At 36.3% G+C, this 72,089-nt stretch overlaps 3 protein-coding genes across 3 annotated transcripts; all 3 read left to right on the forward strand.

The window, feature by feature from the left end:
- The first annotated feature begins 14,369 nt into the window (after positions 1 to 14,369).
- On the forward strand, positions 14,370 to 21,133 carry LOC138304887 (G1/S-specific cyclin-D2-like). Its single transcript, XM_069245254.1, has 5 exons — positions 14,370 to 14,950; positions 15,927 to 16,142; positions 16,564 to 16,723; positions 17,808 to 17,944; positions 18,596 to 21,133. The coding sequence occupies exons 1-5, from the start codon at positions 14,753 to 14,755 to the stop codon at positions 18,761 to 18,763; spliced, it is 879 nt and encodes a 292-aa protein (XP_069101355.1). The 5' UTR covers positions 14,370 to 14,752; the 3' UTR covers positions 18,764 to 21,133.
- Positions 21,134 to 31,198: 10,065 nt separating this feature from the next.
- LOC138306741 (DNA-directed RNA polymerase II subunit RPB1-like) lies at positions 31,199 to 34,599 on the forward strand. The gene is made up of 4 exons (XM_069247238.1): positions 31,199 to 31,226; positions 32,268 to 32,949; positions 33,507 to 33,753; positions 34,150 to 34,599. The coding sequence occupies exons 1-4, from the start codon at positions 31,199 to 31,201 to the stop codon at positions 34,597 to 34,599; spliced, it is 1,407 nt and encodes a 468-aa protein (XP_069103339.1).
- Positions 34,600 to 34,710: 111 nt separating this feature from the next.
- LOC138306826 (uncharacterized) lies at positions 34,711 to 35,799 on the forward strand. The gene is made up of 2 exons (XM_069247349.1): positions 34,711 to 35,200; positions 35,459 to 35,799. The coding sequence occupies exons 1-2, from the start codon at positions 34,711 to 34,713 to the stop codon at positions 35,797 to 35,799; spliced, it is 831 nt and encodes a 276-aa protein (XP_069103450.1).
- The last annotated feature ends 36,290 nt before the right edge of the window (positions 35,800 to 72,089 follow it).

The raw sequence follows: 72,089 nt of genomic DNA on the forward strand, positions 1-72,089 counted from the left end.
GTAATTGGTTATTTTTGGGAGGCTGTGGTAAGACATGCGGAAATTGGTTATTTTTGGGAGGCTGTGGTAAGACATGCGGTAATTGCTTATTTTGGGAGGCTGTGGTAAGACATGCGGCAATTAGTTGTTTTTGGGAGGCTGTGGTAAGACATGCCGTAATTGGTTATTTTTGGGAGGCTGTGGTAAGACATGCGGTAATTAGTTGTTTTGGGAGGCTGTGGTAGGACATGATTTTCCTTGTGATAGTGTAGAAGTTGTAGTGTTATCACACTGAAGCACACTGCTTAGCTGACTCCACTGAAGCACTCTGAATGCCACATCAAACATGTTCAATGCTTATATTTACTTTTGATAACAATTCTATGATGAAATCACTAAAGAATTCGTTATCGTCAAAGACGACAATGATGACGTCACAATCATAATGACGTCATAATGAGCGGATGATAGTTCATAGAATGATGAATGCCAACTGCGCTTGGTAGGTTTGTAATGAAAATATGAATTTATATTTCATATAATATTTCTCGGAATTCCTTCGTTGAAATGCAGTTGGAGCTGCCATTTTGACACTAACAAGCTTATTCTCAATACATTGTATATAGAAGTGAGTCAATTAGTTTATAATTATGGAGTCAGCAGTTTCTAGAAACAGGTTACAACAGAAGTGTCTGTACAACCACGTCATATAATTGGTTAACGAAGTGGCAACCAATTTCAGAATCATTTTATTTTTTTATCTATGTAATTTCAATTACTTGCTACAATTTTGTTCCATTTTTCGACCAAATGCATGTATAATAGTTCACGTATATCAATGTGGGTTTTTTTTCGCAGAAAATCTTATTGGAAAAAATCGGCGTGTTGAGTAAAATGATTCCACTGTATCTGTTTATCATGTGAATAAAATTGAAACCCTTTAGTGTTCCCTAACAACTTCACAAGCTATAGATCTAGTACAGATCTGGTGTGTCTCGATCACAGTGGTGAAGCCGAGCTTCCGTGTGGTTTAATGTCCTCGTGTTTATATACGACATGTGTAAAAGCCCTACAAAGCACACATGAACAGGCAGCGGGCTCCCAAATATCATCTGTCTTGTTTAAAATCCAATCCTTAGAGGAAATAAAATGTTATGAATTTAATATATTTTATCGATAAACCTTTAAGTTCGATTTGATCTTTCAATACACAAATACAGAATCGCTGTGGAGAACCGACTCAGGGAAGTGGAATGTAAGGAAATGAGTTTTGATTGGTTATCTGGAGACATACATATAGTGCAATATGTATGTAAATTAGTAGGTCTATACAGCTTATCGATCCGTGTAAAGTGATTTGCAATCAAAATGTAGATAGATTATAGGAAATTGGACTAATAGAGCACTTTTGGCTGAAAATTGACATAATTTATTGATGTGTACCTGTTAATACGTATTCTGAACCAGGACTTTATAAGCTGTGTTGTTGGATATATTGAAGTGAAACATCAATGTTGGATTAGATATTAATATATTAGTTGATTCCGACATAAACATAGCTACAGTACAGAAATGGCTCTATCCAATCAAAATCTGGTAAACGTATCAATTAATTGCAAAACGGACACGGGCACACATTTCCGGATTTCAATGACGGATTATTGCGGAAATTATTTTATTATTTTCCCAGTCAATCAATGTACTGTTTCCGTCATGTGAGAGGGCTCGATGATAAATCACTTCTAATCCCCTGGGATAATCACGTGACTGTAAAAACAATAGAGCGATGCTGGGTGTACATGTACCTCTATCAGCCAATCAGCTCCATACTGTTCATTCTAACAAAGATCGATATGGCCGTTCATCTAACAAAACCATGTTTACAGTATTTACTGTTATCAAGCATGTTACATTGTATACCTAGAGTTAAAAAAGTAAGTCATTGTCAATTTCGGGTATACTTGCAAGTATAGATCACGAAAAGGTGTCGCATGTTACGTGACTTTTCGTAGTATCACAGAAATGTGTCCTAATTTACAGAATCACATAGCGCCACGTATACATGTAACAAACAATGACATTTTATTTATATAAAACATTACAGGAAATAATACCGAACAGGGAAGTGAGATAAAATACAGTGTATATCATTTAAACTAATAACAAATCATCCGTTTTGCACAAAACGAATGTAGGAAAATAGATCCTTGAAATTATAATACGGCTATGGAGAGTTATGTGACTGGCTATCCAGCGATTCGTTACTGAAGTGGGGTGAATGTATGGGTGGGGGTTGGATTATATCTTAATATCTGACTACAGTCCAATATGATTGCAACAACATCCTTGGCTTGCGTATAAAACTCATTTGCATGTTAATCCAACTAATAAAATAGGTGCAAGCTTATCATGCAGTATGTTAATACAATTCTGCAAAGCCTAAATACATTTTTGCATATAGAAGAAATTATTGGAAGACATTTATATTTTTAACGTTTGTTTGCCATATTTTTTGTAAAACTATCATGAAAATTACTTTTTGAATCACGGTTCTCTAATAGGGCTTCCTAGCTGAGTGCATGTTGACCCTTAGTAAGCTTTAGTAACCCGATAATACTGAGATACGAGTAGCAACAACCATACTTAGATAAGCCTTAAGACGATGGTCAAAGCAGGAGTCTTAAAAACATGACAGGTGTGTGTAATCCAATGATTGTATCTCGCCCAGACAGGAACAGGTTCAATTACGCACGATTTCGATAATTAGCAGACCATTTTATCCCAATCCAATTAGTTCTACCAGATTAAATTAAAATTTGTTTAATCTCGTGACCTTGTTTAACCTTCCATACACCTGTGATATTGCCATAACTGTGACAGGTAGATACGTTTATTTTCATACTCCCCGGACAAAAGTCCTTTATAAATGGCAGAGCCGATTTTCAACAGAACAATTCAATACGTTTAACAATAGTCTATCTTCACATATGTATAGTAATGTAAATATTAATAGAAAGTAAACCGCCAAGTATTTTATCGTAATCGCCAAACTATTTGGCCATCGATTGATTTTGACAGGACCTTTTTTGCCGCTTCAAAAATATTATTGATATTCTGATGTACATTGTAGGTCCTTTTTACAATGGCTACTTAACGAGCTATTCAACACAATAGATAATGTTACCTTTTAATGACATACACTGTAGCTGCTTAAATTTCACTTTACCAGCGTGGACAGCGATGTTACTGTTCCCTATATAGACAATAGGAGGAATATCACTCTGTCAGGCTGTCATTGTGTTCCGTACGTGTATGACCACGTCACTGGAAATACTGAACATTCGACAACTGTCAGGAAGATGTAGTCTATATGTGAGATAGTTCTATAATATACAACGCGATTTGGTGAATCCCCAAAAATTTACTTCAGTGAGGTGGTTACACGTTTTGTGTTTTGAGTTGTACACTACAGTAAGATAGCACTATCATGTCGGTATAAAGTGACCGGTGGTTAGATGTTTTTTTGTTTTGGGTAGTACACTTCAGTAAGATAGCACTATCATGTCGGTATAAAGTGACCGGTGGTTAGATGTTTTGTGTTTTGGGTAGTACACTACAGTAAAATAGCACTATCATGTCGGTATAAAGTGACCGGTGATTAGATGTTTTGTGTTTTGGGTAGTACACTACAGTAAGATAGCACTATCATGTCGGTATAAAGTGACCGGTGATTAGATGTTTTGTGTTTTGGGTAGTACACTACAGTAAGATAGCACTATTATGTCGGTATAAAGTGACCGGTGGTTAGATGTTTTGTGTTTTGGGTAGTACACTTCAGTAAGATAGCACTATCATGTCGGTATAAAGTGGCCGGTAGTTAGATGTTTTGTGTAGTACACTTCAGTAAGATAGCACTATCATGTCGGTATAAAGTGGCCGGTGGTTAGATGTTTTGTGTTTTGTGTAGTACACTACAGTAAGATAGCACTATCATGTCGGTATAAAGTGACCGGTGGTGAGATGTTTTGTGTAGTACACTACAGTAAGATAGCACTATCATGTCGGTATAAAGTGGCCGGTGGTTAGATGTTTTGTGTAGTACACTACAGTAAAATAGCACTATCATGTCGGTATAAAGTGGCCGGTGGTTAGATGTTTTGTGTTTTGTGTAGTACACTACAGTAAGATAGCACTATTATGTCGGTATAAAGTGACCGGTGGTTAGATGTTTTGTGTAGTACACTACAGTAAAATAGCACTATCATGTCGGTATAAAGTGACCGGTAGTTAGATGTTTTGTGTTTTGGGTGGTACACTACAGTAAAATAGCACTATCATGTCGGTATAAAGTGGCCGGTGGTTAGATGTTTTGTGTTTTGTGTAGTACACTACAGTAAGATAGCACTATTATGTCGGTATAAAGTGACCGGTGGTTAGATGTTTTGTGTTTTGTAGTACACTACAGTAAGATAGCACTATCATGTCGGTATAAAGTGACCGGTGGTTAGATGTTTTGTGTTTTGGGTAGTACACTTCAGTAAGATAGCACTATCATGTCGGTATAAAGTGGCCGGTGGTTAGATGTTTTGTGTTTTGGGTGATACACTACAGTAAAATAGCACTATCATGTCGGTATAAAGTGGCCGGTGGTTAGATGTTGTGTGTTTTGTGTAGTACACTACAGTAAGATAGCACTATCATGTCGGTATAAAGTGGCCGGTGGTTAGATGTTTTGTGTTTTGTGTAGTACACTTCAGTAAGATAGCACTATCGTGTCGTTATAAAGTGGCCGGTGATTAGATGTTTTGTGTTTTGGGTAGTACACTACAGTAAGATAGCACTATTATGTCGGTATAAAGTGACCGGTGGTTAGATGTTTTGTGTAGTACACTACAGTAAGATAGCACTATCATGTCGGTATAAAGTGACCGGTGGTTAGATGTTTTGTGTTTTGTGTAGTACACTACAGTAAGATAGCACTATCATGTCGGTATAAAGTGGCCGGTGGTTAGATGTTTTGTGTTTTGTGTAGTACACTACAGTAAGATAGCACTATCATGTCGGTATAAAGTGGCCGGTGGTTAGATGTTTTGTGTTTTGTGTAGTACACTTCAGTAAGATAGCACTATCATGTCGGTATAAAGTGACCAGTGGTTAGATGTTTTGTGTTTTGTGTAGTACACTTCAGTAAGATAGCACTATCATGTCGGTATAAAGTGGCCGGTGGTTAGATGTTTTGTGTTTTGGGTGGTACACTACAGTAAGATAGCACTATCATGTCGGTATAAAGTGACCGGTGGTTAGATGTTTTGTGTAGTACACTACAGTAAGATAGCACTATCATGTCGGTATAAAGTGACCGGTGGTTAGATGTTTTGTGTTTTGTGTAGTACACTACAGTAAGATAGCACTATCATGTCGGTATAAAGTGGCCGGTGGTTAGATGTTTTGTGTTTTGTGTAGTACACTACAGTAAGATAGCACTATCATGTCGGTATAAAGTGACCGATGGTTAGATGTTTTGTGTAGTACACTACAGTAAGATAGCACTATCATGTCGGTATAAAGTGACCGGTGGTTAGATGTTTTGTGTTTTGGGTAGTACACTACAGTAAGATAGCACTATCATGTCGGTATAAAGTGGCCGGTGGTTAAATGTTTTGTGTTTTGGGTGGTACACTACAGTAAGATAGCACTATCATGTCGGTATAAAGTGACCGGTGGTTAGATGTTTTGGGTAGTACACTACAGTAAAATAGCACTATCATGTCGGTATAAAGTGGCCGGTGGTTAGATGTTTTGTGTTTTGGGTAGTACACTTCAGTAAGATAGCACTATCGTGTCGTTATAAAGTGGCCGGTGATTAGATGTTTTGAGAATTAGCTTTATTTGGATGATGAGGGGAGTTTTTGCAATCGTCCTCATGTCCATCTGCCTTCCTTTTCCTTTGGTCTCTCTCTGATGACGTCCGTCTCATGGCCAGACTTGTAATGGAAGCCCTGTGTTATCAGACAGACAGACAGACAGACAGACACTGTTGAGCTTGTTTTCTAGGACAATGGCACGGCGTTTGACCATCTTTATATTTCTGCATAATATCCCTCCGGATACCAGAACCTTTTATAACCAATGATGATAGCAATTCGGCACACAACCAACTCATGTAAACTCTTTCTTTTAAAGCCTTCGATCGACACATGGGCATCATATACAATAGAAACATTATTTAAACCTGAATCGATTCTGAAACCTCCAAATATATCATATCATCTGTAGCTGGTCAACGACGCTCCGCTTCAAACGGAAATGGAGTCTTCGTCAGAACCTGGAAAATATCGAATCCACGAATTGTAGTTGGAATAGGTCTTACAGGAGTAGATATGATTACGAAATAGTGAATCTATTCGTTAAATAATGAAATATGTCATTAACATTCAGGTAATATATCTATTATCTAATTACCAAAACTCCAAAAACAGCATCTTTCTGGCATAATCAGTAGAGAATTAAGCAATCGAAATGACTAAATGGTCAAAAGGATTATCCGTACTTGGCGGTGACCAGAGAGGAATCGACTGTCGACCCTAAGGGTTATGTGTATCGCCCTACAGACGCTCCCCCATATATTATCTACACCTCTCGACATAGGCTTGGCCTATCGTAATGTCAACATACACCTATACCTACTCACCGGCAAATTATTGACATTTTAAAATGACCTGGTCGCTCAATTTGTAAATACATGTGTACGAAGTCGACATTTCTATAAAGACGGACAAGAGAGCCGTGATAACATGGCTTTAGAGTTATACAAATATCATACACCGCAACTCGATTACGGCAGAAAATTGAATCATATGTAAAGATAAATGTCTGTATATATTTGATAAGATATTAACCTCCATACTCGATAGACTTTCTCACAGGTCCGAGACATGGTATGATATAGCAGTTGGGGTGTGTTTTACCGAAACCTTTTCTGTGATAATGATGGCATTTGAAATTCCGGCTAATTTACCAAATGTTCTGGTTCACATTTCAAGACGTTTCCTTTGAAGACGTCGTTAAAGTTTGTCTCCGGTATATTTGGAACTGTTTGCACTACACTTATCATCTCGTAGACAAATCCTTCGTGTTTTAAGGTCCGTGTTCGATAGCTATTGAACACAGACAGAGTTGATTACTTTCAATCTCTTTACACATAATCAATAGCCATGGCAATCTTAAATTCCCAAGGTCACATTCATAGGGACAAAATTATCGACGGAAAGACAATTCTTTTCTCATTCTTTCGTAGTTTTTTTTTCCAAACTTCCGGTTGTTACAGAAATGAAACATGTATCGTGAACGAAACGGACATTTCAATAAATCATACGGAAGTGACTTAGGTTACGTACCGAACGCTCGACCTCAACTTCATCAACCAAAGCTATACATTAGTTTCGTAGTAAATCTATTGTTAATTCAACATGTATTTGAAAGTAACATGATTCCTTTGCGGCCAAGGCTACACATTGTATTTTATGAGCATGTCAATCCCGTCTGGTTGCGTCCATTTTTGTTTTAGAATATTTTATAACTTAATTCTATGAAAACATTTAGGCGGTTTAATTTCCTTTTTAGTTTGTGATTGTTTCTTAATGTTGCTTACATCCTTCAACACTAAAAATTGAAGACCAACAAGGGCAATAATCAAAATCTAAAGGTTAACGAATACTCTCTATATAGACCTCCCAATGGTCTTAATAGAAAGGTGGTCTTTATGCACAGGTTGTGTTGAAATCGGTCATTTGGAATCCTGGTCCTGTAATCTTATGTAGCAGGGTCTTTTTACAGAGGTGGTCACTATGGCAGGTTTTACTTTAGTTTTCTTTTATGATAAACATTACAATACAAAAATAGGTATCCCATTGTTCATGTGTGCCTTACGCCTTAAAATAGCACGAAAACTACTTTTGTTTTCATATTTGTAAACATGTCTTCAATAATTGATCACGTGTTGTTCTAATTTACACATGGTAGGGGGCCTGTGTATGCTGGTATGTGTAGTACTACGAACCACAGGTGCATATTAGGGGCCATTGTCTTTGGCCAGGTATTTCTCTATTTGGTGCCAATTAACATAGTTTTGTGTAAGATTATACTGATACAAATGGACAGCCTTCAATGTAGGGGATATTCGAGTATTTGTTTTCCACACAATTACACGGCGAAATATTTGAGGTTAAAAGTCGGCCGATGGTTCCGATCCGTAGACCTTGGGCCTGTATTAGTGGAGTTACCTGCTATGCTCTATATACAATGAGCTAATTATCCGATCAGGAGGACAGATATCTTTGTATTCCAATAACATTTTTACGTAATAGGTATGTATAAATAAGTAAGTATAATGATACCTAAATTGCGTTTAAATGTATATATCTTGATAAGATTAACACCTGGGTGATTGGTGACTATCGATTTGTAACAGTTCGTAATGTCCCTGAGAAATCACTCAAGGTTAAACAGCCTTAATAGAACACAGTTTAAACACTATAAAAGGTAAAATAAAACATTTGTTATGTGCAACAACAAATTAACTTTACCAATGATGCAAACGAGTTAATGTGAAATCAGTAGAGACATTTTGGTGGCATTTTACAAAAAAGATATGTATCTCTGAAAGGTATGTTATTGAGGATAAAGCAATAGAAAATGTAGCTAGTTTGGAACAGCTAATTGAGAAGGCGGTTTGTTTTGGGCATAAAATGGAGAAGCCGGTTTGTTTTGGGCATAGAATGGAGAAGGTAGTTTGTTTTGGGCATAGAATAGAGAATGTAGTTTGTTTTGGGCATAGAATGGAGAAGGTAGTTTGTTTTGGGCATAGAATGGAGAAGGTAGTTTGTTTTGGGCATAGAATGGAGAAGGCGGTTTGTTTTGGGCATAGAATGGAGAAGTTAGTTTGCTTTGGGCATAGAATGGAGAATGTAGTTTGTTTTGGTCATAGAATGGAGAATGTAGTTTGTTTGGGACAGAGAATGGAGAAGGTAGTTTGTTTGGGACAAAGAATAGAGAAGGTAGTTTGTTTGGGACAGAGAATGGAGAATATAGATTGATTGGGACAGAGAATGGAGAAGGTATTTTGTTTGGGACAGAGAATGGAGAAGGTAGTTTGTTTGGGACAGAGAATGGAGAAGGTAGTTTGTTTGAAACAGAGAAGGGAGAATGTAATTTGATTGGGACAGAGAATGGAGAAGGTATTTTGTTTGGGACAGAGAATGGAGAAGGTAGTTTGTTTGTGACAGAGAATGGAGAAGGTAGTTTGTTTGTGACAGAGAATGGAGAATGTAGTTTGTTTGGAACAGAGAATGAAGAATGTAGTAAGTTTGGGACAGAGAATGGAGAATTTAGTTTATTTCGGGTGGAGAATGGAGAATATAGATTGAATGGGACAGAGAAGGGAGAATGTGGTTTGTTTGGGACAGAGAATGGAGAATGTAGTTTGTTTGGGACAGGGAATGAAAAATGCAGTTTGTTTGTGACGGAGAATAAAGAATGTAGTTTGTTTGAGATAAAGAATGGAGCCGGTAGTTTGTTTTGCGAGAGAAGGGAGAAAGTAGTTTGTTGGGACAGAGAATGGAGAATGCTGTTTGTTTGGAAAAGAAAAGGGAGAATGTAGATTGATTGGGACAGAGAATGGAGGAGGTAGTTTGCTTGGGACAGAGAATGGAGAATTTAGTTTGTTTGAGACAGAGAAGGGAGAATGTAGTTAGTTTGGGACAGAGAAGGGAGAAAGTAGATTGATTGGGACAGAGAATGGAAAAGGTAGTTTGTTTGGGATTGAGAATGTAGAATGTAGTTAGTTTGGGATGGACAGACAGAGAAGGGGAGATAAGGTAGATTGATTGGGACAGAGAAGGGAGAAAGTAGATTGATTGGGACAGAGAATGGAAAAGGTAGTTTGTTTGGGATTGAGAATGTAGAATGCAGTTTGGAGAATGGGGAATGTAGATTGATTGGGACAGAGAATGGCGAATGCAGTTTGTTTGGGACAGAGAATAGAAAATGTAGTTTGTTTGGGACAGAGAATGGAGAATGTGGTTTGTTTGGGAAGGAAAATGGAGAATGTTGTTCGTTTGGAACAGAGAAGGGAGAATGTAGATTGATTGGGACAGAGAATGGAAAAGGTAGTTTGTTTGGGGCAGAGAAGGGAGAACGTTGTTAGTTTGGGACAGAGAATGGAGAATTTAGTTTGTTTGGGACAGAGAATGGAGAATGTAGTTTGTTTGGGACAGAGAATGGAGAAGGTAGTTTGTTTGGGACGGAGATGGAGAACGTTGTTTGTTTGAGATAGAGAATGGAGAATGTAGTTTGTTTGGGACAGAGAATGGAGAATGGAGTTTGTTTGAGATAGAGAATGGAGAATGTAGTTTGTTCGGTGCAGAACGACGGAATGATGATTTGTTTTGGACAGGTACCGGAGAAGGTTTTGTTGCAGAAAAAAGAGGAGGTAGTTTGATTGTGGCAGAGAATGGCGAAGAATGGTGGTTTGTTTATGATAGAGAGAGGGCGAAGGAAGATTGAGATACAGAGAGGACGCCCAAGGAAGATTGTGATAGGGAGAGGACGGCCATAGAAGATTGTTTGTAATAGAGAGAGGACGGCCAAGGGAGATTAGCTGTGATAGAGAGAGAAGGTAGATTCTTTTGAGGAGGAAATGGAGATGTTAATTGCTTTGGAGAGAGAAGGGGGAGGGCATAGAGAATACAGAAAATATACAGTGATACCAAGCGTCATTTAAATGTGATGCGTCTTCTAACAAAACGTGAGGGTCCCTCGTTTTTCTGTTCATAATATCATGGATCATTTATTTGTTCTAACACTCAAAAGTAGAAATGGCTCTAATGATCCTTGTATTTTATGAGACAATTTTGTTTATTTATGAAAGATTTCTATCTTATTTATTTAGAACTCTGTACGCAACATGTTGTCTGAAAGGTTTTAGTAGGGACGCGATGACACCAACTTCCGTATTATCAAAATTATTGATGTAAACCAAAGGGAGACTTTAATGTAATGAAAATACAAAAAAAAATGTTTATGTAAATCGTGTTAATGTTAATTCCACCTAGATCAGAGATGCGTGCTGTCCGCGTGTTGTCCGTCATACGGAAGTTATTATAAGGTATTTAAGCTATTGTTATCTGTACGCGGAAATACGCATTAAACGGTTAGCCTAAGTGATTTAATATTATTTTTGATTAAATCAACTGATACCTTAATATTAATTCTTCAAATAGGCCTATAAAGTGTCCCGCTTTCGCGCTTTGACTGGATATATCATTTTGTTGATCTAACAATACATGATGAGCATGGGAATACTTTAAAACTTTTGACAAAGACAAAAAGAAACAAAAACTGTTCTTTGAGGTGGGACACGGGCATGTTGTAAGTTAGACGGATTTGTTTCCCTTGTTACCCTAGGAACCGGTGTGTTATGGAAACGCAATTATTTATCGGAGTTACGTCCCTTCCTACACTAAACGTGTTGGAACATGTTGAGCCGTAAAATCTAAAATGCAGAATAAAAATTATATTCCAGATGTTGAACAAACACAGCATGCGATGGCCTTGAAGTGAAATGTAATGATATCGTTGTTTCGTAACTAGTGCATAGCAGCAGAGACTTAGATATAATAGCAGACAGTCTTTCTTCACTAATCAATATTAAAGTCGATTTTATTCATTTCAAATCAGTATGGTAGTCCCACAGTAGTTACTTGTGGATGGTATGAATAAAATCATTCATTTTCAGTCTAGTTCAACAGACAAAGGAAAATATTTCTTAATGTCTTTCTACAATAATTTATCAAGGTGAAACTTGAAACTTCTTTCAATTGGTTCAGCTATTGAAGATTTCATCACTTGTGGATTATTTTGTATATATCTCCGTGACAGAATTAACTCAGCCTCTCTACAATGAACAAACTAAACTTAAGTTATCTCTATAATTAACACGCAGATACAATTTATTCCTGATCTTTTTTTTTCATTTTTGATGAATTCAACTGTGTTTCCGTCTTTTGTATAGGTATATTTAACTATTGATAAATATCCTCAAGATTCAATTCTATTTCTCCATAACTGACATATATAACTCTATATCAATCAGTAACTGACAGATTCAACTCTATATAATCCCGTAATCAGTGAATTCGACTCTGTACATGTATGTATACTCTCTGTAATCAGTGAATTCGACTCTGTACATGTATGTATACTCTCTGTAATCAGTGAATTCGACTCTGTACATGTATGTATACTCTCCGTAATTAACGGTTCAACTCTGTTAAATTTCGGAGACAAGATCAATCATATAATATAACCGATTTTCTGTGGCTCTATGACTACTGATCCAATTTCTGTCACTTTCCATAGTTTCTATATATAGAGTATATTAAGATTAACCGGTTTACCTATCTCTATGTCCTATAACACGTGCCAGTTAATTGATACTGATAGAATTGTTTACATGAGGACTTGTGTCACGACTACTACAGTAAACAAGTTTGTGTTTCGCCTGTAAAATAGCAATAAAGGATTAAATATGATTGACATATCAAACTTCTCGACACATCCCCGGGGGCCGGGCAGTGGTACGTAATGTATGTTCCATGTTACGTATATCCTGACAGTAATCAGCTACCTATATCTCCCGTCAAATGCCAATCTCTTAATCGGAGGGTGTCGGTGGACGGTTTTGCCAAAAGGTACCAAGTTAAGACAGAAAAGCACATAATTGTTACTTTTTCATAGATGTCCTAATAGGAAACAATATGAAATAAAAATTGATTCGATCGTCTGACGTCTATCCTAATACATGAATTCAGTGACGCACTGAAATCCAATTATTCTTTACTTCTAAAAATACAAGCGTCACTTAAGCTTAGACTTTCGTCAATTTTTTTCATATCAACAACCTCTTTCAACTAGTCACTGCGTCTGCTCTATGTAAAACATCTTGGACTTTAGGGTCTGAAGTTGGCTAGAAATATTAGGGGAAAGTCTTGAGTACAAACTGAAGTGATAACCATATATAAAAATTATTTTTATCTTGCTTAGTTTTAAGACAATCCAGTACGTTTATATTACCTTGCTTAGTTTTAAGACAATCCAGTATGTTTATATTATCTTGCTTAGTTTTAAGGCAACCAAGTACGTTTATATTATCTTGCTTCGTTTTAAGACAATCCAGTACGTTTAAGCGAATTAAATATCACGTTTCTTTTGTTTGGCGATTTGAAAAAACACTCATGTATTTCATTATCGCGGGATAATCAAACAAAAATTATCGTCAGTATTGGCTTATGTATTCTTTAAATAGAACGGGGACAGCGAATTTATAATTTTGTAAAATTGTCCTGACTCTGCATAGTTGTCTTTGAAATATAGAAGGATTTTTTTTTATTATAAAACAAATTAACCAACGAGAAGAGATCCAAGTATAATACATCAATCCATCAAAGGCGCGGTTTCTGTTGTGACACTGGAAACGCCAGCCAATCAGATTATCGCAGCTGGCGGGTGGGCGGAGCTTCGTCAAGAGAGTAAATTTCATTCACAAATGTTCTCACTAGCTCTGGAATGCTTCCATTTCTCATTCATAGATACGATCGCCGGCGACTGTGTGCAATCATTGGTTCACGTAGTCGTTCAGTTCGGGTGGCCTACTTCATCTATAAATAGAAACCCGGGCCGGCAACGCTATTGTATTTAATTTAAAATAAAGTTATTTATTATCAGCATACATATATTAAAATGTATATAAAAAACTGATTAAGTCAATTGTTTCTGTAAAATATTCCTGTTTGTAGTATTTAATGACCAATTTCCTGCCTAAAACGTGGTCGGTTTCCTATCAGCCGGTGAAACTGGCAAGTAAACTGTCGAAACAAAGAAAATCCCACTAACAGACCTGTTGAAATCAAAATCATTGTGTTTATTCCAATCTACGTTGCGTCTAGTAAACTTCATCTAGAAATATTTTTCCCTTGGTCAATCTTCGGAATGACCGCTAGATAGCCGCTGTTCAACCCCAGTTAGTCGGCGAATGTTACTAGCATTGTTTACGGCAGAAAGGTCATGAATATTCATTTTCCTGTCTTCAGCTGAAAAACGGAATATTATTGCGTCGATTTGATTCATTAAAAATGTCGATACTCTGTTAGTATATAGATATATGTATCATAATTATATTTATCTTAAAATTGTGTAAATATCGATAAGGATAATCTATATTTAAGAGAAAATCACCTACATTCAGTGATGAAATTCTCCCAACCTGCCCTGAACGCATGCGCAGTGGCGGACAATGTGTGCCTCTGGTCGCAGATCACATGTATTGCTTTACATCGAGAACTAGGGTGGTATATAAAGACCAGACGAGACTGACAGATTGTTGGCCGGTGAGCGCTCATGTGAGCAACACTGCAGCGACTTATTCATTTTTCCAAAATCTACTTCCGATCACTGGATAGCCGGCCAAACAGTATATACCGTTAACTATTTCTACCTCACACGAAAGATCACTTGAACCAGGTTTTATTCTGACAACTACTCAGCGAGGGCCGACTGTGATAAAATAGACTACGAAGCATACTTTGTGATTGTCTACAGTTTAAGTGGACTACTGTGTCTTATTTATATTCTTCACTGGAAATCGTCACTGTATTTAATTGAGTTGTATTCGTTTTAAGTTATATATTATAACAGTGATCATCACCCGATCGGCAAAATGAACATGCTGATGTGTTGTGAGACTGAACAGCTCCGGAGAGCTTACAAAGATCCAGTGTTACTTGAAGATGATCGTGTTCTCAACAACTTGTTAATAACAGAAGATCGGTACCAACCATCACCAACATACTTCAAATGTGTACAAACAGACATTAAACCTTACATGAGAAAAATGGTCGCTGAATGGATGTTAGAGGTAAATATTTTTCTTTTCTTACTTTCGTTCAATATTGTGCAGTGTGTGGGTTCATGGCCCTCTCAGCAGTAGGCAGGACCTGATGAAGAAAAGAAAGTATTTCTTTATTATCATTGATTGATTTATATGACAACTACATTTCCCGAAAGCTCACTTTATATCTGTTAAGATGTTATATAAATTATGTTTGTGGTACAAATAGTCTATTTTATATGATTTAATGAAATCTGAAGCGAACAGCCACTCTGGTCTACATCATACAAGATGGCGGGGAATGGAATGCCATCACACTTAGTAAAAAGTCACTATTTTCAACTTACCATAACTTTTTCATTTCTTAACATCAAGTTATATTTTTTTCACAGTTAGTTAGTATAAAGTCTATAGTTTACGATGGTATATGGATTGCATGTAAAATATACGTGTAAACATTTTTTTGAATTTATATTTAAAGAGCATTTTTAAGTCTAAAACACCCACGTTTTCGGCTATTTTTGCAGAGGTGGCTTCACATAATTGATTACTACGAATTCATCAAAGCTTTTATTCAAATTTTTTTTCCATGGACACCTAGAATGGTATTTATGCTGTGCAATGCATCAAGAAATTTTGCAATAACTTCAAAATTGGGAATTTTATGACTTTTTTCTGGGGCAACCTAACAAAGAAAATTAACCTGAAAGTTGGGGGCCGCTATACATACATGCGCACTGCCATCCGTTGAGGGCATGTGTTCTGTGTAGCCAATGTGAATTTTTCTTGAATTTTAGCTCGAATTTACTTGCATTCCTCTTATATTCAGACTTATACATCGATTTAATCGACAAATGGGACTTCCAGATTTTTTAGTTCATTTCTCATACACTTTTCATGCAAAAATACTTAGAGTAGAAGTTCTTTTTATGATTTTATATTTCATAGAATCAAAATTATATTGTTAAGTTATATTAATTTTAATTCTTGTTTATTTTTACAGGTTTGTGAGGAACAGAAATGCGAAGAGGAAGTATTTCCACTGGCAATGAATTATTTGGACAGATTTTTATCAGTAATGGACATTCCCAGGAATAAATTGCAACTTCTTGGATGTGTGTGCATGTTTCTGGCATCAAAATTAAAGGAAACAAATCCACTAACTGCTGAAAAACTCATTGTCTATACGGACAATTCTGTGGGCATCGAGGAATTGATGGTACATATTTCTTTGTGATTATAGTACCGGAATTACAATTCGTGAAATAAATCATAGTTATTTCTGGATTTCATATTTTACAGATCCAATAAAAAGTATTTATGATGATTGCTTCTGGGGTTAAAAATATCGGAATGTGATGAAGTTTTCTAATGTTGTTTGGTTAAATGCCAAATGTTGGCTGGTGGACAGTAACGTAGTACCTATTTACAGGTAATATCTATACAGGTATGTTAGCCATGCCTCAGGTAATCGGTGCTGGCGGAACTACATTCCAGGGTTCATACTTGATAAATTGAAGCAAAATACACTAGCATTTCTCCATTGTCTGTCGGTCTATAAATAAATACTTCATCTTTTCCTTTCTCAGTAATTATCTACAGTACGGTTAATGGTACACTATTTATGTTGTTTGTTTCAGGATATGGAATTAATAGTTCTTAATAAACTTAAATGGGACCTATCTGCTGTGACACCTCACGATTTTCTGGAACATGTTCTAAGTAGACTTTGTATGGACAAAGAAAAGTGTGACCTGATAAAGAAGCACGCGCAAACATTCGTGGCACTCTGTTCAACTGGTGAGTACTTGTGACGTCATATACTTGTAGAAATATGTATAACTTTGTAGTTGACCTAATTTTTAATTAATTTGTTCAGTTGTCATGCATTGGTTATATTTTGAGAATTTGTCAAAAATCAGATGTTTTTATTTGTTGTGCCGTGCCCATGTACATGCGGTTTCTACACTGTTCCGTTTTACTATGTTTAATCGCCATTCATAAAGCTGCGGTGAAATCCGATATGCTTTCGTGGTAACTGTGTACATTGCACGCGTTCAACTTGAGTGTTCCCCCTGACAGACTCGACTGATAACACCGACTTTGACAGTATGTCATAATCTATTTGTATGAAATAGGACCTCTATCAGAACGGAAGTGATATTTTTACTTGACCAGTGCTATGCAGGTGTGAGCGATATGGGAAATCTGGGATTAGCACTTGAAAGGGATTTGTGGTTTAAGGCTAAGGAAGCAGGGCGTTTTACCATATAGGTTATTGCACAAGCGATTTACATTGTAATCCATTCGGTATTCAATTATTGCCACGCTTGTAAATTATTCTGGGCCAAAAACGATTTTTAAGGCTGACACGAATTTTATATGTCACCGTAGCATGTGTGTATTGCACATTCGTCAGTCTAAGTGCATATGTCTGATGGACATGTGCATAAGCCTTCCCGAGTTGTTCCCCTTCAATAATTCTGATTGATTAAGAATTGTTTATGATTTCTGTGTTTCTTGATAGAGTATAGTTTTGACCTGTGTACTTAATTCTGTAAGGTAACATCTGATGACAAAGCCAATATACATGTCATGTTCCGTGACGGAACGACAGGTGACAGTCGGGACCACGTGCTAATCAACAAATAGTTAATGCCGTAATTTTGAAAACGAGACCACGTTTTATATATCGTGACAAAACTTCACTTTATATCGGATTTTCACAGATTTTTATATCGGATTTTCACAGCTTATATCAAGAGTTTAAGCTTTCTATACTTTCCAATCCAAACCTTTCATGACCAATAACGTACGTAATGTTAGTTACAATGCACGTTAGGTTATTGTAATACTGACTAAATATTTGATGTTTTATTTTCAGATTGTAAATTCATGATGTACCCACCCTCAATGATAGCAGCTGGTAGTGTTGGGGCTGCAGCCCATGGACTGTTAAAAACCAATGACCTTAACTCACAGTTGTTACAAAGGCTTCACGAGATCACGAGCATTGATGTGGTGAGTGTCCTTATGATTTCGAGTGTTAGATGTTTAGCAAGGTATATCAAACCAGACGTATTAGCAATTCTGTAGAAGAATCCAATAGTATTTTCAGTATTGTCTAAATGAAAGGCCACTAGTGTTGACCGAGTGACCAGTCACTGTGAATTGACCTTTGGCTGAAATCAATAGCCGTAGTAAATTAATTTATGACACATCTACAGTCTTCCTTGGTGGGTCAGAGGTTTACAACACCTGTGTGTGTTATGTCCAAGCTTGACCCCTGGCCCGAGACTGACCATAGAGGGCGTCCAGCAGTTAGACTATGCAATCAATTTATTGTTATTTCGAGCGTAATTTGGCCAATTTGACAATACCCTAGGGTTTTAGACACTTAGCGTGGAGTTTGTTTACCGTAAAAAAGTGAGAATTTCTTCTATACAAAACTTTAAAAAAAAAGAAAAAAAAGAACAGAAGTCTACATGTTTCAATGTCAAAAAACGCAGTTGGAAATTAGTTATATTACGACTACATAATTATTTGAGTTCAAATTTATTTCACCGCATATGTACAATTTCGTCAAAAGCATGGTATACTTTGAATTTTTTTTCTTCGTGTTGAATACCAAATCAGTCGGAAGTTGACCTGTGTTTATATTGTGTTTTTCAGGACTGCTTACGGTCTTGCCAAGAACAAATAGAGCAGACGCTAGCAACAAATTTATCCAGTATGGTGCAAACGTCGGAAGCGCCAATGGTTAAAGTTGACCACAGTCACCACCATCATTTGGAGGGCCAACCTACAACACCTACCGACGTCCAAGATATTGTTTTTTAAATTCTGAAAAACACAAACATTTGTTCCAATCGCTGCCAAGAAACTTTTGCATTTTGAGTCTAACCAACGAATATATTATGTATACAAACTTATGAAGTGTTTACTTCAATACGACCAGAGTTGGGTATATCCCTAGCTCCCATAATGTGATGATGCTACAGTGGAGAGAAACCCAAGATGGCTACCTTAGTGGCATCTAGGGGTTTGTGTGTTCAGACTTTTATCTCATCAAACTTATCGGGTTGAGCGTTAAGACCTGGCACCAGAGTGTTATGTGTTCAAAAAATTGTGATAAAAATAATATAGCCTTTTTTCCGGTGTCACTTCTAACGCTCAGCTTGATATCATTTCATTCACTTGTCTCAAACTTCGAAGGGACCAAACAATCCCGCGAAAACATTTTTTTTTCAAAAAGTTTTGTTATCGGACAAAGGTGTTGAACCCTTTTCTTACGTTATTGTATATAAGATGTTGCTATTAAGTTTTCATGTTAAATACCTTTGACACAAAAAGATTTATTTTTCGCCGTTTCCCCCTTCCCCCTCAACTGTTGTTACCGCGGTCACCAAAATTCACCATTTCAATTTGAGCGATTATTTCTTGTTAAGTGTTTGGAAAAGGAGAGAGGAAATCTGTTGTCGGACTGTCGCTGGTTTGGAGGTATGACGGAATTTCTAAAAGAATGACAAAAATTGTAAATGGTGAATCAGCGACCGTCGGGTAAATCTAGTGCTATCCAGATATTAAGCGTGTTATTTTCGAGTGCAACAAGGGACAAGGGTGTTGGAATAGAGGTATATTTTAAACGTCAAAATACCAATATCATCATAAAATTTCAAGAAAAGCTTTTCATCAACTCATCGAAAAAGATATCGACGGGACTTATTCAGGTCTCGCGTAAAATGTGTTCAAATATATATTTATTTTATATTTAAGTTAAAATATTTTTTTCAACGTAGTTGAAAAAAACGATGCATTTTGATATTTTGAACTAATTTATTTATTATGGGGGATATGAAGAAAGTCGATGTATCCTTTCGTGCAAGTGAGCTGGTATTTGTGCCATTGTATTTTGCTTATGAAAATTTAAAATATTTTAAATTGTGATAAAAAGAAAACTATCCCAAACTATCTTATCTTACCTCTGATTTTTCATAGAGAGTTTGGAAACTTGGGTACCCTTAGTAGGTACGTTCTACCTCGACCCTTCCGAATCTATCCAGTTTTTAAATAACGGACTTGGAGGCGGTCGCACTTACCTTGGGAAACGCCATCCCTAATGCAAAGAAATGTATTTTTGTGTTATGAAATGCCTATCCATGTATTAAGTAACTTTTGTATGTATGCTGAAAATCCAACCTATTTACTATTTTACTTGCGATCTGGTGAAGAAGAGAGTTTGTATTTATTTTTTTAACTGAATATTGATTGCCAAGTCGTATGTAAATGTATTGAGAGCGCTAACCCCTTGTTTAAATATAGGGCAGTTTGGGGAAAGTGGTCCCCATAGGCAAGTTCTGGACTAATTTTAGTCCCAGAAGATATTTGTATTGTTGGACAGGGAGCTCTCTACCAAACTTTTACCCTGCTTTATTTTTGTGGCAGTATTTTTTTTTATTTTACATTTAACGATAAAGAATGATAGGCAGTGGCAATAGATACGGTGGAAATATTGTCTTTCAAGGTTAAACTGCAAAGCAATGTCGTCTGTGATAGTATGATTCTAATAGTGTACCTTGCAGGCTTTCGAGTTGACTGGTACAAATCTTGTACAATTTTCGTTATGCGAGAGTATTGAACCCGAGAGTAGATGTATTTGGAATAAATGTGAGGAATACGAAGTCGTATAGTAGGATAATATAGAGAGATCGGAGAGGTGGAAACAGTTTTCAAAAGATCCAAGAAATTCCCTTTATTTCTGACCCTTTTTAGTTGTCAAGTTAACAAGGTCGTTTTGAGTTAATTTTTATTTACAGAATTCGATTTTAAATTATGTAGACTCAAAAGAGATAATCTTCATTTTATTTTTATTTAAAATTGATTTAGAAAAAATTCTTTAAAGTGATGAAATGTGTGTTGGAACGATTTATAACGAAAACAGTATATGAAACTGTTCCATTCTTTGTTAGGCTCGCTAGTGTGTACGAGTGAAATGCGGTTTTTGGTTATGAATCCGGAAACCGTTTTCGATTTTTGATGGTTAGGCCATCTCGGGTATGATTTGTCAGAGGGCGTGGTTTTGTACCTTTCCTGTGTGAGAGGGGGACCACATGTTTGGGACGGGGTCGATATGCCGTCCGGACCCCAAACCAAAAAATGAGCTATTTTGTTTTATAGAAAGCAATAAAATAAAATGTTCGTAATGAGAAAGTGAATTTGAGTATTTTATCAACCAGAAGACAAGGAATATATAACAAAATCTGTGGTTTCCATTCACGTAAACTGATTTGTTTGCCGAAGAATTATTTATTAAGATAAATTTAAGAATTGAGAACTAGATTATAAATAAATGAAGTGGAGAGATAAAACCAATTGTGCAAACGTTTCAGTTTGACGTGGTTGCTAACCATAGATTTTAGCAATTGACATTTTCTGACTGAAAACTTACGCCTGACTTCAGAAAAGAAGCTTCACCTGGTACTTAACGCCGGACTCTGTAAGATCTTGTGACTGACGAAAAACTTAACACCTTATCTGGACTTTGACCTGAAACAAGTACAGTGTAACTTCCCAAAACTGATCAACTCTAAAAACCGAACATGGATGTTATGTACGGAATGAATTCCTCTTTATTAATAGTATATAAAACTTCCCAAAACCGATCCCTGTAAAATAGAGGAAAAAAATGCACATTGTAAGGGGTGAATTAGTGCCCGATGACGTCACACGCAGTGTCCTTGGTTGTATGTGGTAAGGACATTTTGCTGATTACGATAATCCATAAGCTCATTGTAGAGAAAATTAAGATGAAGTGATTAGGAGCTAAGCCGGGGAACAAAACACAAGTTACTCCCCATACAAACGAGTGTGAATGAACATTACGCGTTAATTATGGTATTTAGCTGATACGCTTACCTTAGTGAGATGACCTCGGCGAAACTATATTATAGGTATTATTGTAAGTAATCCAGACGAGATGGCTTTGTTGTAAAGTCGTGTACATTCATGAGACTGGTCTTATTAACTCACAGTGATACTGTAGACTAGTCCATCACACTCACAAGCTTAAAAAAAACGCAAATTATCGTTAATGGACTATTAGATGAATGGAATAACATGAATACCAATCGGTCTTACAGTATTGATTAAACAGCATATATTATATATATCTGTTCATTTCTCTGTTGTACAATTGAACTCCAAATTATAAATCGTAACATACCGCATTATGAAGAGATATATTTTATATTGCATATTGCATTATATTGAACGAGAAAGCTTTTTTACATGAACTGGTCCGTCACATCTTTAATCCTAACTTTTATTTTGTAAATCAACTTTTGACTGCTGCTTAATAAGACCGACTGGTATTCATATGAGTTTAAAGCCCATTAAGTAAATTTGGATTCCTTTCATTTTAAAATTGAATTTCCAAGTTGACAGTCGAAAAAAGGCATAGATCGCGATAATTCCTTGATGACATTAAAGAAAATATTATTTAGATACAACGACAGTACAACGAACATGCAAAATATGATGCATTCAGAAACAAGTTGATAGATATTAATCATAAAAACAGTAGGTATACTGTATATATCATTTATTTAATAATTTTGGAAATTGAGAGATGTAATGTTGTCGTTGTCATGGCGGACAGTTTATCTCAATTTTCATACTGTAGTATTAACAAAATCTCATCTGAAATTGACATGCCTCCTAATTATAATCTTACCCGATGTTTAAATACTCCACGGCCGCGGACTTATAAAATGAATCCTATAACTTAGGATATTAACTAAATCTATAAGATTAAGACATTTGTGCGGTGAATGGCTCGTCATTACCTTACATATTAGAGATATTTCAGGGATTTAATTTTGTCCTCGCTTTCATTGTTATTTACATATCTGGCTCAATCCCTTACGCTAAAAGGCCGTATCCGTTTATGTCATAACATATGCGTCATGTGACGTTAATTACGTCATTATAATCACATGACACGTAAATTACGTAAAAGTTTCCCAGTTTAGCGCGATGTAATGGATTTCTTTGTGTTCTGAGCCACAAAGATTTGGTCTAAATGAACACTTCAGAAAAAATTATGTAAATTAGGATTTTTTGTGAAATGCTGAAACCTTGCTGCCTTAAAAATGTTTTTAAGTATTTGTGGTTAGGTCTGCACATAAACGTGAGTGGGTAGTCTGTATATCATTTGTAGTGTAATCTAGGCATACCGTTAAATAAAGTTATACTCTTTTTGTCAATATTTAGAAAGTGACATCAATATTCCATATGCAGGTGGCGTGAGAAGATAAAAAGGAAAAGAAAATAATTCTCGTTAGAGTATAAAATTAAGCTTCTTACTTTGATATTTATGGGGTAGATTTGCGATGATGACATTTATATGTGAATTTATCCAAGATATCATTTGTGACATCATAATAAAGATATAATTATTAAGTTTGTGATAGAAAAGCTGCAATGAAATGCATGTGAAAACGGTTCTATGTTTATTTCATTTATCTATAACTAAACATAAATCATGTGATTAAGGTTTTCCTTTCTTGATTTTGTTCAGTGTGTATTTTAAAGATGCTCCACCGTCGAGAGACCATAAATGATACTTATCATTTAAACAATAATTGGTGTCTAATCATGTATATATATGTCTTATTAACACAAAAAAGTAATATAATTTCTTTTGCTTTTGGTGCATGCGCAATCAGTGATTCATTTTTTTCGGGATGCAATTAATTATTTTAGATATTATTTTTTATCTTTTTATTATAACACTAGAAGCTCAAACTTTTCAATGGTGGTAATGGTGTAAAGTAAGTAACTTTTGTAACTGAAGAAAAATACTGGTTGGTCTGCTTTTGTTTTTTATTGAGAAAAAAATACTATTTGTCAGCGGTGGAGCATCTTTAATAATATTTTTGTCATTAGAAATTTCTGACTTCACTAACCCTGAAAATTTGGCTTCGTCAGAAACACATAAACCTAATTTGTTTCTGGTGGACTGGTGTATTAAACAATCTGTGTGAGATATACTTGTCTGAATTATTCCACACTAATAATCCTGTACAATCTGTGTGAGATATATGTGTCTGAATTATTCCACACTAATAATACTGTACAATCTGTGTGAGATATACTTGTCTGAATTATTCCACACTAATAATACTGTACAATCTGTGTGAGATATATGTGTCTGAATTATTCCACACTAATAATACTGTACAATCTGTGCGAGATATATGTGTCTGAATTATTCCACACTAATAATCTTACAATCTGTGTGAGATATACTTGGCTGAATTATTCCACACTAATAATACTGTACAATCTGTGTGAGATATACTTGGCTGAATTATTCCACACTAATAATCCTGTACAATCTGTGTGAGATATATGTGTCTGAATTATTCCACACTAATAATCCTGTACAATCTGTGTGAGATATATGTGTCTGAATTATTCCACACTAATAATCCTGTACAATCTGTGCGAGATATACTTGTCTGAATTATTCCACACTAATAATCCTGTACAATCTGTGTGAGATATACTTGGCTGAATTATTCCACACTAATAATACTGTACAATCTGTGTGAGATATACTTGGCTGAATTATTCCACACTAATAATCCTGTACAATCTGTGTGAGATATACTTGGCTGAATTATTCCACACTAATAATCCTGTACAATCTGTGTGAGATATACTTGGCTGAATTATTCCACACTAATAATCCTGTACAATCTGTGTGAGATATACTTGTCTGAATTATTCCACACTAATAATCCTGTACAATCTGTGTGAGATATACTTGGCTGAATTATTCCACACTAATAATCCTGTACAATCTGTGTGAGATATACTTGGCTGAATTATTCCACACTAATAATCCTGTACAATCTGTGTGAGATATACTTGGCTGAATTATTCCACACTAGTAATCCTAAGGCTGTTGTATCATATAGCTTTCAACACTAATATGGTTTTATATCTGTGCACCATGTATGTATGTATGTTTGTATGTATGTAACAACGTAAATTCTTCCGTTTATTTTTCGGAGCACCCGCCTATATGACGGTACAATCCGTGACGGTATGTACTTTGGATACATTAGCTTTGCGCATAATATATCCTAATGCAAATGTAATAGATAATATAAAGTACACGAACAATGGGTACTCATATTAAAGATATCCTACTCAGAAATAGACGGGCTTTGTCGAATAGCTTCACAAACTTCTCATCAACTTATCGCGAAATTGAATCGCAATGATCCAGTATTTAGACATTCAGATCCGAAATTCATTCCTATGAACCAGATTATATAATTTGACTTAAAAAAAACATTTGATGGGTGGTTGAACGCGGGGTTTCGTTTATTCTAATTTTAGTTTTGAGTCCGAAGCGGCATCTCTTTGTGTGCTGAAACAGGTGCCCTCTGCGGTTATGTCATGCTCAAAACTAGCTGCCATATGGCATCCCTGATAGGTAGGTAAAGGGGCCACGATAGATAGGTATGCATTGTCCGGTTGGTGATTCACGTTTTATAGATACTGGACATCAAAAGCGCTTCACAATAACACCGAGCCTTGACCATTCATGCTGACCCCTGTGATCGGACACCAGTGATAAAAGTCGGTGTCCAACTCGCTCCCCTCTCTCACCTTAGGCATTCAATTGACAAAAGATTTTGTTCCTAGCATCAGTCTTTAGGTATATATTTTCAAAGATCGTTATCTTTCAAATGTAAGTTTGCCGACTACTCGATGAAAGGTTGTTAAATCGCCGAGGGAGTGAATGTTGTCTGGGGTAGCGTTGATGGATTATCATAGCTAATCGCTATCTGTATACTCTATGTATGCTTGTTCACACTTTGCTGTAGCCAGAGGTATACAAGTTAATCATTATAATGAAATTGTACATCTCGTTTAAAAATCAACCTTCAGAAATAAGAACGAAGGCCGCTATTTTGTCCCGATTGGAAATTTTGTCGTAGAGTATATTTTAATGACAGGTTTTAATCTTAATTGTATGATTAATTATAAAGCCCAACAGCATCGTATGGATGAGGATGTTATAATGGCGACCGCTATGTTATTATGAGTTTACAAATCAGTGATATACGATTATCCTTATATACAATATAACGTAAACCTGGCAGATCATGTAAAGGAGTCCCGAACACGGTAGCTTTTCGATTTTGCAATTTTGTCTGATTTACAATCACGCGTGGATCTTGTTCAGAATTACAAACGATTCTTACTTTTATAAGCAACTATAGACCGTGTATGCCTGTTTCGCTAGCGCCTATGAGAATTCCATGTTCAAACGTGCACATGTAGAAAAAAAAACATGCCTTACAACATGCGGCTCTTCTTGTTTTCCATGTGCCTGCGATTTTATGTGTTCAAGGACCTGAATCTGTACTCGGCTTACTTCCGGTCACTGCAATGGTCTAGATCCATATAATTAAAACAAGACCTCCTAGATAGACTAACGAGAATAAACACTCTCTGATGTCTGTCATTATACAGCGTTACGTTACATCAGACTTCTCCTATGGCCGTTTACGCTTTATGTAACACCGGAAGCTGAAATGCACTATCTATTATCAAAGGTATTTAGCGATGTCACGGCGCGTGGCCAGCCATTTACCCAGAACCTATTCGCATCTTTTCGGTATGTGCATTAAAGGAAAATTAAGTTTATAAAGCAGATATATGTAAACGAGTAAGTCAATTCCATTGCAAAACATGTATATCCTTTAGCTTATACTATTAGCATCGCTTGGACAGTCTTTAGTAAAAACGTCATTGCAAAGGAGATTTGTTTACAAACAGAATTCTACAGCTTACCTAAGTACATTCCTACAGTGTCCAACTACAGAGGATATTTCATTTACCATAAAAATAGCTAAAATGGTATTAGAATGCACTCGCCGTTGTATAATATCAGCAGAATCATGGACTACACGTGAGATACAACGGCGTAACAGTACAACTCACAACTTTACATTCCGACAGACCAACATAACAAAAACTAGCTGGATATAGAGGGTGAAGTTATGAACTAAATGATATCTACACAAGGTATTACAAAGAATTAGAATGTCAAAATCCAAGTGCTGAAGAATTTTAATTTGATAATTGTTGGACGTAACGTCATGTCGCTTGGCCATGTACGCGAGGTTGCTTCTTCTTCTTTGGTTTATCACCATCCGTCAATAGTGACGATTTTAGGTGAGGTGATACGGCTCAGTGGCGTGATGATGGAGTGACGTTTCTTTTTTCCAATTTAATGATATTTATACGACAATCCATCTGGCTAGTGTTTAACAGTTGAAGGGTATCACTTATTCGTATCACATAGGTACTTGCAGTTACATTCCGAAAAAAACAGGAAGTGGTACTAATATACTAATATAAGACAGATTATCGGGCCGGTCTCACATTCCGGCAGATTAACGAAATGTAAAGTGCAGGCACAGGAGGAGGGCGGTGAGAAGGTCAGTTTTGGGGATACCCGCGAGTATATAGATGAAATGAAAAACACACATGTATTTACGGAAAATTAATGAAACAGTTATAATATAGTTCCAGTCACTTGTATGCAGATTATCAAATCAATCAATTCTTTTTTATTCCTCAAAGATGAGATTTACAAAATAAAAGGATTTCTCAAAACTTTACAGTTTTACATATCAAATGAGTAGTCAGATTCTATTAAAGTCTACATACAGGATATTTTAACAAGGCTTCTTTAGAACAAGTTTTTATACTGGTGAAAATGTCTTGACGAAATTTCTAGAAATTGTACGCCGTCTTTAAGAAACAGCATATATTCTGCCCTTGAGGTAAACATATTTTTGAATTCTTGGCAGTCCATTTCGAACAGTATTCTCAAAAAGTGTTCGTGGGATATATCATCAATGTAAGTGCACACTTCCGGTCCATATGTCGCGAGAACCTTCTCCATGAATTGAATCCTGTCCAATTTTTTATGCTGACACTTAGTAGTAAAATGTAAGACGGGATCTATATACAGTTCTTCACATTTTTCGCACACTGTTTCATTCCAAGTTGGAGCAAAGGCTAGCATTTTGGCAACGTATCGTGTTGTGGGTGTGCAATGTAGTTTCCATAATATATGAGGTGAACTGTAGGTACAATGCATATATTGGAATCTTAGGAAATCTCCTTCCGCGTGCATTCGATCTCTTAATAACATATTTTCAACTCACATTCCGGCAGATAAACGAATGTAAAGTGCAGGCACAGGAGGAGGGCGGTGAGAAGGTCAGTTTTGGTGATACCCGCGAGTATATAGATGAAATGAAAACACACATGTATTTTACGGAAAATTAATGAAACAGTTATAATATAGTTCCAGTCACTTGTATGCAGATGATGTTTAGCAATACTAGATATTGACATATGATTTATTAAGGAAAATCAAATTATTGATGAAATCAACATGGAACCAGAATTGTACCCATAAAAATAACCTCATAGAAAAAGCCAATATTCTCAAGTCTTTCGCAAGCACTTAAACATGCGTGATACTCAAGTCTGGGTTATAGAGAAAGCTTTTAGAGAAAGCAAAAATCAACAGAATTAACCAATTTGGCGTGAAACCTTGTCCTGTCTTACAGGTCCTTATAATGTCACGCTTTCTATTGTTTAAGTTTATGCGACACCTTAACAGGTCCTTTGTTGGAGAATTTGAGACGTGAAATTCAAATGTTGATATTTTCAGCCACATGTGAAACAAAGACAGCACATGTAACTCTATATTGGGCCTTCTACACGTCCCCCATCTGCAGCTGAGGAGGGGGTTTATTTTAGGTACGGTGTCACCAGTTGGGGTATGGGCGATAGTAACAGCTCTTTGTGTTGGTATGCTGTGGACTTTGTTGATAGCTGAGGACACACAGGGGGCACATCAGGTTAGGAAAGGTGAACAAACAAGGCCAATATATTAATAGTGACCAATTTCTCTTTGTTGTTGGATTTTAATCACAAATGTACCGTTATTTGTCCATTAGTACCCCTGATCATTTCGTGGCACGAGCGCGTGTCCAGGACAGGTGCACGTTCGACAAAAGATCATCTGTCGACGACGCCAACATTCAATCTATCGTACGTGGCTTTGAAGGGCATCCATAACTATACTCTAACTTAGAATCCTTTACACGACCAAATGCTTGTTGACATTTGGTGTCCAAAAATAACAAGCGGCACGCGAACATTGGACAGGGTAGAGTAACTAGAAAGAATGGGAGGGGCGGGGCTAACGGTACCCTGTCCTCGAGATAATGGCCCCTGCCGGGTGTTTAAGGTCGCGAGGGTTCTGTTGTCTCGGAGTAAGCTCCGAAATAATGCACGTACAGAGTGATGAAAAGTGTCGGTATTAACTTTAATGATTCCTATACACGGGGCAGGTGTGTTGGCACGCGTCCTTTCCATTGTCCCTTCATTCATATTCATACCTCCACATCCAACGTCAGACTCATCTCCATACAGGTGGGGCCGGGACCATCCCCATGGACAGGTGCTCGCTAGTCCTTACCAAGGATTAGGTAGGTGTCGTTCCGATTGGCTGCACATTTTGTTCGTGCGGAATATACTCGTACATCTAGTGAAGTCTGACAGAGTAGCGTCGGCTTTAAATACCCTAACCAAACGATTTAAACAAAGATGACATTAGTGTTTTAGCCTCACGAAAAGCAAGAGTTTGGCCCATGCTTAAGAATGACACTTCAATATAGAAAATAAAACCTAGAAACGTGAACGTTACTAAAGATACAGTATAATGTTGTGAAAATTTTCCCAAACCAGAAGTTTAAGCTGATTGGGTTGGAGAGTAACTTGATGAAGTCCGATGCAGCACGCGTTCCGAGCTGGTCCCCACATGCCATCGGTGTTTTCATTGGCTGTTGAAATGTGGCGTCACATTTCGGCACACTTCTTTTGTACAAAGGGGTTTCAGAATTATACTTTATTGCAAAGCTTCTTCAATTAAAATTTACATTAAAGTTAGAGTTGTGTAAAACGGGCTTTCTTCGCTCCTCGCTGCGGTGACTACAGATCGACGACCACGATACCATCTTTTATTATAATTAACATTCTCATTTGTGACGGTAAGATCAAAGATATTTAGCGTATGAAAGGTGGTTAAAAATAGCGATGCACTGAAAGTGTAAAGGCACGGAGAGTCAGACTGGGGACAAAGCCATATTGGAGAAATAGATCGGGGAAACGAACACGTGTCCGATTTAGGTGACAATCTCGAGTTTTATCACGTGATTTCGGTCGTGCACTCTATAGCTGGACATATGCCTGTATTGCACGAGCCCTTACCACCTGCGCTAATTAGGCGATGCTCAGCAGCTGTCTAGTGAACTTCTGGATCGATCTAACAAATCAATACACTTTTGTGGTCAAAACGAGGTGACGTCACGTGGGCCTGTTGGAACTCAACAAAGGTGACTACTGCACGCGCAGTAAACAGTATATAAATTTAGAATTGATGTCATTTTACAGTCTTTCAGTCATATAGAGAGTGTACCGAGAAAAGATTTAAGCACAGGAAAGGTCTAATTCATGTGTATATACCACTCGCGATTTCTCTCTATGTATAATCATCCTGATATACTTTACCTTTACACAGAAATGTCAGTGACACATATGGAAGTCATTTTTGATGTGTTTGTTCCATTATTTATCATAACAAGGTGCATATGAAATACAGTTTATAAGAAATTGTCTTTGTTATTGAAATAGTACAACTTCTCCGGCAAGGACTTGTATGCCTCTGATTCTAATTGACGTTTTTTTTTTTTTATTTCTCAGCAAAATACTCGAGAAATAAGACCACAGGGGGCCTTACTATCGAACTTATTATTTTTTAATAGTTTTTGTTCTGAGATATACCCGACCATTCTAAGACAATCGGACCAGGGAATATAACGGGGTATAGTGGTCCTGTTACTATATCTCAAGTGTCGTATTCTACTCTTTACATTTTGACAAATTAGTGTGCGAGCTCGTCACATGTCGACCTGCGCTGACTATTTCGGAATCTGGTTTAATTAGAGTCGGTGGTATTTATAACGCTATTCTATTAAGATAATCAAATCTACATACAAGCAAACACGCCGAGATAGGCGGCCATAAAACCGATCTCCCGTTAAGGCCACCAGATGATCATGATAATATTGATAACATTAATTATCTAGTCGGCTTAGTATAAAGACAATGGAAGTAGCTCGGGCGGAAACAGATTGTAAGTATGTACCCCTACCCATATAGGTAAACATAATAGGTTTCTCAGATACCTACGGTATTTGTGAATCCGAAGTATGTCGGCTAATTGTTGTAGTGTATTGTGTATTTCGTATGTAGACACATAGATGTGTATTATTATTGTTAAATACTCATTGTTATCATTAATAGTATATAGACACATTCTCAAAGGAGATACATTGTCTAGGCTTGACAGCTTAACGACATCAGAATTCTTGTAAATGTGATTAAATTATAAATGTTTTACAAACTTTATTTATGTAATATATTACTAATGGAGTTCTTCAACAATACGGAGTCTTGATAATAGATAATCTCTGCTATATTATGATGAAAGCGTGGCTGACATTTCGTGATGGAGACTGGGGAGGGCTAGGGCCCAGGACCCTCCGACACCACAACAGCGCTTTTATATTGACAATCTGGAATGTTTTTGTTTTTACGTTGAAATAAAACCGGATACTGAAACGTCATGGTATGTTGAGCTTATTTAAACACAGTTTGGATAAAAATCGGATATAGAATACATAGATAACTAAAGCATTGAAAATCTGACAAGATTTGACGTGTCATACCTGAAAGGTCACCATATCTCCGGACCAAATATCGAACTGCGAAGTTAACTATTTTTATATGTTGTCGTTTTGACTTTGTTTAGTGTTTTGAAGTGTATATTTAATAGTAAGTTGATCGGATAAAACAAATGACATATATCGTAGCGACTGGTCCTATTATTCCCATTGTGGGAACAAGCACGTGTTCCTTGTACTCACGTGATTACGTCACGTGATGATTCAATCCTATATTCATTCGTGAAGCACGTGCGATATACTTTCGTTACCTATACAAGGCTAACTAATTAGAAGATACATAGAGATATATAAAACATTGTAGTATATATCTGTGTAGCTGTTGCCTTGATGACGGAAGATATCACACGCGCAGGACATCTAATTTTAGGGATTCGTAATCGTGAATCTTGATGAAAAATAACTTATATCCACTCCATAAAACCCGATAGTTCCCATCACATCCACGCCATATCACCTGATAGTTCCCAACATATTCACGCCATATCACCCGACAGTTCCCATCACATCCACGCCATATCACACGACAGTTCCCATAACATCCACGACATATCACCCGACAGTTCCCATCACATTCACGCCATATCACCCGACAGTTCCCATCACATCCACGCCATATCACCCGACAGTTCCCATCACATTCACGCCATATCGCCCGACAGTTCCCATCACATTCACGCCATATCACCCGACAGTTCCCATCACATCCACGCCATATCACTCGACAGTTCCCATCACATTCACGCCATATCACCCGACAGTTCCCATCACATCCACGCCATATAACACGACAGTTCCCATAACATCCACGCCATATCACCCGACAGTTCCCATCACATCCACGCCATATCACCCAACAGTTCCCATCACATCCACGCCATATCACCCGACAGTTCCCATCACATCCACGCCATATCACCCGACAGTTCCCATCACATTCACGCCATATCACCCGATAGTACCCATCAATGTCACCTGCCAGTTCCCACCACATCCACGCCATATCACCCGACAGTTCCCATCACATTCACGCCATATCACCCGACAGTTCCCATCACATCCACGCCATATCACCCGACAGTTCCCATCACATTCACGCCATATCACCCGATAGTACCCATCAATGTCACCTGCCAGTTCCCACCAAATCCACGCCATATCACCCGACAGTTCCCATCACATTCACGCCATATGATCCGATAATCCCCATCAATATCACCCGATAGTTCCCATCAATATCACCCGACAGTTCCCATCACATCCACGCAATATCATCCGACAGTTCCCATCACATCCACGCCATATCACCCGACAGTTCCCATCACATTCACGCCATATCACCCGATAGTCCCCATCAATGTCACCTGACAGTTCCCATCACATCCACGCCATATCACCGACGGTTCCCATCACATTCACGCCTTATGACCCGATAATCCCCATCAATATCACCCGACAGTTCCCATCACATCCACGCCATATCACCCGAAAGTTCCCATCACATCCACGCCATATCACCCGACAGTTCCCATCACATCCACGCCATATCACCCGACAGTTCCCATCACATTCACGCCATATGACCCGATAATCCCCATCAATATCACCTGACAGTTCCCATCACATTCACGCCATATGACCCGATAATCCCCATCAATATCACCTGACAGTTCCCATCACATCCACGCCATATCACCCGACAGTTCCCATCACATCCACGCCATATCACCCGACAGTTCCCATCACATCCACGCCATATCACCCGACAGTTCCCATCACATCCACGCCATATCACCCGACAGTTCCCATCACATCCACGCCATATCACCCGACAGTTCCCATCACATCCACGCCATATCACCCGACAGTTCCCATCACATCCACGCCATATCACCCGACAGTTCCCATCACATTCACGCCATATGACCCGATAATCCCCATCAATATCACCTGACAGTTCCCATCACATTCACGCCATATGACCCGATAATCCCCATCAATATCACCTGACAGTTCCCATCACATCCACGCCATATCACCCGACAGTTCCCATCACATCCACGCCATATCACCCGACAGTTCCCATCACATTCACGCCATATGACCCGATAATCCCCATCAATATCACCTGACAGTTCCCATCACATTCACGCCATATGACCCGATAATCCCCATCAATATCACCTGACAGTTCCCATCACATCCACGCCATATCACCCGACAGTTCCCATCACATCCACGCCATATCACCCGACAGTTCCCATCACATCCACGCCATATGACCCGATAATCCCCATCAATATCACCTGACAGTTCCCATCACATCCACGCCATATCACCCGACAGTTCCCATCACATCCACGCCATTATCACCCGACACACCCGACAGTTCCCATCACATCCACGCCATATCACCCGACAGTTCCCATCACATCCACGCCATATCACCCGACAGTTCCCATCACATCCACGCCATATCACCCGACAGTTCCCATCACATCCACGCCATATCACCCGACAGTTCCCATCACATCCACGCCATATCACCCGACAGTTCCCATCACATCCACGCCATTATCACCCGACAGTTCCCATCACATTCACGCCATATCACCCGATAGTCCCCATCAATGTCACCTGACAGTTCCCATCACATCCACGCCATATCACCCGACAGTTCCCATCACATCCACGCCATATCACCCGACAGTTCCCATCACATTCACGCCATATCACCCGATAGTCCCCATCAATGTCACCTGACAGTTCCCATCACATCCACGCCATATCACCCGACAGTTCCCATCACATCCACGCCATATCACCCGACAGTTCCCATCACATTCACGCCATATCACCCGATAGTCCCCATCAATGTCACCTGACAGTTCCCATCACATCCACGCCATATCACCCGACAGTTCCCATCACATCCACGCCATATCACCCGACAGTTCCCATCAATGTCACCCGACAGTTCACATCACATCCACGCCATTATCACCCGACAGTTCCCATCACATTCACGCCATATCATCCGATAGTCCCCATCAATGTCACCTGACAGTTCCCATCACATCCACGCCATATCACCCGACAGTTCCCATCACATCCACGCCATATCACCCGACAGTTCCCATCACATCCACGCCATTATCACCCGACAGTTCCCATCACATCCACGCCATATCACCCGACAGTTCCCATCACATCCACGCCATATCACCTGACAGTTTCCATCACATCCACGCCATATCACCCGACAGTTCCCATCACATCCACGCAATATCACCTGACAGTTCCCATCACATCCACGCAATATCACCCGATAGTTCCCATCACATCCACGCAATATCACCTGACAGTTCCCATCACATCCACGCAATATCACCCGAGAGTTCCCATCACATTCACGCCTTATGACCCGATAATCCCCATCAATATCACCCGACAGTTCCCATCAATATCACCCGACAGTTCCCATCACATCCACGCCATATCACCCGACAGTTCCCATCAATATCACCCGACAGTTCCCATCACATCCACGCCATATCACCCGACAGTTCCCATCACATTCACGCCATATGACCCGATAATCCCCATCAATATCACCCGACAGTTCCCATCACATCCACGCCATATCACCCGACAGTACCCATCACATCCACGCCATATCACCCGACAGTTCCCATCACATCCACGCCATATCACCCGAAAGTTCCCATCACATCCACGCCATATCACCCGACAGTTCCCATCACATCCACGCCATATCACCTGACAGTTCCCATCACATCCACGCCATATCACCCGACAGTTCCCATCACATCCACGACATATCACCCGACAGTTCCCATCACATCCACGCCATTATCACCCGATAGCTCTCATCAACATTTTAAAGCATTGTTTCACCTTAAGAACATCTCCGTTTCCAGCGCTGAAAAGCGACTTTGGTAGGGTTGGCACAACTTTATGACGTTGATATGGTATTGTGCTAAATTGTTTTGTTGCTATCATGTATGCCTTCACTTTTATCAGATTTACAATCGCAAAACTATTTCGTCCCTTCCCCTTTCCCCGACCCCCGGGTTGCGTTACGATAGACAGATTGCTGAGGTCAATACCTTTAGATGCCATGGGAATTGTTTACGGTTTTTTTCTCATGGCCCGAGAGGAAAACAAGCACAACTTATTGAGATCTGCTGAGTATAGCCAATTGGAAATTCCGGGCTGGAGGGAGAAGGATCCCCTCGATCTTACAGACCAACACAAATAAACCCTCTTTGATACCCAATACTGCGACACGAGTTGCATTCACGTATTTACCGTTTTGCCCCTCGGGTATTTTGTGACTCCAGACCGGAGTCCAAACATCACCGGAAGTTCGTACTTCCTCCGTTATTGAGAAGGTGAAATTTTGTGTGAACGTCCCTCCCGGCTAATATGGAGGGAGCTGTCAGAGATACATAACGGTATCCCCGCACTCACCAGCTGGTGTCCCAACAGTTATATCGATAAGACATCCCAAACATTCGCGCATCACTTCCGACAAACACTCGAATTAAATCAATAGAAAAAATATTCCTGTAATATAATCAATAAAATTTTGCTCAATGTTTTGAAGATGCTATAACTTTTTTTTTTAATTTCAAAGAATTTTCTAGACAAAGTCATTAATAATTGATCATAGGATGAGGTATGCACCTGCTCCACTTCCGCCGGAAATCATCTACACTGGATATTGATGCACATGCGCCTGAATCAGTCATACTGGATCAAAAGACAACAAATAAATGGACGTAACTTTCAAAAGGTGTTATCAGATGCATCTATGCGGGATCAGGGACAATTTAGAGACAAACAATTTCCTGCTATGTGAAAGAAATTATCTTACCGAACAATTACCAGTTTGTTTGCTAACTTTAACATCATATTATATGTCCATTGTATAACATATGATTTATTTCATTCAATTTTGTTAAAAAAATAAATAGAGGATACGCTATTTTTGAAACGCAATATTTTTTAAACTATTGACATTATCAATACATTTTCCAAAATAAATTTTAAAAAATTGAAATAGAGCGATTATCATTAGGGATATATCGTATGCTGAACTCAAGTTTCTAAATTAAGAAAAAATGTGATAAATGGCGGATGCGATACTGAAACACGAAAGTCCGTGACCATTCAGGCACGCGACAAAGTGGTCAAACTATTACGTCAAGAATTGTCCAATTCGCTGATCAGTTGTGATATCTCTGTATATCGAGTGTGACAGGCGAAGTGTGCCCCTATTGTGAAAGGCCATTAGTATAGATACATATCTCTACCCCCCGGGCTGACCACAATCTGGTCAAACTGACCACAGCGTCTCTCTGGAGGGCCATTACTGATCATGAACAAGTTTAAATTGACAATGATCATTATTACCCGAGATATAAATTATATAAACATCATTATTCGGGGATATGTGTCTACTACTTTGGTGCGGAAGTACTCGTAAAGACGCAATTAAAAGTCAAATGACGGGGTTTTGTTATTCCGGAAGTCAAGGTCACAGGCTTACCACAGGCAATAATGAATTGGAAGATATGAAATGTCTTCTTTTTTTCACTTAATTATCGATGTAATCTTTATATCTATTCAAATGAGTGCTTATTGTAATAAACACGGAAAACTATATATTAAAATATTAAATCTTTCTCGTGAAACCTTAAATTCAACGTGGCATAATCGGGTTTAAAAAGTTGTTCGGCAAAGACCTCTCTTCAGCTCCAGTTTTCGTCCTCTTTACAAGTTTAGTTTAGGAATTCTTATGTATTAGCAAAATAATCCATATCATATTTTAAACCAAACTACAGGTATAAATTACAAAATGTATAGGTCTAGAAATCACTGGACCTTGTTTCGGGCGCGATAACATCCTGATAACAACACGTGCCGTCCAATGGTTTCCAACCCTCCAATAAGTCCAACCCTTTGTCCCTTGTCCCCGCGGGATGTGTCTGCCCGGGTGTTAGGTATATTTTGTTCCTTCTGTATAAAATTGGTCACACGGGGGCTCCAAGTCCCTTATTATGCAAGAAGTGCTGAATTTCTTAATTAAAGCAGTCATTACCATGTTGGACACTGGGTGACTAAATTGTCTCCCGATTAACAAAATATCGCCATTTATTGCTACAAAATCAGAGTCTGATTAGATAGTAAATCAGTTATATAACCTTATCACGGGGGTGATAAGGCGCCCCAATCTGGACAGTCTCCAAGGCAGCTCATTCGGAAATGATTAAAAATGGTTTATGTATTGTGTAAACAAATCAGAGCGCTGGATAGGAAACAATTATTCTATAATAATGGAAATTACATTAGAGTAGATAGAAGTGTTCTGTACAGGGGTGATAGATTACCTATTCTTTGCCACAGTAAACAACATTAGGGCAGGGTGGCTAAAGCACCTTCGGCAATAGTCGGGATCAATGGAAAACCAATCAAAACCAACAATAGCGATGACGCAATCTGTTGGGCAATCTTAAGATTCACATTATAATATATTATCTAGAAATTTCTTTATATTTATCAGTGTTATTATCATACATCACAAAGGAAAGCGAACTGGTTAATTACCTGACTGACAAGAAAATTTCCTCAGATAAATGGATTACAACAACAACGATAGAATTATACAGATGTTACGTCATTGCATTGTTGTAATATATATATGCTCAGACATTGAGTGAATAGTAATTTCAAAGTCACCGAAAGATGTACTATATATAACAATGTTTGGATGTCCATTATAAAATACCTATACAACCATGGGTTTGGGAGAATCCCTTGACGTAGTTGACTGTTGGTCGGACAACTAAAATCAAATAAACTTTCAAACAAGGACCATAAAACTTCAATAATCGCCGCCATGACACTAAGTTCAAAGACATCTACTTCTGTATATAACATATCATTATGTTGCCCACTTGTCGAATAAAGACAACAATAATGGTAGTTTTACCTATCAGAACTGGCCTTCACGTGTCGGATAATACCCCGGGGAAGACCGTGAAGAAGTTAAATATTTCCACAAGTAGTTAATTGTACTACACGGTAGTATTTTGGTCTATTAAGATCACTGTAACATTTTCGGCTTTAGAGATTTTATTAGACGCTTGATCGTAACGGCTCTCTTTTGAGCCACACTTTTCCTTTTCAGTTGGGACAAAAGCGGAAAAGGAAGCTCGAAAGTCGCCACTGAATCAAACGATTCTAACGGCTCGAGAACAATGGTACAACCTATCGGATGGTTCATGGCAACCTCGACATTATCTTATATCTTTGCTAGTCCAACAGCCATTTTAATTGTTACGCAACGATCGTAAATCTGCTTTAAGCTATGAATCGAGCGCATCAAGTTGTCGGTTAGCTTCTAACGTTTTTAAATATGGCTGGATAACAATGGGTGTCACTTCCTCGTCTACGGGTTTCTATTGTTGAAAAAAACAGTTTTATCGCTGATTTTGTATCGGTTATAAAATATCGACACGTAAATGTCTTCCTCGTTACGGGAGAGGGGCTCGCATTTTATCTGATCCTGTTGGTCGGAAGTCGCTAAACGAATGAAGTATGCATCGCAAATTTGATAGGATAAAAAAAAAGTAAAAAAAAAAACAAACAGAAAAAAACACATGTATGAATTTTATAAGTTTGCTTATTGCTTAATGATAAACTCATGTACGAGAGGGTAATGTGGCTCCATAAGTAACCGAAAAACCCCACGGTACTTCAGTTTACCTTTTAATTAACTACATATTGGTATGCATATGTAGGTCCGGTGATTGTAAAGGTGATATCGGGTTCCTTTGACTGCGGAAATATTAACTGAGTCTTACATTTATTATAAATTACTTTCTTAAATCTATGTTTCGTTTATTAGTTATCACGTATTACGTTTATTGTTAAGAGTTTTTCAAGTTCCGTGTATTGTAAATATTATTTATAGCTTTGTTATGTTGCTTACATATGTGTTGTTTCTTTCTGTTTGCAAATGTGATGTTTTTTTCTGTTTACACGTGTATTGTTTCTTTGTGTTTATACACGTGTTGTTTCTTTGTGATTATACACGTGTTGTTTCTTCGTGTTTATACACGTGTTGTTTCTTTGTGTTTATACACGTGTTGTTTCTTCGTGTTTATACACGTGTTGTTTCTTTGTGTTTATACACGTGTTGTTTCTTCGTGTTTATACACGTGTTGTTTCTTTGTGATTATACACGTGTTGTTTCTTCGTGTTTATACACGTGTTGTTTCTTTGTGTTTATACACGTGTTGTTTCTTCGTGTTTATACACGTGTTGTTTCTTTGTGTTTATACACGTGTTGTTTCTTCGTGTTTATACACGTGTTGTTTCTTTGTGTTTATACACGTGTTGTTTCTTTGTGATTATACACGTGTTGTTTCTTCGTGTTTATACACGTGTTGTTTCTTTGTGTTTATACACGTGTTGTTTCTTCGTGTTTATACACGTGTTGTTTCTTTGTGTTTATACACATGTTGTTTCTTTGTGATTATACACGTGTTGTTTCTTCGTGTTTATACACATGTTGTTTCTTTGTGATTATACACGTGTTGTTTCTTCGTGTTTATACACGTGTTGTTTCTTTGTGATTATACACGTGTTGTTTCTTTGTGTTTATACACATGTTGTTTCTTTGTGATTATACACGTGTTGTTTCTTCGTGTTTATACACATGTTGTTTCTTTGTGATTATACACATGTTGTTTCTTTGTGATTATACACGTGTTGTTTCTTCGTGTTTATACACGTGTTGTTTCTTTGTGATTATACACGTGTTGTTTCTTCGTGTTTATACACGTGTTGTTTCTTTGTGATTATACACGTGTTGTTTCTTTGTGATTATACACATGTTGTTTCTTTGTGATTATACACGTGTTGTTTCTTTGTGTTTATACACATATTGTTTCTTTGTGATTATACACGTGTTGTTTCTTTGTGTTTATACACATGTTGTTTCTTTGTGATTATACACGTGTTGTTTCTTTGTGTTTATACACGTGTTGTTTCTTTGTGATTATACACGTGTTGTTTCTTCGTGTTTATACACGTGTTGTTTCTTTGTGATTATACACGTGTTGTTTCTTTGTGTTTATACACGTGTTGTTTCTTTGTGTTTATACACGTGTTGTTTCTTTGTGTTTATACACATGTTGTTTCTTTGTGTTTATACACGTGTTGTTTTATTCTGTTTACAGTGTGTTGTTTGTTTACAAAAGTGTTATTTCTTTCTATTTACAAATGTGATGTTTCTTTGTGTTTATACGTGTGATGTTTCTTCCTCTTTACATGTGTCGTTTCTTTGTGTTTATACGTGTGTTATTTCTTTCTGTTTACACATGTGTTGTTTGTTTACAAACCTGTTGTTTCTTTCTGTTTATACATGTGTTGTTTCTGTCTGTGCTTACATCTGTTTACACTTGAGTTACGGCTATTTTGTAGTTGTTGTATTTGTCTTTCTCTACAAACCGTCCGGTTAATGGTCCGGTAGTCACGAGATCAGTAAACAACGTTAAAACAATTGTTTTAGTAAAACAAATCCTATTTTATCACGACATAAAGTCATTTATTTTCTCTCCATGACCAGTTTCTCTTTTTGCACTTAGTCTCATCTAATTATTTATTAATGATTTTAAGCTTTAAATGACAATTAGTAATGTCATCACAATCCACATTAATTTCTCTTTTTGCACTATTTCTCCCCTAATTAGTTATTCTAAGCTTTAAATGATAATTACCGGCGTATCTTACTAGATCCATCGATAACATAAAGTTGTTACAATGTAGTATTTGTGCCCTTGATACTGATAATCAAATTTTCATCAGAGTACCTAATTAAGATGTCTGGAGTTCAAAACAAGCCATTGTTCCTGTAGGACATTCCTATAGGGCTATGTCCCCTCACAGAAACACAGCTATGTCCGCGATCTCCTACTGTCAGGGTGAATGACTTGTCGTCGATGATATCGACGACGTTTGTACTCCGATAAGGATTCCTCTGTTACAGCGATCGACTGCTTATTGATGATATCTCATTGATTCTGGATTGGCAAGCCTATTCTTTTGATGAGAGAGGATGCTAGAACAAAACAACTTTGGTGTCATACTTCAGGTCCGGAGTACACTTGTATACATTTTGAAGGCTGAGATTCCCCAATCCTATACTTATGTATACACACTGATTGCTTGACTCTTCCCCATCTTTATTTCAAATGTTTTGTACAAGTGGATCTTGATATCTTAATAAAATTAAGGCATTTCTCGAAAATTCCGATAAAAATGTGTACATACAATATTATTTTGGGTTTTCACCATCTGAAAATTAGTCTGACGTTTATCATCATTTTTCTGAATATATTTTGTTCTTCCTCGTCTTGTTTATCATCATTTTTCTGAATATATTTTGTTCTTCCTCGTCTTGTTCTATAGATTCTATATACACTCAGTGTAAAACTAATCACAGGGGTTTGATGTTCTATGAATAAAACATACAATTTACAATTAACATACATAACATATCAATACTACATACAATGTACAGTTAACATACATAAATATCAATACTACATACAATGTACAGTTAATATACATAAATATCAATACTACATACAATGTACAGTTAACATACATAAATATCAATACTACATACAATGTACAGTTAACATACATTAAATATCAATAATACATACAATGTACAGTTAACATACATCAATATCAATAATACATACAATGTACAGTTAAGTTAACAATATACATACAATGTACAGTTAACATACATAATATCAATACTACATACAATGTACAGTTAACATACATAAATATCAATACTACATACAATGTACAGTTAACATACATAAATATCAATAATACATACAATGTACAGTTAACATACATAAATATCAATATACATACAATGTACAGTTAACATACATAAATATCAATATACATACAATGTACAGTTAACATACATCAATATCAATAATACATACAATGTACAGTTAACATACATAAATATCAATACTACATACAATGTACAGTTAACATACATAAATATCAATACTACATACAATGTACAGTTAACATACATCAATATCAATAATACATACAATGTACAGTTAACATACATAAATATCAATACTACATACAATGTACAGTTAACATACATAAATATCAATACTACATACAATGTACAGTTAACATACATAAATATCAATACTACATACAATGTACAGTTAACATACATCAATATCATATACTACATACAATGTACAGTTAACATACATAAATATCAATAATACATACAATGTACAGTTAACATACATAATATCAATAATACATACAATGTACAGTTAACATACATAAATATCAATACTACATACAATGTACAGTTAACATACATAAATATCAATACTACATACAATGTACAGTTAACATACATCAATATCAATAATACATACAATGTACAGTTAACATACATAAATATCAATACTACATACAATGTACAGTTAACATACATAAATATCAATACTACATACAATGTACAGTTAATATACATCAATATCAATAATACTACATACAATGTACAGTTAACATACATAAATATCAATACTACATACAATGTACAGTTAACATACATCACATATGATTAATACATACAATGTACAGTTAACATACATAAATATCAATACTACATACAATGTACAGTTAACATCAAATATATACATACACGTATACATCAATCAATACTACATACAATGTACAGTTAACATACATAAATATCAATACTACATACAATGTACAGTTAACATACATCACATATGATTAATACAGACAATGTACAGTTAACATACATAAATATCAATAATACATACAATGTACAGTTAACATAACATAAATATCAATAATACATACAATGTACAGTTAACATACATAAATATCAATACTACATACAATGTACAGTTAACAACATAAATATCAATAATACATACAATGTACAGTTAACATACATAAATATCAATAATACATACAATGTACAGTTAACATACATAAATATCAATAATACATACAATGTACAGTTAACATACATAAATATCAATACTACATACAATGTACAGTTAATATACATAAATATCAATACTACATACAATGTACAGTTAACATACATAAATATCAATACTACATACAATGTACAGTTAACATACATAACATATCAATACTACATACAATGTACAGTTAACATACATAAATATCAATACTACATACAATGTACAGTTAACATACATAAATATCAATATAATACATACAATGTACAGTTTAACATACATAAATATCAATAATACATACAATGTACAGTTAATATACATAAATATCAATAATACATACAATGTACAGTTAACATACATAAATATCAATAATACATACAATGTACAGTTAATATACATAAATATCAATAATACATACAATGTACAGTTAATATACATAAATATCAATACTACATACAATGTACAGTTAATATACATAAATATCAATACTACATACAATGTACAGTTAATATACATAAATATCAATACTACATACAATGTACAGTTAATATACATAAATATCAATACTACATACAATGTACAGTTAACATACATAAATATCAATAATACATACAATGTACAGTTAATATACATAAATATCAATAATACATACAATGTACAGTTAATATACATAAATATCAATAAAACATACAATGTACAGTTAACATACATAACATATCAATAATACATACAATGTACAGTTAACATACATAAATATCAATACTACATACAATGTACAGTTAATATACATAAATATCAATAACTACATACAATGTACAGTTAATATACATAAATATCAATACTACATACAATGTACAGTTAACATACATAAATATCAATACTACATACAATGTACAGTTAACATACATAAATATCAATAATACATACAATGTACAGTTAACATACATAAATATCAATAACTACATACAATGTACAGTTAAATACATAATATCAATACTACATACAATGTACAGTTAATATACATAAATATCATACAACAATGTACAGTTAATATACATAAATATCAATACTACATACAATGTACAGTTAATATACATAAATATCAATAATACATACAATGTACAGTTAACATACATAAATATCAATAATACATACAATGTACAGTTAACATACATAAATATCAATAATACATACAATGTACAGTTAACATACATAAATATCAATAATACATACAATGTACAGTTAACATACATAAATATCAATAATACATACAATGTACAGTTAACATACATAAATATCAATAATACATACAATGTACAGTTAACATACATAAATATCAATAATACATACAATGTACAGTTAACATACATAAATATCAATACTACATACAATGTACAGTTAACATACATAAATATCAATACTACATACAATGTACAGTTAACATACATAAATATCAATAATACATACAATGTACAGTTAACATACATAAATATCAATAATACATACAATGTACAGTTAACATACATAAATATCAATAAATACATACAATGTACAGTTAACATACATAAATATCAATAATACATACAATGTACAGTTAACATACATAAATATCAATACTACATACAATGTACAGTTAACATACATAAATATCAATAATACATACAATGTACAGTTAACATACATAAATATCAATAATACATACAATGTACAGTTAACATACATAAATATCAATAATACATACAATGTACAGTTAACATACATAAATATCAATAATACATACAATGTACAGTTAACATACATAAATATCAATACTACATACAATGTACAGTTAACATACATAAATATCAATACTACATACAATGTACAGTTAATTAACATACATAAATAATATCAATAATACATACAATGTACAGTTAACATACATAAATATCAATAATACATACAATGTACAGTTAACATACATAAATATCAATACTACATACAATGTACAGTTAACATACATAAATATCAATAATACATACAATGTACAGTTAACATACATAAATATCAATAATACATACAATGTACAGTTAACATACATAATATCAATAATACATACAATGTACAGTTAACATACATAAATATCAATAATACATACAATGTACAGTTAACATACATAAATATCAATACTACATACAATGTACAGTTAACATACATAAATATCAATATACATACAATGTACAGTTAACATACATAAATATCAATACAATACATATCAAGTACAGTTAAATACATAAATATCAATACTACATACAATGTACAGTTAATATACATAAATATCAATAATACATACAATGTACAGTTAACATACATAAATATCAATACTACATACAATGTACAGTTAATATACATAAATATCAATATACATACAATGTACAGTTAACATACATAAATATCAATACTACATACAATGTACAGTTAACATACATAAATATCAATAATACATACAATGTACAGTTAACATACATAAATATCAATAATACATACAATGTACAGTTAACATACATAAATATCAATACTACATACAATGTACAGTTAACATACATAAATATCAATAATACATACAATGTACAGTTAACATACATAAATATCAATACTACATACAATGTACAGTTAACATACATAAATATCAATAATACATACAATGTACAGTTAACATACATAAATATCAATACTACATACAATGTACAGTTAACATACATCAATATCAATAATACATACAATGTACAGTTAACGTACATAAATATCAATAATACATACAATGTACAGTTAACATACATAAAATATCAATACTACATACAATGTACAGTTAATATACATAAATATCAATAATACATACAATGTACAGTTAATATACATAAATATCAATAATACATACAATGTACAGTTAACATACATAACATATCAATACTACATACAATGTACAGTTAACATACATAAATATCAATACTACATACAATGTACAGTTAATATACATAAATATCAATACTACATACAATGTACAGTTAACATACATAAATATCAATACTACATACAATGTACAGTTAACATACATAACATATCAATACTACATACAATGTACAGTTAACATACATAAATATCAATAATACATACAATGTACAGTTAACATACATAAATATCAATATACATACAATGTACAGTTAACATACATAAATATCAATACTACATACAATGTACAGTTAACATACATAAATATCAATACTACATACAATGTACAGTTAACATACATAAATATCAATAATACATACAATGTACAGTTAACATACATAAATATCAATAATACATACAATGTACAGTTAACATACATAAATATCAATACTACATACAATGTACAGTTAATATACATAAATATCAATACTACATACAATGTACAGTTAATATACATAAATATCAATACTACATACAATGTACAGTTAATATACATAAATATCAATACTACATACAATGTACAGTTAACATACATAATATCATATCATCATACTTAATACAACATACAATGTACAGTTAAAATACATACAATACATTACATAAATAATAATACATACAATGTACAGTTAACGTACATAAATATCAATAATACATACAATGTACAGTTAATATACATAACATATCAATACTACATACAATGTACAGTTAACATACATAAATATCAATACTACATACAATGTACAGTTAATATACATAAATATCAATAATACATACAATGTACAGTTAACATACATAAATATCAATAATACATACAATGTACAGTTAACATACATAAATATCAATAATACATACAATGTACAGTTAACATACATAAATATCAATAATACATACAATGTACAGTTAACATACATAAATATCAATAATACATACAATGTACAGTTAACATACATAAATATCAATACTACATACAATGTACAGTTAACATACATAAATATCAATAATACATACAATGTACAGTTAACATACATAAATATCAATAATACATACAATGTACAGTTAACATACATAAATATCAATACTACATACAATGTACAGTTAACATACATAAATATCAATAATACATACAATGTACAGTTAACATACATAACATATCAATACTACATACAATGTACAGTTAACATACATAAATATCAATACTACATACAATGTACAGTTAACATACATAAATATCAATACTACATACAATGTACAGTTAACATACATAAATATCCATAAAACATACAATGTACAGTTAACATACATAAATATCAATAATACATACAATGTACAGTTAACATACATAAATATCAATAATACATACAATGTACAGTTAACATACATAAAATATCATAATACATACAATGTACAGTTAACATATAATAAATATCAATAATACATACAATGTACAGTTAACATACATAAATATCAATACTACATACAATGTACAGTTAACATACATAAATATCAATAATACATACAATGTACAGTTAACATACATAAATATCAATACTACATACAATGTACAGTTAACATACATAAATATCAATAATACATACAATGTACAGTTAACATACATAAATATCAATAATACATACAATGTACAGTTAACATACATAAATATCAATACTACATACAATGTACAGTTAACATACATAAATATCAATACTACATACAATGTACAGTTAACATACATAAATATCAATAATACATACAATGTACAGTTAACATACATAAATATCAATAATACATACAATGTACAGTTAACATACATAAATATCATAATACATACAATGTACAGTTAACATACATAAATATCAATAATACATACAATGTACAGTTAACATACATAAATATCAATATACATACAATGTACAGTTATACATACAATATCAATACTACATACAATGTACAGTTAACATACATAAATATCAATACTACATACAATGTACAGTTAACATACATAAATATCAATACTACATACAATGTACAGTTAACATACATAAATATCAATACTACATACAATGTACAGTTAACATACATAAATATCAATATACATACAATGTACAGTTAAATACATAAATATCAATATACATACAATGTACAGTTAAATACATACATCAATATACATACAATACAGTTAACATACATAAATATCAATAATACATACAATGTACAGTTACAAAATACATACACAATGTACAGTTATACATAATATCAATAATACATACAATGTACAGTTAACATACATAAATATCAATAATACATACAATGTACAGTTAACATACATAAATATCAATACTACATACAATGTACAGTTAACATACATAAATATCAATAATACATACAATGTACAGTTAATATACATAAATATCAATACTACATACAATGTACAGTTAATATACATAAATATCAATACTACATACAATGTACAGTTAACATACATAAATATCAATACTACATACAATGTACAGTTAATATACATAAATATCAATACTACATACAATGTACAGTTAATATACATAAATATCAATACTACATACAATGTACAGTTAACATACATAAATATCAATATACATACAATGTACAGTTAATATACATAAATATCAATACTACATACAATGTACAGTTAACATACATAAATATCAATACTACATACAATGTACAGTTAACGTACATAAATATCAATACTACATACAATGTACAGTTAATATACATAAATATCAATACTACATACAATGTACAGTTAACATACATAAATATCAATAATACATACAATGTACAGTTAACATACATAAATATCAATAATACATACAATGTACAGTTAATATACATAAATATCAATACTACATACAATGTACAGTTAAATACATAAATATCAATAACTACATACAATGTACAGTTAATATACATAAATATCAATACTACATACAATGTACAGTTAATATACATAAATATCAATACTACATACAATGTACAGTTAACATACATAAATATCAATACTACATACAATGTACAGTTAATATACATAAATATCAATACTACATACAATGTACAGTTAATATACATAAATATCAATACTACATACAATGTACAGTTATACATAAATACATACTACATACATGTACAGTAAATACATAAATATCAATACTACATACAATGTACAGTTAACATACATAAATATCAATACTACATACAATGTACAGTTAACATACATAAATATCAATACTACATACAATGTACAGTTAACATACATAATATATATAAATAATACATAATACAATATACAATGTACAGTTAACATACATAAATATCAATACTACATACAATGTACAGTTAACATACATAAATATCAATACTACATACAATGTACAGTTAACATACATAAATATCAATACTACATACAATGTACAGTTAATATACATAAATATCAATACTACATACAATGTACAGTTAACATACATAAATATCAATACTACATACAATGTACAGTTAACATACATAAATATCAATACTACATACAATGTACAGTTAACATACATAAATATCAATACTACATACAATGTACAGTTAACATACATAAATATCAATACTACATACAATGTACAGTTAATATACATAAATATCAATAATACATACAATGTACAGTTAACATACATAAATATCAATACTACATACAATGTACAGTTAACATACATAAATATCAATACTACATACAATGTACAGTTAACATACATAAATATCAATACTACATACAATGTACAGTTAACATACATAAATATCAATACTACATACAATGTACAGTTAACATACATAAATATCAATACTACATACAATGTACAGTTAACATACATAAATATCAATACTACATACAATGTACAGTTAACATACATAAATATCAATACTACATACAATGTACAGTTAAATATACATAAATATCAATACTACATACAATGTACAGTTTAACATACATAAATATCAATACTACATACAATGTACAGTTAACATACATAAATATCAATACTACATACAATGTACAGTTAACATACATAAATATCAATACTACATACAATGTACAGTTAACATACATAAATATCAATACTACATACAATGTACAGTTAACATACATAAATATCAATACTACATACAATGTACAGTTAACATACATAAATATCAATAATACATACAATGTACAGTTAACATACATAAATATCAATACTACATACAATGTACAGTTAACATACATAAATATCAATACTACATACAATGTACAGTTAATATACATAAATATCAATACTACATACAATGTACAGTTAACATACATAAATATCAATACTACATACAATGTACAGTTAACATACATAAATATCAATACTACATACAATGTACAGTTAACATACATAAATATCAATACTACATACAATGTACAGTTAACATACATAAATATCAATACTACATACAATGTACAGTTAACATACATAAATATCAATACTACATACAATGTACAGTTAATATACATAAATATCAATAATACATACAATGTACAGTTAACATACATCAATATCAATAATACATACAATGTACAGTTAACATACATAAATATCCATAAAACATACAATGTACAGTTAACGTACATAAATATCAATAATACATACAATATAACATACATATATAACTACGTCAATTAACTGTCACCAATATCATTTAGAAATTTCTTTCTAATGTCTTTAGGTTCGACAGTATTGTAAACAACGACCACATACACGTAATTAAACAGCACACAGTAAAAGTTACCAACAAAAACAAAAACTACGGGCTATTAAACACTGTTTAAATTACGATAAGCCAATCCTAAACCCGCGGGAGCAATATTCTCATTAGAACGATGACGGTCCAGGTTTTTGATGAGTTTTTAATCCATTTTCCTTAATTATTGACGATGTCACTCTTCCCTCTGACAATTCAGTGACTGTTGTCAATGCTAGCTCTGAATACACACCAAGTCGTCCGGAACACAACACAGGGACATGGGAGTTAGTTACAGTCTGTCGGAACACAACACAGGGATATGGGATTAGTTCCAGTCTGTTGGAACACGACAGATCTAGTGGGGCATGGGAGTTAGTTACAGTCTATCGGAGCACAACACAGGGACATGGGAGTTAGTGACAATTTATCGGAACACAACACAGGGTCATGGTGTAAGTTAAAGTCTGTCGGAACACAACACAGGGTCATGGTGTTAGTTACAGTCCGTCGGAACACAACACAGGGTCATGGTGTTAGTTACAGTCCGTCGGAACACAACACAGGGTCATGGTGTTAGTTACAGTCCGTCGGAACACAACACAGGGTCATGGTGTTAGTTACAGTCCGTCGGAACACAACACAGGGTCATGGTGTTAGTTACAGTCCGTCGGAATACAACACAGGGTCATGGTGTTAGTTACAGTCCGTCGGAACATAACACAGGGTCATAGTTTTAGTTAAAGTCTGTCGGAACACAACACAGGGTCATGATTTTAGTTAAAGTCTGTCGGAACACAACACAGGGTCATGGGAGGCTACGTGACGATGCATTGGTTTTGTTCTATGCCTATGTACACAAATAAGGCTTAAATTTGATGACGCTTTCCCATCCACAAAGTTTCAGAAAGCTTGAAACCAACATAAATACAAATGTAAAGTATCTACTTACAAGGTCCCTGTGTGTAAAACGCTCCCTTGTACGTGTTGGAGCACGACAATCAGTTCCCAGAGGGGATCATAGCAGCTATAAATTAGACTTTTTAATGAAATAACATACAAAAGTATTAACGGCAACCAATATCGAATCATTTTATTTGTGTTTAAATATGCAACATGTAGGGTGCATCCAATAGACTCTACATCAACCTGTTAGTGTCACTGAAATTTGTATAAATCAATAAAAGGACGAGGTGATGAGTAGAGATGGGGTGAGGGATGGTGGATAGAGGTGGGGTGGTGGGGTGGTGGTTAGATGTGGCACGGAGATGGTGGATAGAGGTGGGGTGGGGGATGGTTGGTAGATGTGGCACGGGGATGGTGGGTAGAGGTGGGGTGGGGGATGGTTGGTAGATGTGGCACGGGGATGGTGGGTAGAGCTGGGTGGGGGATGGTTGGTAGATGTGGCACGGGGATGGTGGGTAGAGGTGTGGTGAGAATGGTGGGTAGGGGTATGGTGGGGAATGGTGGGTAGAGGTGGGGTAGGGAATGGTGGGTAGAGGTGGGGTGGGGAATGGTGGGTAGAGGTGGGGTGGGGAATGGTGGGTAGAGATGGGGTGAGGGATGGTGGGTAGAGGTGGGGTGGGGAATGGTGGGTAGAGGTGGGGTGGGGAATGGTGGATAGAGGTGGGGTGGGGAATGGTGGATAGAGTTGGGGTGGGGAATGGTGGATAGAGGTGTGGTGGGGAATGGTGGGAAATGGTGGGTAGAGGTGGGGAATGGTGGGTAGAGATGGGGTAAGGGATGGTGGGTAGAGATGGTGTGGGGAATAATGGATAGAGATGGGGTGGGGAATGGTGGGTAGAGATGGGGTGAGGGATGGTGGGTAGAGATGGTGTGGGGAATGATGGGTAGAGATGGGGTGGGGAATGGTGGGTAGATGTGGGGTGGGGAATAGTGGATAGAGATGGGGTGGGGGATGGTGGGTAGAGGTGGGACGGGGATGGTGGGTAGAGGTGGGGTTGGAAATGGTGGGTAGATGTGGGGTGGGGAATAGTGGATAGAGATGGGGTGGGGGATGGTGGGTAGAGGTGGGACGGGGATGGAGGGTAGAGGTGGGGTGGGGGATAGTGGGTAGAGAGGGGGTGCGTGATGATGGGTAGAGGTGGAATGGGGGATGGTGGGTAGCGGTGAGATGGGGATGGTGGGTAGAGGTGGGGTGGGAGATGGTGGGTAGAGAGGGGGTGCGTGATGTTGGGTAGAGGTGGGACGGGGATGGTGGGTAGAGGTTGGATGAGGGATGCTGGGTAGAGGTGGGACGGGGATAATGGGAAGAAGTGGGGTGGGGATGGTGGGTAGAGGTGTGATGGGGGATGGTGGGTAGAGGTTTGGTGGGGATGGTGGGTAGAGGTGAGGTTAGGGATGATGGGTAGAGCTGGGTGAGGGATGGATGGTAGAGATGAGATAATGGATGGTGGGTACAGTTGTTGGTATGTGACAGGTGGGTACGATCGGTTTGACTTGTTGGTATGTTACAGCCGGGTACGATCGGTTTGGTTTGTTGGTATGTGACAGCCGGGTACGATCGGTTTAACTTGTTGGTATGTGACAGCCGGGTACGATCGGTTTGGCTTGTTGGTATGTGACAGCCGTGTACGATCGGTTTGACTTGTTGGTATGTGACAGCCGGGTATGATCAGTTTGGCTTGTTGGTATGTGACAGTCGGGTACGATCGGTTTGGCTTGTTGGTATGTGACAGTTGGGTACGATCGGTTTGGCTGTTGGTATGTGACAGTCGGCTTCGATCGGTTTGGGTTGTTGGTATGTGACAGTTGGGTACGATCTGTTTGGCTTGTTGGTGTGTTACAGCCGGGTACGATCGGTTTGGCTTGTTGGTATGTGACAGTCGGGTACGATCGGTTTGGCTTATTGGTATGTGACAGTTGAGTACGATCGGTTTGGCTGTTGGTATGTGACAGTCGGCTTCGATCGGTTTTGCTTGTTGGTATGTTACAACCGGGTACGATCGGCTTTGATGTTGGTATGTGACAGCCGGGTACGATCGGTTTGGCTTGTTGGTATGTGACAGCCGGGTATGGTCGGTTTGGCTTCTTGGTATGTGTAAGCCGGGTTCGATCAGTTTGGCTTGTTGGTATGTGACAGCCGGGTACGATCGGCTTGGCTTGTTGTTATGGTACAGCCGGGTACGATCGGTTTGGCTTGTTGGTATGTGACAGCCGTGTACGATCGGTTTGGCTTGTTGGCATGTGACTGCCGGGTCTGATCGGTTTGGCTTGTTGGTATGTTACAGCCGGGTACGATCGGTTTGGCTTGTTGGTATGTGACAGCCGGGTACGATCGGTTTGGCTTGTTGGTATGTGACAGCCGGGTACGATCGGTTTGGCTTGTTGGTATGTGACAGCCGGGTACGATCGGTTTGGCTTGTTGGTATGTTACAGCCGGGTACGGTCGGCTTGGCTTGTTGGTCTGTGACACCCGGGTGCGATCGGTTTGGCTTGTTGGTATGTGACAGCCGGTAACGATCGGTTTTGCTTGTTGGTATGTTACAACCGGGTACGATCGGCTTTGATGTTGGTATGTGACAGCCGGGTACGATCGGTTTGGCTTGTTGGTATGTGACAGCCGGGTATGGTCGGTTTGGCTTGTTGGTATGTGACAGCCGGGTACGATCGGTTTGACTTGTTGGTATGTGACAGCCGGGTACGATCGGTTTGGCTTGTTGGTATGTGACAGCCGGGTACGATCGGTTTGGCTTGTTGGTATGTTATAGTCGGGTACGATCGGTTTGGCTTGTTGGTATGTTACAGCCGGGTACGATCGGTTTGGCTTGTTGGTATGTGACAGCCGGGTATGATCGGTTTGACTTGTTGGCATGTGACAGCCGGGTACGATCGGTTTGGCTTGTTGGTATGTGACAGCCGGGTACGATCGGCTTGGCTTGTTGGTATGTGACAGTCGGGTACGATCGGTTTGGCTTGTTGGTATGTGACAGTTGGGTACGATCGGTTTGGCTGTTGGTATAGGACATTTGGGTACGATCGGTTTGGCTTGTTGGTATGTGACAGTTGGGTACGATCGACTTGACTTGTTGGTATGTGACAGTTGGGTACGATCGGTTTGACTTGTTGGTATAGGACAGTCGGGTACGATCGGTTTGACTTGTTGGTATGTGACTGTTGGGTACGATCGGTTTGGCTGTTGGTATGTGACAGTCGGCTTCGATCGGTTTGGCTTGTTGGTATGTGACAGTTGGGTACGATCGGTTTGACTTGTTGGTATGTGACAGCCGGGTACGATCGGTTTGGCTTGTTGGTATGTGACAGTTGAGTACGATCGGTTTGGCTGTTGGTATAAGACAATCGGGTACGATCGGTTTGACTTGTTGGTATGTGACAGCCGGGTACGATCGGTTTGGCTTGTTGGTATGTGACAGTTGGGTACGATGGGTTTGGCTGTTGGTATAGGAAAGTCGGGTACGATCGGTTTGACTTGTTGGTATGTGACAGTTGGGTACGATCGGTTTGGCTGTTGGTATGTGACAGTCGGCTTCGATCGGTTTGGCTTGTTGGTATGTGACAGTTGGGTACGATCGGTTTGACTTGTTGGTATGTGACAGCCGGGTACGATCGGTTTGGCTTGTTGGTATGTGACAGCCGGGTACGATCGGTTTGGCTTGTTGGTATGTGACAGCCGGGTACGATCGGCTTGGCTTATTGGTGTGTGACAGCCAGGTACGATCGGCTTGGCTTATTGGTGTGTGACAGCCGGGTACGATCGGTTTGGATTGTTGGTATGTGACAGCCGGGTACGATTGGTTTGGCTTGTTGGTATGTGACAGCCGGGTACGATCGGTTTGGATTGTTGGTATGTGACAGCCGGGTACGATCGGTTTGGATTGTTGGTATGTGACAGCCGGGTACGATTGGTTTGGCTTGTTGGTATGTGACAGCCGGGTACGATCGGCTTAACAGTGCTATCTCACTGAAACACACAGATGTACTAACAAATGTTAAAAGTTTTTAACTTAGTAGAAAGTTTGAGTAACAATGTGAAGAAGATATAATGTTTTTCGTTAAATATGAGACAATATGTTGAGAGTCAGACGTTGTGTTTTGGTACCACAACGGCATGGGTCAAACGAGGACGAGTATCAAGAAGTCTGTCTAAAAAGGGACATAATACTTCTATTTTCAATTATCTCTCAAAATATATCGGGATATGCAAACATACCCGCAACATTAAGGACCTTTTCTATAAAGGTGTGTATGAATGATATCGTCAGATGTTTAGCAAGTCTCACTGATAACAGCTTAATTTGGTTTATCAACACGAATAAATGTTGACAAAGCAAGAAAATGTTCCGATATACACCAGTGGAGCAGAAAATTTGCGTCCGTAGCCATCGCACAGATCTAAAATGGACGATATATATAAATAATACACCAAAACGATACAAATTTAATCACCTAGTATATAAAATATAGTGTAATAATCAGATTGCAAGGTACAAAGACTTCGCACAGCCACATTTGCAAATTAGGCCAGATAATGTGTAAGTTTTGGTCGATAAGCCGCGGATATCCGCTGTTAAAAATGTTAACATAGACTTATATAGTGCGTAATTTTACATAAACTTACAACAAGAATGAATCTTAATATGTCAACTGGAAACATATGTTATCTATAAAATAATGTTTAGTGTTAGTCTTACACAATTGTCTTCATACCTATAGAATGTACTGATTATGTCTATATGATTATTGTATATACCCCGTTCTAACTCCCCTCCCCCCTCCAGCCGGGGATGGTGTGGTGATGGTGTGCACTTACTTCGAGGTCAATTCGCTTGGCCTAAACTGCTAGATTGAAATGCTAAAAAACTTAAGATCCATAACAAAGCATTCAGGTGACGTCGACTTTATTTTTTAAATTTTCATCAAAAATACCAAAAGTTTCCATCTATTCCATGGACGCGTTAAACCACTTGGATGACGTGGCCACCCTATCCAGACCGACTTATCTCTTACCTACGGTGTTTTCTCATCAATAATTAGGGGTATCAGGTTTTACGTGAGAGGGACAATTGGTGTATTACTGGGGCAGAGCTAAGGTAAACACGGCCATAATGTACCCTGTACATAGGTCCTAGTGAACACCCCACTGGATCTGATAGTATACCCACATTCCACCCCGTCACAGACGGACAGATTGACACACCGGCTTAACAGCGATTGCAATTTAACAAAAAATGGTGTCAAGCGAAAGGGACAAGAGATAAGGGTCACGTGATTGTGTACAACATTCCTAACGTTCATCGATGTCAATCAAATCTTTTCAAGTAAGAGATGAAAAGATAGTTTTCCTATACGTTAATAAATTAGTAATGTAATTGCTTGATTGTGTTTTTACTTCTTCCTCGGCGGCAACGTCGACAACGATGATGATGATCATGATGATGATGATGGTGGTGTTGATGGCGACAGCAGCAGTGACAGTCGGACGCGATGGCGACAATTCTGATGCATGTATCATCAATCAATATGAGAGACCTAAACACAGCACCCTGCTCACCACCCGTTTTAGAGTCCATTGTTGTCGGGGAGATACTCCGGACCACAAATTGTTCTAGATCGGATCATCCAAGATCAAAGTATTTGGTCAATGGTTGAAAAGATAATGATCGATCCGAGGGTCAGTGTTTTCCCCACCTGTATGTAAATAGTGTTACGTGGACGTCAATAGACTGACCAATGGTCAAGACGACACTATATTTTAGGATTTAGTGACTTAACACCTTTCTCTTCCTTAGATAACAGTTTCAGGATAGTGATAATGAAAAGGTAAGAAAGGGCTAGGCTAGAACTGAGAGTTACATATGGTATCAGAAAGGGCTAGGCTAGAACTGATTGTTACATATGGTATCAGAAAGGGCTAGGCTAGAAATGACAGTTACATATGGTATCAGAAAGGGCTAGGCTAGAACTAATAGTTACATATGGTATTAGAAAGGGCTAGGCTAGAACTGACAGTTACATATGGTATATATATAAATGATTAAACATCAAGTATTGTTCAAATGATGAGTATGAATGGCAGCTCAAACGAAATAAAACGACAATATCTCAAGCAATCGATTTCAGCAACATATGGTGAAAGAATCAAATCAGCTGAAGTTTTAAAGGAACATTTTAAGTTGCAATTAGCGGTAAAATATGATTAGTTTGCAAGGCGCTAAATTTGAATTGAGAAGCTTGTCTTTCTTAGATACAAATTTATCGTTAAGTTTCTAACTAACATGGTTTTTGATGTTTTGAGTTACTAACATTTTACTATTACCATGGATACTGACTGGTTGATTGTGATAGCCACATAACAACATTCGATGTACTAGCCACGTAATTGGGGCGTATATGTATTCATATTTCTAGATTTCACACAGGAATACGCAAAATTAACAGGAGATACAATGCTAAAAATAATCTCTGTTGATGATTCACCGTGTTGCTTGATTGTTTGGTTGACTTTGAGAAAGTTGAATATAATCTGATAAAATTAATAATCACCCCTATTGTGAGAATTATGAAATCAACCGACATCTTGGTTTGGCTATGTTTATGAAGCCAAATTCTTTTTTTATGTTGAATTATCTTGAGACTACAATGTAGTTACCATTCATGACTTCTTATCACAGTTTGTGATAAACGTTTATTTATGGGGTCCGAATGCTGGCGAACGTTAATCATATGTAGGATTTTTTTTTATCTCCAAATGAATTTTCTTATATGTGTGGCTTCTAGACCGGGACTGAATGACCGGAAGTTGTTTATTGGCGAATGCGATTTCCTGTAACATACACTAAATCAATAGACCAACAAACACATTCCATGGGTGTCAAAACGTAAAACAAATAAACTGACCAATACTGACCATTACTGATCAACAAGGTTCCTTACCTGTTTGTCTTGCCTAATTCTATATCAACTTGTTAATCTTCTCTAATACGCTAGTGTGTATACTGATTGGGATGTAGGTGTAACGCTTACAACATTACGTCACAGCGGTCAGTGTGTCAGACCAGGCATTGACCGGATGCTGTGATGATTGCTTTCTAATGGCGAGTGGTCAGTGTATGAGAGATAACGAGGGTAAGGCAGCCCCTTGACCACTGATTGGCAGGACGATGGACACAAAACAGAGATTGTCCAGAATATTCCTACTATCTCTGGTCAAGAGTTGTGTAACTGATGTTCTATTCGTCGGAAATGGAACGCAACAGGTGTCACATGACAATCCAACCATACTAGGATTGTCCCCGATTGTCCGAAAGGTTCCGGTCAGATTATCGAAATATTATCGCCGAGTTAAGATAACTAAATCACTCTAATCTAATCTAATTAGATGGATAATTAGATTTAACACGTGGTTGTCACTACGAAGTAGCCACAGTGGCACTGTGTCGATTATGTGGTCAAGGTTCTCAAATATTGCTCAACGAATAAAACCGACAATAATTAATTATCAACTTAATCAACATTGACTGAAGCTGTAACAAATATCAGTAAAATTGTACATATATTGAACAAAGAACAGCAATATAAAAGCAAAACAATGGGACACGAATTCGAAAAGAATAGCATCGGTTTCATCAAAAATCTCCACAAAGGTCCTTCATTTAAGGTTGTTTCCCTTATTTTTAAAATGCGTGTCTAAGGAGGATTTTTAGTTGAGGAAATCCTTAATGTCAAGAAATGTCGATGATGGCTCTACATAAAGACTTAATGATACAGAATCTAAAGAGATACGAAAGCCGGTTGGGCTTATTTCATTTCAGAAATATTTTATTAACAATACAAATATACATAAATACAGAGTATACATATACATTATATTGTCAAAAGAATAAGACAACAGGCATATTGCCTATATTAGTCTTCTTCTGTTGGGCTTATGTTGGTAGAAGGAAAAAAATACGCGTATTACGCGAAACTATCGCGTTATTTCGCGAAACTTTTTGGCGTTATTACGCGAAACTTTTCTACATCTACATCCTAATCTTATAGTCTTATAAAACATCTATCATAGTAACATCCTAATCTTATAGTCTTATAAAACATCTATCATAGTAACATCCTAATCTTATAGTCTTATAAAACATCTATCATAGTAAACATCAATCTTATAGTCTTATAAACATCTATCATAGTAACATCCTAAGTCTTACAGTCTTATAAACACATCTATCATAGTAACATCCTAATCTTATAGTCTTATAAAACATCTATCATAGTAACATCCTAATCTTATAGTCTTATAAAACATCTATCATAGTAACATCCTAATCTTATAGTCTTATAAAACATCTATCATAGTAACATCCTAATCTTATAGTCTTATAAAAACATCTATCATAGTAACCCTAATCTTTAGTCTATAAAACATCTATCATAGTAACATCCTAATCTTAAGTCTTATAAAACATCTATCATAGTAACATCCTAATCTTATAGTCTTATAAAACATCTATCATAGTAACATCCTAATCTTATAGTCTTATAAAACATCTATCATAGTAACATCCTAATCTTATAGTCTTATAAAACATCTATCATAGTAACATCCTAATCTTATAGTCTTATAAAACATCTATCATAGTAACATCCTAATCTTATAGTCTTATAAAACATCTATCATAGTAACATCCTAATCTTATAGTCTTATAAAACATCTATCATAGTAACATCCTAATCTTATAGTCTTATAAAACATCTATCATAGTAACATCCTAATCTTATAGTCTTATAAAACATCTATCATAGTAACATCCTAATCTTATAGTCTTATAAAACATCTATCATAGTAACATCCTAATCTTATAGTCTTATAAAACATCTATCATAGTAACATCCTAATCTTATAGTCTTATAAAACATCTATCATAGTAACATCCTAATCTTATAGTCTTATAAAACATCTATCATAGTAACATCCTAATCTTAAAAGTCTTATAAAACATCTATCATAGTAACATCCTAATCTTATAGTCTTATAAAACATCTATCATAGTAACATCCTAATCGTATAGTCTTATAAAACATCTATCATAGTAACATCCTAATCTTATAGTCTTATAAAACATCTATCATAGTAACATCCTAATCGTATAGTCTTATAAAACATCTATCATAGTAACATCCTAATCTTATAGTCTTATAAAACATCTATCATAGTAACATCCTAATCTTATAGTCTTATAAAACATCTATCATAGTAACATCCTAATCTTATAGTCTTATAAAACATCTATCATAGTAACATCCTAATCTTATAGTCTTATAAAACATCTATCATAGTAACATCCTAATCTTATAGTCTTATAAAACATCTATCATAGTAACATCCTAATCTTATATATTTATAAAACATCTATCATAGTAACATCCTAATCTTATAGTCTTATAAAACATCTATCATAGTAACATCCTAATCTTAAGTCTTATAAAACATCTATCATAGTAACATCCTAATCTTATAGTCTTATAAAACATCTATCATAGTAACATCCTAATCTTATAGTCTTATAAAACATCTATCATAGTAACATCCTAATCTTATAGTCTTATAAAACATCTATCATAGTAACATCCTAATCTTATAGTCTTATAAAACATCTATCATAGTAACATCCTAATCTTATAGTCTTATAAAACATCTATCATAGTAACATCCTAATCTTATAGTCTTATAAAACATCTATCATAGTAACATCCTAATCTTATAGTCTTATAAAACATCTATCATAGTAACATCCTAATCTTATAGTCTTATAAAAAATATCATTAAATCCTAATCTTAAGTCTTATAAAACATCTATCATAGTAACATCCTAATCTTAAAGTTATTAAAACATCTATCATAGTAACATCCTAATCTTAAAGTCTTATAAAACATCATCATAGTACTCCTATTAAAGTCTCATAAAACACATCATAGTAACATCCTAATCTTAAAGTCTCATAAACGTTTATTACTCATTACCATGATGTTTAAAAATATGCCAGTAATGCCAGGATCGTTCATGTAAGAAGAGTATGATATGTTACTGACATCGAGTATGATACATGGTGTGTTGTAACAACAGCTGATGGCGATATGTATGTTGGCTGGTACTAACCCAGAGCCCCTGCCATCTCACTAGGTCTGTCCCCTAGACACCCTCACCCCCGTAGTTCTGGAGGCCTTGCCATTCATGCTGCAGGTCATGTCGTTAATTGTTAAATAATTTGGCAGAAAATGTCCAGATGATTACCACGGTATCAAAACAAGTGTAGACGTCACCATCTGCAATACGTCATAACTCCAAACTCACTAACCACTCGATAGCCGCTATCACCTAGCTTATATAGGGTCAGAGCTCTTTGTTTTTGTTGATTATAATAATTTCGAATGAAGACAAACAAAATTTAATTAGTATTCGTTCCTCTAGTTATTCTTTATTTGTTCTTGTTTGGGCAATAACCTATCAACTACAGTGGCTGAATTTAGATATATCTTAAAAGACAATTCAAATCTAAACTTTAAAAGTCAATTATCAACCAATCAGAACTATCCCAGCGGTTTTTGACTGTGTATGACAATCAAACACGCGCTACAAAACGATACCATTAAGATATTTTGAAAGCCTATCTTTGATTTTAATTTGATCATGAAGTACATGATATATTGTGTGTATTGATTTGTTCGGAAAGACGTAATACTGTAAAACTTTCTACCTTCGTTATTTTGCGTTTTCATTATTTTTAAGATATTTGCGTTACTTTCTCTCGGAAAAATCGACACGTTTTACCAAACGGCAGAATCATGTCATTTCTTTCCGATTTGTTCTCTTTTCTCCCATGTTAGATATTTGCCTGGTGCACTTGCTATTGCTATATACATGTATTTATTTGTGCGGTATCGATACTCCGTCATTAACATCAGAACTGATTGACCGAGACTGTGGGTGTCCGAGAGTAGCCGGTGGTCAGTTTTGACCCTATGACACAAGATCTCCACACTGACCAGTGATGACATGAACTACTGGACCTAGTCCGTCACGACGTCCATTGTACCACCTTAGGTGTCCCATAAGCTTCGGAATGTACATCTATATGCACATTATACTCTAATCAACGCTCCTCATAAACTGTCTCGGTGAACCGTTCTGGAACGCTACATCAAAACAATGTATGCAAATATGTGGGCGTCGTGTCTATATTGTCGTTTGTTACATTAACCCATCAATGTTTCATCTCACAAAAATGGAGATTTCAATTTTTCATCATAGGAATAAAAACTGAATTTGGTCAACGCTTTATGGTTTCACATGTCTTATATGGTTCACATTTAGCGCGCCTCATGGTTCACCTACACAATCACATTCCAAAAAACGCGCACCTTGGGGTGAGCAAACGAACGTTTATACATTGGTCTGAAGTTCAATTAAGAACAATTGACAAACCATACTTTAGTGTGTGTTTGAGGGGGTATATGGTGGGATTTTGTAGAACTGTGGACTAGCAACCAAGGAGATAATCCAGTAAATCAGAAAGGATAAAGTATAGAGAATCCCGATAACTCCGTCAAAGATAGACATCAAGGCTAGATCAAATATCACGATCCATGGGATTTTTTATTAGATTATACACAAACTTTTACACCTGTATACACCTGTCCGGCCAGTTGGGGTCAGTGAGGTCATGGTGTCGAGACAATAGCTTTGTAATTGGTAAGTCTGTTTATGATGTTACGAGCTGTCATGTGACTTCAGAAATCAACACTGCGATCTGGTCAGCAATTCGAAGTATGACAATTTCTGAAAGTGTATAATCGGTCCAGTAATAGACATAGCTTGACCAAGGGTCAGTCTGAACCCTCCGGACAGCCGTAAATCAGTTCGTCAAGTGACCTTTGCAGGGTCTTATTTTCTAGATGACAAATTATTTCGTTATTAAAAGAAACAACTGTTTGTCAACTTTTCCCTGTTGTATAGAAACGCACTTCCTTGTATCTCGTATCTCTGGCTTTATCGATATGTAATAATTACCTAATTAGCACTATTTATGATGTCGATTTTGTTGTTTAGATGTGTGTTCTAAAGCTATGTGCCGAGTGTATTTGTATATCTTGGTCCTATGTGTATGATCGCCGGCATTACATTTGTTTATGTCGGCATGTCTGACACTTAACCGAACCATCCTAAAACATACACAGGACAGCATCTATCACAATGGCTTATTGAAATGAAGTTAGCTTTTCCATGAGTATAATAGTAATGAATAATAATTTTAATTATGTTCATCAAAGCAGTCGTGCTTGCGATGAATGAGCCTCGACCGCGATTCATCGATATTTTTTGTTACGTCGTGAGCACGAATTCCCGATATTACTAGGTCATGCCGTGATCACGAATTCCCGATATTACCTGATCATATCGTGAGCATGATTTAACGATATTTTCCGATCATATCGGGAGCAAGAATTCCCGATATTACACGGCCACGTGGTAAGCACGAATTCCCGATATTATCATGTGGGGATCACGAATTCCTGATATCACCCGATCATATTGTGATCACGAATTTCCGATATTACCCGGTCATATCGTGATCACGAATTCCCGATATTACCCGGTCATGTCGTTATCGCGAATTCCCGATATTATTATGTCGGGATCACGAATTCCCGATATCACCCGATCATATCGTGATCACGAATTCCCGATATTACATGATCATATCGTGAGCACGAATTCCCGATATTATTATGTCGGGATCACAAATTCCTGATATTACCCGGTCATGTCGTTATCGCGAATTCCCGATATTATCATGTCGGGATCACGAATTGCCGATATTACCCGGTCATGTCGTTATCGCGAATTCCCGATATTATCATGTCGGGATCACGAATTGCCGATATTACCCGGTCATGTCGTTATCGCGAATACCCGATATTATTATGTCGGGGATCACGAATTCCCGATATCACCCGATCATATCGTGATCATGAATTCCCGATATTACCCGGTGATGTCGTGATCACGAATTACCGATATTATCATGTCGGGATCACGAATTCCTGATATTACCCGATCATTTCGGGATTACGAATTCCCACGTCCCAGTCCCGTAGCCCTGATTTCATGAACTTCTTCTCGTCGTGGCAATTATTCTACACAATCATCGCCATGTTTTTTCCCTAATATATCTAACCCAGCGACCGTGAATTCCCGATATTCTCCATACCGTAACTGTGAGCTCGCGATATTCCTCACGCCGGGAAGATGAACTCCCGATAATACTGCATCCCGCAGCCGTGTTTACGATATTTTGTCTTATCGTGGCAATGAATTTCCTGTTCCTCAAGAGAGCTAAGCATTGCATTCCCGAGAAATAACTGTTCCAGCTTTTCCGTCCCGAAGTCCTTCCTTGGATCCGTCTTGTCGTGTTTACGTTGCCGACATGCCGGCCGCCGTTCCGGGCGTCGTTTCCGCCGTGTATACAGCGCTGTCTGACAACTGATGGGGGAATGAGGAAGCTCACACACATTTCTATCTATTGGATCACTTATTTAACTGCTTACCTGTACCAAAACAAAGTCACCCAACCATGACATGCCCTTCTGTTTGTTTATAGGGGAAGCAGCTGTAATGTAAGTATTAGGCAAAAAACGTACAGACAAAACAATTTAATACACACATGTATATAATATATGCATATCATAATGACGTTGCGTACGGGATTTAGCCTTTGTGATTGAAATAACGATATTGGTAAATACTCGTTATTACATTGAAAATGAAATGATACCAGTCATTTGTTTATTTATCTCCCCGTTAATGTGACAATTTTTTCTTCGCGCGATTCTGGCTCCTCAGGAGGCAGGTGGGAAGTGGCTGACACGAAGACGGAGGGGTATTGCGGAGTGGGATCAGCTGGTTTTCCTCTGACAATGATAAACATAACATGAATAGGACTAACTAACGTTAACACCATGTCATCACACCAGTCATCTGCCTTCTCGTCAGGTCGTCATTTTCTGATGAAAGTTGGCAGATTAGACACTATATACGTGTACAATCTGCCCGCAGTACACCGAACAATTAGTAGCGATCACATCGACAGTGTCCGTCAGTCCGAAATGACCATTATGATGTAGTCACCAATTAGCTTACGTCAAGTTTAGTAATCGGCGCCCCCTGGCGGTGGTAATTGATAGTAATGTTGGTATATTATCCCTCAGCTGTCGACATGTCATATGTAATATATTCGACAGGACATCTATATCGTATTCCATGTATCTTTCACCTAGGAAAAATAAAGCTTTCAAAATAGTACACATGTACCAATAGCTCAAGAATTTCTACAGAGTCTGACGGTCCCTTTCGGATAATAGAATGACACTATGTTGCCAACATTTTCGACTTTTTTTAGGGCAAAATTGACTGGCAACGAACTCCATTTAAACTTTATGTACTTCTAAATTATGGTTTGTTTACTGGTCCACTGGAGAATGTCTTGAGCGAGTCGCTGTTCTGGAAATCAAACTTTTTGGTGCATATTTGAGTTTCAGGTTGACGACTGGTTGTCGGTATAATATGACCCACAGGGATCTGAGAATTAGTTACAGTTTATATTATTATGGACCAACCACAGTGCCCGTTGGTACTATATACATATGTACGTATATAATTCTATGTAGAGGTACTATTTACGTATATAGTACTATGCAGAGCTACTACATACGTATATAGTACTATGTAGAGTATGATTTTTCCCAAAACCTTGAGACATTCACTCGCGTACCACAATGCATAAAGGAGAGGCCTTCGTTAAATGGCGGCTGTTACTAGGACGTACACCCAGACAAACCAATGATTGGTATAACATCTATAGCGTCATTGTGTCATGTTTTCTGTGTCATGGTTGTTATATTAAATTTCCAACGTTCTTGTGTCGTTTTTCTAAAAGCAGCATTTGATATGTTTGAACGTGTTTAATTCTATAAGACATGTATCAAGGTCATACTACAGGACAGGTATCAAGGTCATACTACAGGACAGGTATCAAGGTCATACTACAGGACAGGTATCAAGGTCATACTACAGGACAGGTATCAAGGTCATACTACAGGACAGGTATCAAGGTCATACTACAGGACAGGTATCAAGGTCATACTACAGGACAGGTATCAAGGTCATACTACAGGACAGGTATCAAGGTCATACTACAGGACAGATATCAAGGTCATACTACAGGACATGTATCAAGGTCATACTACAGGACAGGTATCAAGGTCATACTACAGGACAGGTATCAAGGTCATACTACAGGACAGGTATCAAGGTCATACTACAGGACAGGTATCAAGGTCATACTACAGGACAGATATCAAGGTCATACTACAGGACAGGTGTCAAGGTCTTACTACAGGACAGGTATCAAGGTCATACTACAGGACAGGTATCAAGGTCATACTACAGGACAGGTATCAAGGTCATACTACAGGACAGGTATCAAGGTCATACTACAGGACAGGTATCAAGGTCATACTACAGGACAGGTATCAAGGTCCATACTACAGGACAGATATCAAGGTCATACTACAGGACAGATATCAAGGTCATACTACAGGACAGTATCAAGGTCATACTACAGGACAGATATCAAGGTCATACTACAGGACAGATATCAAGGTCATACTACAGGACAGGTATCAAGGTCATACTACAGGACAGGTATCAAGGTCATACTACAGGACAGGTATCAAGGTCATACTACAGGACAGGTATCAAGGTCATACTACAGGACAGGTATCAAGGTCATACTACAGGACAGGTATCAAGGTCATACTACAGGACAGGTATCAAGGTCATACTACAGGACAGGTATCAAGGTCATACTACAGGATTCAGGTATCAAGGTCATACTACAGACAGGACAGGTATCAAGGTCATACTACAGGACAGGTATCAAGGTCATACTACAGGACAGGTATCAAGGTCATACTACAGGACAGGTATCAAGGTCATACTACAGGTATCAAGGTCATACTACAGGACAGGTATCAAGGTCATACTACAGGACAGATATCAAGGTCATACTACAGGACAGGTATCAAGGTCATACTACAGGACAGATATCAAGGTCATACTACAGGACAGATATCAAGGTCATACTACAGGACAGATATCAAGGTCACATACTACAGGACAGGTATCAAGGTCATACTACAGGACAGGTATCAAGGTCATACTACAGGACAGGTATCAAGGTCATACTACAGGACAGGTATCAAGGTCATACTACAGGACAGGTATCAAGGTCATACTACAGGACAGGTATCAAGGTCATACTACAGGACAGGTATCAAGGTCATACTACAGGACAGGTATCAAGGTCATACTACAGGACAGGTATCAAGGTCATACTACAGGACAGGTATCAAGGTCATACTACAGGACAGGTATCAAGGTCATACTACAGGACAGGTATCAAGGTCATACTACAGGACAGGTATCAAGGTCATACTACAGGACAGGTATCAAGGTCAAGGTCAATACTACAGGACAGGTATCAAGGTCATACTACAGGACAGGTATCAAGGTCATACTACAGGACAGGTATCAAGGTCATACTACAGGACAGGTATCAAGGTCATACTACAGGACAGGTATCAAGGTCATACTACAGGACAGGTATCAAGGTCATACTACAGGACAGGTATCAAGGTCATACTACAGGACAGGTATCAAGGTCATACTACAGGACAGGTATCAAGGTCATACTACAGGACAGGTATCAAGGTCATACTACAGGACAGGTATCAAGGTCATACTACAGGACAGGTATCAAGGTCATACTACAGGACAGATATCAAGGTCATACTACAGGACAGGTATCAAGGTCATACTACAGGACAGATATCAAGGTCATACTACAGGACAGGATATCAAGGTCATACTATCAAGGTATACTACAGGACAGGTATCAAGGTCATACTACAGGACAGGTATCAAGGTCATACTACAGGATCAAGGTATACACAGGACAGTCAGGTCATACTACAGGACAGGTATCAAGGTCATACTACAGGACAGGTATCAAGGTCATACTACAGGACAGGTATCGAGGTCATACTACAGGACAGGTATCAAGGTCATACTACAGGACAGGTATCAAGGTCATACTACAGGACAGGTATCAAGGTCATACTACAGGACAGGTATCAAGGTCATACTACAGGACAGGTATCAAGGTCATACTACAGGACAGGTATCAAGGTCATACTACAGGACAGGTATCAAGGTCATACAGGTCATACAGGACAGGTATCAAGGTCATACTACAGGACAGGTATCAAGGTCATACTACAGGACAGGTATCAAGGTCATACTACAGGACAGGTATCAAGGTCATACTACAGGACAGGTATCAAGGTCATACTACAGGACAGGTATCAAGGTCATACTACAGGACAGGTATCAAGGTCATACTACAGGACAGGTATCAAGGTCATACTACAGGACAGGTATCAAGGTCATACTACAGGACAGGTATCAAGGTCATACTACAGGACAGGTATCAAGGTCATACTACAGGACAGGTATCAAGGTCATACTACAGGACAGGTACAGGTCATATCAGGACAGGTATCAATACTACAGGACAGGTATCAAGGTCATACTACAGGACAGGTATCAAGGTCATACTACAGGACAGGTATCAAGGTCATACTACAGGACAGGTATCAAGGTCATACTACAGGACAGGTATCAAGGTCATACTACAGGACAGGTATCAAGGTCATACTACAGGACAGGTATCAAGGTCATACTACAGGACAGGTATCAAGGTCATACTACAGGACAGGTATCAAGGTCATACTATAAGTCAGGTTCCAAGGTCGTACTATAGCACAGGTGTCAAGGTCTTACTATAAGACAACTGCAGCACAGGTGTCAAGGTCTTACTATAAGACAACTACAGCACAGGTGTCAAGGTCTTACTATAAGACAACTACAGCACAGGTGTCAAGGTCACATAAGGACGTGTTTCAATTCAAGGAAGTTCCAGTGGAAGTAATTTTTACCAGGACGGGTGTCAATCGAACTGAAAGTATCAAGGTCATAAGGGGGGATGTTGGAGGGTGTTTTTGTATCAAGGTCATACCAGGACAAACGTCAATGTTTTATACCAGTACAAAGTGTCAAGGTGTCCTAATCATTATAGGTCCAGAATCATAACATGTACAATATACCAGATATTTTATATTGCCAGTAGGTTTTAATTGGTATTATAATATACAATCTGTATTGTACGCATTGCCTTAACTTACCGCTAACATACCGGCTAGATCAATAACGATAGCGATTATTAGTTAAACCGAAGAGTCCGAGCTTCCTCTGACCCTAACACCAGACTTACTCTATCAAGTTATCTAAAGCTGGTGTCAGCGTCAGAGAAAATTCGGACAAAGACAAAAAGAGATGGGATTAGTTGGCATTTATGATTTGTTAGTGAGAAGGTATATATATATATATATATATATATATATAGTGAACTTTTAATGAGTATGTTACATTTAATGATTTGTTAGTGAGAAGGTATATATATATATAGTGAACTTTTAATGAGTATGTTACATTTAATGATTTGTTAGTGAGAAGGTATATATATATATAGTGAACTTTTAATGAGTATGTTACATTTAATGATTTGTTAGTGAGAAGTTATATATATATATAGTGAACTTTTAATGAGTATGTTACATTTAATGATTTGTTAGTGAGAAGGTATATTATATATATAGTGAACTTTTAATGAGTATGTTACATTTAATGATTTGTTAGTGAGAAGGTATATATATATATATAGTGAACTTTTAATGAGTATGTTACATTTAATGATTTGTTAGTGAGAAGGTATATATATATATAGTGAACTTTTAATGAGTATGTTACATTTAATGATTTGTTAGTGAGAAGGTATATATATATATATATATATATAGTGAACTTTTAATGAGTATGTTACATTTAATGATTTGTTAGTGAGAAGGTATATATATATATATATATATAGTGAACTTTTAATGAGTATGTTACATTTAATGATTTGTTAGTGAGAAGGTATATATATATATATAGTGAACTTTTAATGAGTATGTTACATTTAATGATTTGTTAGTGAGAAGGTATATATATATATATATATATAGTGAACTTTTAATGAGTATGTTACATTTAATGATTTGTTAGTGAGAAGGTATATATATATATATATATATATATATATAGTGAACTTTTAATGAGTATGTTACATTTAATGATTTGTTAGTGAGAAGGTATATATATATATATAGTGAAC

The sequence above is a fragment of the Argopecten irradians genome, chromosome 1 (genome assembly GCF_041381155.1).
Source record: "Argopecten irradians isolate NY chromosome 1, Ai_NY, whole genome shotgun sequence".
NCBI lineage: Eukaryota > Metazoa > Mollusca > Bivalvia > Pectinida > Pectinidae > Argopecten > Argopecten irradians.

Excerpts from the sequence above, each read along its gene's own strand:
- LOC138306826 (XM_069247349.1), top strand. The coding sequence starts at position 34,711 with ATGTCACCTGACAGTTCCCATCACATCCACGCCATATCACCCGACAGT. Across the intron at positions 35,201-35,458 it reads CCACGCAATATCACCTGACA|TTCCCATCACATCCACGCCA; the intron begins GTTCCCATCACA and ends ATCACCCGACAG.
- LOC138306741 (XM_069247238.1), top strand. The coding sequence starts at position 31,199 with ATGGAAGTAGCTCGGGCGGAAACAGATT. Across the intron at positions 32,950-33,506 it reads TCACGCCATATCACCCGATA|TTCCCATCACATCCACGCCA; the intron begins GTACCCATCAAT and ends ATCACCTGACAG. Across the intron at positions 33,754-34,149 it reads ACAGTTCCCATCACATTCAC|TTCCCATCACATCCACGCCA; the intron begins GCCATATGACCC and ends ATCACCTGACAG.
- LOC138304887 (XM_069245254.1), top strand. The coding sequence starts at position 14,753 with ATGAACATGCTGATGTGTTGTGAGACTGAACAGCTCCGGAGAGCTTAC. Across the intron at positions 14,951-15,926 it reads TCGCTGAATGGATGTTAGAG|GTTTGTGAGGAACAGAAATG; the intron begins GTAAATATTTTT and ends TTATTTTTACAG. Across the intron at positions 16,143-16,563 it reads TGGGCATCGAGGAATTGATG|GATATGGAATTAATAGTTCT; the intron begins GTACATATTTCT and ends TGTTTGTTTCAG.